This window comes from Oncorhynchus masou, chromosome 24 (genome assembly GCF_036934945.1).
Source record: "Oncorhynchus masou masou isolate Uvic2021 chromosome 24, UVic_Omas_1.1, whole genome shotgun sequence".
In the NCBI taxonomy this organism is placed as follows: Eukaryota; Metazoa; Chordata; class Actinopteri; order Salmoniformes; family Salmonidae; genus Oncorhynchus; species Oncorhynchus masou.
Genome location: NC_088235.1, coordinates 65,016,139 through 65,076,586, shown reverse-complemented (window position 1 = coordinate 65,076,586; position 60,448 = coordinate 65,016,139). Strand labels below are relative to the sequence as shown.

The window sequence follows — 60,448 nt, the reverse complement described above, 5'->3', positions numbered from 1 at the left end:
TATGTGTCAATGGGAATTGGTGGGGGAACACTCAATCTCACCTAACTAACCAAGAGCTAATATTTCTGTTAGCGCTGTATTATCTCACCAGTGTGTTCTCTCCACCAATAGGGTGATAACCTCCGTTGATGGCATCTGTGATGTTGATCATGCAAAGTTGGTTTAGCAGCCACTGGCACGTTTTGTGTCTCTTGTCATAAACCTAGATAAGTACCAAAGCAAAATTATGTTAGAAATGTCCTGTAAATGTACACTGAGTGTACATAACATTAAGAACACTTGCTCTTTCCATGACACGATATGATCCCTTATTGCTGTCACTTGTTAAATCCACTTCAATCAGTGTAGATGAAGGGGAGGAGAGGTTAAAGAAGGATGTTTATGCCTTCAGACAATTGAGACATTGAATGGCACACTTACACAAGAGGGTGAATGGGCAAGAACGGGGTAAAGTTGTACAGTAGGTGCCGTATACTCCCTCTAGGTCATCCCGCACAGCTGTCGCCATCGTCTCGCGCACCTGCGCCTCACCTGGACCATCAACTCCTCGATTATCTTCCCTCTATCTGTCACTCCTCTTGGTTCCTTCCTCAGGTGTTATTGATTCTGTTTTCATGTCGGTGCGTTGTTTGTGTTCATTGTTTCTTTTATATATTAAAACACTCACTCCCTGAACATGCTTCCAGACTCTCAGCGCACTCCGGGTGCACCGGTTTGAGTGTGTCAAGAACTACAACGCTACTGGGTTTTTCATGCTCAACAGTTTCCCTTATTTATCAAGAATGGGCCACCACTCAAACGTCATCCAGCCAACTTGACACAACTGTGAGAAGCATTGGAGTCAACATGGGCCTGCATCCCTATGGAAGGCTTTCGACAACTTGTTGAGTCCATGCCTCAAAGAATTTAGGCTGTTCTGAGGGCAAAGGGGGGTGCAACTTAATATTAGGAAGGTGTTCCTAATGTTTTGTACACTCTGTGTATACTATTGTGGATTATATTGATGCCACAATAATAAAGACAAAGAAAAACATTTTTCCAAGTTATGGGAAGTAAATCATTGTCAATTGCCACATAAACATTTTTCACAACAGCTTTTTCACTTTAGTATGTGGCCCATGTGCATCTATACATTTTTTGGTCAATTACTCATGTCTTTATTACACGTCCCCACAGATCTTACAGATATCAGTCACACCACCTTTTGGAATTGCTAACACTTCCTCGGCCTCTCCATCAAACACTGCTTCCAGAAGTCGGGTTCGTAGAAATTGCTCTTCCTTCTTCCTCGTGTCCTCCTTCTTCCTCTTGTCCTCCTCCTTCCTTTCATGCTCTGCCTATTCCTATTCTCTTTGTAGTAGTGCCATAAAAGACTGCAGTCCAATCAAAACACAATTATCAGGGCACACACACTTCTAATTTTCAGAAACAATTGCCTCACATTGATTGTACGCTGCAACACACTCATAGGCACACCCACGGATGCTATTTAAAAGAAGAACAAAGGAGGAGTCAACGTGTAATGCCAAGAGTTCTATGACTCAGAATTTAACATTTTAAAATGTTAATATGCTTTATAAATCCAAACCTAACACCATTATCATAGCTAATTAGCTAAAGCCTCTTTCTCAATGTTAGAAGGTAGGTTGGTAGCCTAGTGGTTAAAGAGTTAGGCCAGTAACCGAATGGTTGTTGGTTTTAATCCCGTGCCAGCTAAGTGAGAAGTCTGTTGATGTGGCACTTAACCCTAATTGCTCCTGTTAGTTTCTCTGGCTAAGAGTGTCTGCTAAAATGTAAATAATCCATAAGTTCTTTGTAGTTCTGTTTTTCCTTCCGTCTCCCACCCCGCTCTCACCTTGCCAGCAGGCCTTGAGTGGCCCACTGGATGGTCACTGCAGCTAGCTCCTCTGGAGTCGGCTCTACATCAACAATAAACATGCTTACAGTTAGGAAAAACAAGTCCCTATTATTATTCAAATGTATAAATATGAAATAGTGTGTACGGTGTAGTTTAGCCTCAGTGCAGACTTATTGTATTTTCGTTGTATGTCAAGATGTATTTCTTCATTGCCTTTGTAACCAGGTACATTATTGAGAACACATAGTCTTTTACAATAACAAGAGCAAAACCGCAAAGCAATAGACTAACACAACAACACCCGTGCAGACAATGGAGCATGACCACAGTATACATAAGACTGTACAGTCGACTTTACCGCCTAATCCTATCTGTACAGCCCAAATATTTATTTTACCTGGAGTATTCGGTTCCTTTGTGCTGTTCAATATGGTGACCTTGACCTTTCTGTTATCATAATATCTCACATAGGCCTATGTATTTATATATGGTTTGTAAATGTTTAGAAATTGATTTGTTACATTTTTATTTAAAAAAAGTATTAAATGGTATTGAATTGAAATTTAGAATACATACAAGGTATGTGTTTCCTATAACTTCATGAATATCATCAGTGGGCTCCAGAAAGAATTGTTAATTTGCTGACTAAAGTAGTATGGCAACAGTTGTCAAAACAATGAATCCTGCTCTATGGTATGTCGCGAGTCGACAATCTATCTACTGCTCCCCTGTGTGCCTTGGGTGGTGCCTGCAGGAAACAATGAGGGATTGTTTTCAAGCTTCCACTTGAGTGAGTTGCATCACTTCCTTTGACCACATCAGACTCCCCTGGGTTTACGAAGAGACAATTGTGTAATTTAGGCCCAAGTAATGTGTCCACTGTCTTTCTCATAAATCATGTTTAATAAATAGAGTGCATTCTGTTCTGCCACAGGCGGGACACAAGACATCAACCTTCTGCATAACAACACATAATGCAACCGTGATAGCCAGAAGAGCAATAGAATATAGTCTATCACGCCTGGAGCGACGGTAGCTTTTAAGATCTTAGGGAAGGTATGATGTCACCAATGTACCTCAGCCAACCTGCGAGTCTCACTTCAACTACACAAGCATTATGCACACAGATCTCAATTTAGGATTAAGGCCTATGAGGACATTCAAATCAGATCTTCTTTACATTGTTGCAATGTAAGTAAGACAAAGGTAAATTGCCCAATTGACTCATTTTCAATTGTAAGATTATTATATATTTTTTTTACCTTTTTTTAACTAGGCAAGTCAGTTAAGATCAAATTCTTATTTTCAATGACGGCCTAGGAACAGTGGGTTAACTGCCTGTTCAGGGGCAGAACGACAGATTTGTACCTTGTCAGCTCGGGGATTTGAACATGAAACCTTTCGGTTAGAATGAGTAATACAAAGCAGTACTTTTCCTTGGTGGTTGCACAGTCTTGGCACTGGCAGAGATGGTGTTTTCTTATGCCTTGGCAGCAGCATTTCTTGGGGACTGGCCACCCTGGGTCGGCCGGTGTTCTGTCTGCGCTGTGGGGATACACCTTCCAGAGCACAAAGAGTGGAAATTATACTACACATCAAAAGAAAGATCAGCACAACACATCACTATGTACAGAAGGCTAGGCTATCACATATAATGGAATGGTAACTTAAACCAAAAAACAGGCCTGTTTGTTTTCAAAATGGGCTGGGATATTGGTAACTAAATGATGTAGTCTGTAATTGTTTTGCATCTTCACTTCAGACCACAAGCTTTTGCTATTGCCTAAATTGTCACATTCAGAAACAGATCGACATCGGCTGACTGCTTTAATCCTCCAATGCCATGCATGTCTTGCATACCTGCCTTTTATGATTGGACTGCTCCCTTTGACGGTGCCAGTTTTCCCTGGACGTTAAGTACTGCGTGAACTGGTATCTTGACAAAATAATAGCTAGAGGAACCAATCTAGGAGCCCATAACTGTAGTACAATTATCCAGGGGCGGACTGGCCATCTGGCATTTTGGGTAATTGCCAGATGGGCTGGTCCATTTTTAGCCAAGGGGGCCAGAATGGTCCGGTGTGTTAAAAATGCCAGGGCCTATTTCTGGTCCCAGTCTGCCCCTGCACTTAGCCAATAAGAGATGGTGGTTTCAAACCTCTCCAACTAGTTGTTGGTGTTAGATTCACTTCCTGAAAGCTTGCTGGTGACCATGGTAACACCTGTGTGGATGGATGCGGTAAAGAGGTCAATGGAACGCAGACTGGGGGGGATAGAAGCACGTCGGATTGACACACATTCAACAAATCTGATCCAAACAAAAAGCAATATTCGCCAAATCTCATGATTGATTTATGTAATGACCCACAATGTGGTTACTAAAGTCCAATTTGGATGTATTGGATGTGTTTTTTAAAGGGATAATCCATCACAAACCACACATTTTCTATGAGTAACAGTGTTGACAGTTAAATAACACTAATATGTGAACACATTTTTTTATTTTGTCAATATAACAAAGTTGGTGGCAACATCATTGTGGAAATATGTTGCAGCTCAGTCTAATACAAAACCCACAATGCAATTCTCTCTCTTTGATGGCTGGCTAGCTAGCTAGCTAGGTATGGCAAACATACAGTTGAAGTCCAAAGTTGACATACAGTATGTAACCGGTGTGAAATGGCTAGCTAGTTAGCGGGGTGCTCGCTAATAGCGTTTCAATCAGTGACGTCACTCACTCTGAGACCTTGAAGTAGTTGTTCCCCTTGCTCTGTCTTTAAACAGCTTGGAAAATTCCAGAAAATGATGTCATAACCTGAAAGGCCACTCAGCAAGGAAGAAGCCAGTGATCCAAAACCTCCATACAAAAGCCAGACTACAGTTTGCAACTGCACATGGGGACAATGATCGTACTTTTCGGAGAAATGTCCTCTGGTCTGATGAAATAAAAATAGAACTGTTTGGCCATAATGACCATCGTTATGTTTGTAGCAAAAAGGGGGAGGCTTGTAAGCCGAAAAATAACATCCCAACCGTGAAGCACGGAGTGGCAGCATCATGGTGTGGGGGTGCTTTGCTGCAGGAGGGACTGGTGCACTTCATAAAATAGATGGCATCATGAGGAATGAAAATTATGTGGATATAATGAAGCAACATCTCAAGACATCAGTCAGGAAGTTAAAGCTTGGTCGCAAATGTGTCTTTCAAATGGACAATGACCCAAAGCATACTGGCAAAGTTGTGGCAAAATGCCTTAAGGACAACAAAGTCAAGGTATTGAAGTGGCCATCGCAAAGCCCTGACCTCAAACCTATAGAAAATTTGTGGGCAGAACTGAAAAAGCGTGTGCGAGCAAGGAGGCCTACACACCTGACTCAATTACACCAGCTCTGTCAGGAGAAATGGGCCAAAATTCACCCAACTTATTGTGGGAAGCTTGTGGAAGGCTACCTGAAATGTTTGACCCAAGTTAAACAGTTTAAAGGTAATGCTACCAAATACTAATTGAGTGTATGTTAACTTCTGACCCACACCGACTTCAACTGTATAATAGACAGTAGTAGCAGCTGTGTGTGTGTGTGTGTGTGTGTGTGTGTGTGTGTGTGTGTGTGTGTGTGTGTGTGTGTGTGTGTGTGTGTGTGTGTGTGTGTGTGTGTGTGTGTGTGTGTGTGTGTGTGTGTGTGTGTGTGTGTGTGTGTGTCTGTAAAGAGTCAAGAAGAGTAAACGGGTCAATGCAGATAGTTTGGGTAGCTATTTGGTTAACTATTTAGCAGTCTTATGGGTTGGGGGTAGAAGCTGTTCAAACAAACAAGAAATTTAAATGCATTTGTATATGATTTGTGTATTTATATCAAACCAACACTTTACTTTTTTATGAATTTAGAATCGTTAGCGCTTTTTTATGTTTCTATGGCAATCGATGCAATTATTATTGTGAACAAGAGATTTAAATGCATTTCTATATAATATCATTACTTTATCTAATCATCACTTGACTTGTTATGCAATTCAAAGATTGTAAAAGTTGCCCAGACCTTTTTGATGTTTCTACGGCAATCAATGCAAAAGTCATTGTGAACAAGAGATTTAATGGAGAATGTATGTTGTGTCTAATAAGAAAACCTTTTTTACCTCGGTGATATACCGATCCCATACATCCAGTGGAAACGTCATAAAAGACGTGAAGATTTTCCCCCTGCACAAAAACAAAAAACAGCTGTCTGTCCCAAGCTCAATAGGCTAGTTGATACAATGTTACAAGTTCGCTCGTGACAGCTTCGTGCTGGACACAGTTTATTAATTTGATACAATGTTGCACTTTACTAGAGATACCTCAAGTCAAGACAAATAGAAAGTGAGGCTGACAGGCCGAGTAGAGAACTGAATTCAACTGAAAGAACCTGTTTTTTTCATCGGGATATTTTCTTCTGTTTTTATTTGTTGGCTTTAGGCCTAAATATTTTACTTAGTTGATGATGGAAGTTATAGGCCTACTGCTACGTTGGCCTATCTCTAAGTTTCATGCGCTCATTTATTTAGTGGCAAATGGATCAAGGTTTATCAGTGTGTATGGTGCTCGCTCCTGCGTTACTTGATTTTTTTTATCATGTTAATTCAGATTTGTATGATTAACCAGGTGATGATTTAGAAAAACGAAAACATTATTATTGAAATTAAACTTCCACAAAAATGCGCATATGCAAATCAGAGCTGGCACGCAGATTGGTAGAAATGGTAGGATAAATTGTTAGCTTCCCCAAACTTGAAACTCGCTCACTTTACTATAACACTCATTAAACAAGTTCGCAGGAAAAGTCGTGCCTCTTTTAAACAAATTCGCATGAAAAAAACGTGTCCCCCTATGGAAATCAAATGCCCATCCATCTGTCCTGCCGCCGGCATGATTATCGTTAACAGCGTTGACAAAGACTAACAAGACAATGACAGATATTTATACAGTCCTATCACCAGATGACTGTTCTGCAGGGAACGACACTAGACAGTTCAATGTACACCGCATTCCTATTATATCCGAGTGTGGAAGCGTGAGGGCTGATATAACCGTGCTACAAACTAACTGTAAAAAAATAGAACATTTGCAGTTGCAATCTGTAAAATTGAGGCGGGGCAGAAATCGTCAGCAATATGTGAGACGGGCGTTTTTCTCATTTCTGAAACTCTTCCATTCTCCATAACATGCCTCAAGCAAGCATGAAAATGAACAGGTTCTGCCGGAGTAGGTGATAAAGTCAAACAGCACGCTCTTTTTGACGAGTCCAGCACGGACCAGGAATGCGATTCAATCTCATTGGATAATAAGTTTCGAAAGAAGGACTAAATAGTTGCAAACAGCCAAAACTGGAACCATGGACGTATTCAATTCATGAAGAATCTCAGTTGAGCCATAAGGTGAGTTCTCAAATTGTTTCACTAAACATATGGGAAGATAATGTGTAACATTTCTCTCTTGGTTGATATTTATTGATTTGTTCGTGGGATTTGTTTTGAGGATGTATACCTACTTTATTCAAACACCAAAATAGCAAGGCTATTTTGTTGAGCTGAGAAACATAATTGTTCCCGAAGTTATAGACATTTCATAGAAAAACTATTATGTTAAGTGTATGTTTGTTATTAGTCTCATTATCCTTATCATTTTTACATTATGTTGGGCTTTTGAGTACTGTATTCCACAGAGTTTCTAAACCCAGAGGCGCAACATCGCTAAACTTCCGGGAACGCTTGCGAAACATACCAAACAGAACAGGACGGGTTTGAGAAGTCAATCAGAGAAGTGAAAAAATATTCATTAGTTGTTAATTTTCTAGTAATATAAAGGCACAACCTGGATTCTTAAGTAGTTGAACATGTTATTACTCAAACCTGAAAGTTACCTATATGGAAGGAGTGCCTTTGACTGACTGCACATGCGCAATTTGGCGCGAGACGACTTTTAGATCCCGAAGACGTGTTTCTACGCATGAGCTTTGCTAGCCAATGTCGCCATGACATCGCCTATAAGCGTGATCAGGGATTTCTATTGGAGAAGCAGTTTTTGCTTATCTTCACACTGTACGGTCTTTGGTATTTCTGCATTTTCATGTCAGCCTGCCTAAATATGAACTTGCAAATGGAGTAAGAATTGACTGTTGTGCCAGGGGGAGGAGCCACTCCATAAGCCTTTTTACCCTGTGGCATATATCCCCCTTTCCACTTCGTTTTAGTGTTGGGTTACACAGGGACATGCACAAGAGAATATGAATATGTAAATAGGGACATATTTTGTTTAAGGCTGATTTTGCAAATACGGGTGCTTTTGGATGTTAAATATTTTAGAAAATAAAACCTCTTGAAACTGCTTTTTACCTGCTTTTTATCTATCTTCACTCTGTCTGGAAACAAGATCTAATAGTGGCTGAGACCATACTATTACAGAATTTTATCAGTTTCCCCAAATACCCGAGGGGAAATGTCATTACCACCACGTTATAAAATGTGCTATCTTAGTTGAAAAGGAAATCACAGAAATTGTGCTTACGGTATTTAAAAAAAACATTTGTCATGATTTTTTTAAATCATGTTTTTTTTACTATTTGGAAGTTTTCTTAGTTATATGTATTCATCATTGTCATGTCTAAATGTCCATATATGCATTGATGATACTCAGAAACATGTATTTACCACATCAAAATCGTGTTATCTTAAGAACAAGCATAAGGTTCCCCTATTGGAAAAATCATCAATATCAATTGTAATTTAATACACTGTTTCCTCAAAAATATGTTCCGTGATGGTAATGACTTAGCATTGTGGTAATGACAAATTACATTTCATATAAAACAACTGATGAAAAATACCTTTAAACATTTTAATGTCAGTGTTGTGCATGTTTAATTTTATTGTATGTTTCCCAAGTTTGTTCTTCTAATTGCATGTGAAGTCTTCCAGTAGAGTTTGAAGGGTACCGTACACCTTCTCATTTACAGTCAAATGGACATTAAACTTCTCTTTTGTTCCATCTTTAGTTTTTTTCTCTCACTATTCTGCCTTGCATTCTACTCAAACCACCATGTTTGTCGGCCACCGTCAAAAGCGGAAGTCTGCAGCTCTTTCTCTTTGCGAAGAGGGCACTCTCAATACATGCACTATTTGGTCATCTTCTCGCAACACAAAGACCAGACCAATTCTTAAATGTTGCTGCTTTTAACTACTCTGATATAACAACTTGTCTGCCATGAACTGAAGGTTGGCATGTGTCCCTGTCTTTCACTGATGGGTTGACAATCCAAAAGGGGCATCTTTTGGTGAACTCAGTGTATGACAGCTTGACCTCTGATAATTCTAACTTTTGATGGAGTTTTGCCAGTGTGTCGTTCAGTTATCACTTCTTTATTTTATTCGTGTGTCTTGTCAATCTTTCCCTTTTTCCTGTTGGTGCTCGATTGTTATCATTACATTCAAAGAGCATTTTTATTTAACCTTCTATTGCTGGGCTAATTGCATTCAAATGTTTCTTTCTTGAGTACTGCAGACAGTCTGGCTGTTTGTTGTTTCCACACATTGTCTTCACAGAGAATCCAAAATTTCTGTGGACCATTTTCACCATGGAATACTTTTTAGTAATTTCCCAGCCAAATCCTTGGATATCACTTGTTGGTCTTTTGCTTCTGATATTTATCTCGCGGCTCTGATATGGTGGTGTTATGTTATTCTTCTCAGATTCTGTGGCTTTGACCGCATTTGGTGTTTCGTTTTTGTTCTGAGAGAATCCTAAATACGGATCTTCTCTGACAATCTATCATATATTTCTTGTAATACTTTCTCATTTTTCTTTCCCGTGGCCTCCAACTTCATATTTGCCATACATACATCTCTGTAGACTTTGGATCTGTTTTTTTTCTCACCTTCCTACGGCCTCTCTGTCTTGGGGTTTCCGAGTTTTAATAGGAGTCCTTGTCAGCTCGGGGGTTTGAACTTGCAACCTTCCGGCTACTAGTCCAACGCTCTAACCACTAGGCTACCCTGCCCCTGACTCCATAACCACTAATTTATTATTTTCTAATTATCAGAACTTTTGTAAGTGTAATACATAGTAGAATGTCAAACGTCTGGGTGTGAGACAGGACAAAAACTATGCAAAACAGTGAAATCCAGACATGAAAGGCTTTAGAAAATAAAACAAACAAAAAAACATTGAAAGTTGGGAAAAAAAAGTTTAAGATTATTTTAGTCTCTACTTAATGGATGTGATTTTTTTGTGGTTGTTGAAATTAACATTTTATTTTACAAATCTAACCCTGAGACAAAAAGGCCCGCATTTGCAAAATCACCCATAAATAAGCAGAATTGATCATAGCCTACACATCTGCCACCGTATAACTTTGTTTCCATCCCTCCTCCCTACCAAGTTCTCATATTGTGTGTACCCTCTCAGGTTCTCTCTCAGGAATCAGCATGGCGCACCGCTCTCAGTGTTCCTCAGCAGGGGATCACCCCCTGGACCCCAAATACCTGCCTTCCCACTTCCGCGAGGAGTACCGGCTGGCCATTGACGCACTTGTGGAGGATGACTTGGAGGGCTATTATGAATTCCTTCAGAGTGTGGATGTGGTGGACTTCCTCTCCAGACAGGAAATTGAGCACATTAGGTGCACAGTGCAAATTCCGTACCAGAGCACTCAGCCAGAGCTCCCGTATGTAGAGTCTGAGGTAGATGGCTCTTCAGACACATACTGGCCTGTGCACTCTGACTTGGATGCACCTGGTCTTGACCTTGGCTGGCCCCAACAGCATCACTTCATAGGCCCCACCGAGGTCACCACGCTGGTTAACCCCTCTGAGCCAGATATGCCCAGTATCAAGGCGCAGGCTCGTCAACTTATCAAGAATGCTCAACAAGTATGTCAATCAGCTCCATATTATACTAATACTGATTCTGTTGGGCAATATGTTGTGTAACAGAAAGGATATGTAATAGTACAATAGTAAATGTAGAATCAGGGGCATAGTTGGTTTTTGAAAATGGGGGGGCCCAATTTAGGCGGGGTGTGGGGGTTTCTCCCCTAGATTTTTTTTAGCAAATGTAAAATTATTTTCCTGCATTGTAAAGGCCCAATGCAGCTGTTTTTGATCTCAATATCAAATAATTTCTGGTTAACAATTAAGTACCTTACTGTAATAGTTTTCCATTAAAGTGGTCAAAAAGAAAATGTTTTTTTGTTGCAAGCAAAAATGTCACTAGGACTGTCTGGGCAAGTGGTCTGAGTGGGGGGTGGCACCTGGACAGGACACTAGTCTGTTGCAGGGCCTTACCCCTAATTCAACTCCTTAATGCTGAGTGTCAAGCAGAGAGGCATCAGGTTCAATTCTCAACTGGGCATGAAACCCCCAACCTTTCAATCTCAGGGTGAACTTTTTATCCACAAGGCCAAGGCAGTTATTTCAAAATATTAGACATTTTTAGACATTCAATAAGAGATGCACCAATGTGGATATTGCGGGCCAATATCGATATACTAATTTATTTAACATTTTATGGCCATTCTAGCACAGATAGAAACTGTAACAAAGTTATGTTCATAAGGCTAATAAGAAAATGTGAAATTATTTGATTACATGTTTTACTTGCATCACAAAGTGACTGAAATGCATTCAAAAGGTTTTGCAAAGTTCACAAAAACATCAGGTAGGAATTGTGTGTCTAGAAAATAAGATCTGCATTGCTTTCAATTGTGGTTATGTCACTGTCCCTTCTAATGAGACCTGCAAGGCTTATGAGCATCGTAGAAGGAAACAGAACACATGTGTTCTGTGAGTTGTAACTTTCAGTGATGGGGTCATAATAGCTTATAGCTCTAAAAGTTAGAGCTAAAAAGTATTTTCCCCCTTTCTGATTACATTTTATTTGGCATATTTTTCTGCTGAATGTTATCAGATCTTCAACCAAAACCTAATATTAGATAAAGGGAACCAAATAACAAAAAATATATACTTATTTCATTTATTTAATTAACAAAGTTATGCAACACCCAATTCCCCTGTGTGAAAAATGTATTGCCCCCTTACACTCAATAACTGTTTGTCACACCTTTAACTGTAATGACTGCAACCAAATGCTTCCTGAAGTTGTTGATCAAATCAAATTGTATTGGTCACATACACGTGTTTACTAGATGTTATTGTGGGTGTAGCGAAATGCTTGTGCTTCTAGTTCCTTCTAGTACAACAACATCTAACAGGTAATATCTTCACAACAAATACCTAATACACACAAATCTAAGTAAAGGAATGGAATTAAGAATATATAAATATATGGATGAGTAATGTCAGAGTGGCATAGACTGATACAGTAGATAGTATAGAATACAGTATATACATATGAGATGAGTAGTGCAAGATATCTAAACATTATTAAAGTGACATTATTAAAGTGACTAGTGTTCCATTTATTAAATTGGCTAATGATTTCAAGTCTGTGTATGTAGGCAGCAGCCCCTCTGTGCTAGTGATGGCTATTTAACAATCTGATGACCTTGAGATAGAAGCTGTTTTTCAGTCTTTCGGTCCCAGCTTTGATGCACTTGTACTAACCTCACCTTCTGGAGGCAGTGGCTCGAGTGGTTGTTGTCCTTGATGATCTTTTTGACCTTCCTGTGACACCTGGTGCTGTAGATGTTCTGGAGGGCAGGTAGTATGCCCCCGGTGATGCGTTGTGCAGACCGCACCACCCTCTGGAGAGCCTTGGGGTTGTGGGCGGTGCAGTTGTCGTACCAGGCGGTGATGCAGCCCGACAGAATGCTCTCGATTGTGTATCTGTAAAAGTTTGTGAGGGTTTTAGGTGACAAGTCAAATTTCTTCAGCCTCCTGAGGTTGAAGAGGCGCTGTTGTGCTTCCTTCACCAAACTGTCTGTGTGGGTGGACCATTTCAGTTTGTCAGTGATATGTATGCCAAGGAACTTAAAACTTTCGACCTTCTCCACTGCTGTTCCGTCGATGTGGATAGGGGGATGCTCCTTCTGCTGTTTCCGGAAGTCCACAATCATGTCCTTTGTTTTGTTGATGTTGAGTGTGAAATTATTTTTCTGACACCACACTCCCAGAGCCCTCACCTCCTGCCTGTAGGCTGTCTCGTCATTGTTGGTAATCAAGCCTACTACTGTTGTGTCGTCTGCAAACCTGATGATTGAGTTGGAGGCATGCATGGGTGAACAAGGAGTATAGGAGTGGGCTGAGCACGCACCCTTGTGGGGCCCCAGTGTTGAGGATCAGTGAAGTGTAGATGTTGTTTCCTACCTTCACCAACTGGGGGCGGCCTGTCAGGAAGTCTAGAACCTATTTGCACAGGGCGGGGTTCAGACCCAGGGCCTCGAGCTTAATGAGCCTCGAGTTTTGCCTGTTTGATGGTTCATCGGAGGGAATAGCGGGATATTTTATAAGCTTCCGGGTTAGAGTCCCGCTCCTTGAAAGTGACAGCTCTACCCTTTAGCTCAGTGCGGATGTTGCCTGCAATCCATGGCTTCTGGTTGGAGTATGTATGTATGTATGTATGGTCATTGTGGTGATGACGTCATCGATGCACTTATTGATGAAGCCAGTGACTGATGTGGTGTACTCCTCAATGCCATCGGAAGAATCCCAGAACATATTCCAGTCTGTGATAGCAAAACAGTCCTGTAGCTAAGCATCTGCTTCATCTGACCACTTTCTTATTGACCGAGTCACTAGTGCTTTCTGCTTTAGTTTTTGTTTGTAAGCAGGAATCAGAATGATAGAATTATGGTCAGATTTGACAAATGGAGGGCGAGGGAGAGCTTTGTAACTCTCTCTGTGTGTGGAGTAAAGGTGGTCTAGAGTTTCTTTCCCATCTGGTTACACATTTAACATGCTGGTAGAAATTAGGTAAAAATTATTTGAGTTTTTCTGCATTAAAGTCCCTCATTGAGTGCAGTCTTAGTGTCAGCATCGGTTTGTTGTGGTATGTAGACAGCTACAAAAAATATTGGTAAATAGTGTGGTCTACAGCTTTTCATGAGTGTCACGAGAATTATGTTCTCAATGTTCATAACCCAATTCAATTAAACCACCCGGTCTGCAACCCAGAATTTGTAAGATACTGGTTGAATGAAACAGACAGAGGCCCAGCTAAATAGTCAAAATGTTTATTCACTAGAGCGCTGGTTCGTTGTACAAAACCATTCATTTTATACTAGCTCCTTACGCACATACTTCTGCACACAAACAGTCGATATCATACGCACATACATACACACGAACAGTAGGTATCCTACGCACATACAGTATCAATACCCAGCCGACAAAGATTAGGAACCGTGAGAAGCACTCCCTGTCTTCCCTCAAGATTAGGGAGTACTCACTGCCCTCTCCCAAATCTCTCAGAGGCCCCTAGCAAGGTTGGCACCGAATTTTGCTCAGACAGTCTGTGTTCAAGATACTATAGAGACATATTGTACAGATATATTGTTTTACCCTAATTCTGACTAAAACTACACACATCATTTATTATAATTTTACTGACTAAGACTACACACATCATTAATAATAGTTTGATGATTCTAATCAATTTCATACAATAGTTTCAGGGTGGATCATTCATTTAAACATATACATTCCATTCACAATGAGATGTTTTATTTTTGTTTAATTTAACCTTTATTTAACTAGGCAAGTCAGTTAAGAACAAACTTATTTACAATGATGGCCTACCAAAAGGTAAAAGTCCTCCTGCGGTGACGGGGGCTGGGATTAAAAATAAAACAAATAAATAACATATAAATATAGGACAAAACACACATCACGACAAGAGAGACAACACAACACTACATAAAGAGAGACTGAAGACAACAACATAACAAGGCAGGAACACATGAAAACACAGCATGGTAGCAACACAACTTGACAACAACATGGTAGCAACACAACATGGTAGCAGCACAAAACATTATTGGGCACAGACAACAGAACAAAGGACAAGAAGGTGGAGACAACAATTCATCCCGCATAGCAACCACAACTCTCAGTAAGAGTGTCCATGATTGAATCTTTGAATGAAGAGATTGAGATAAAACTGTACAGTTTGAGTGTTTGTTGCAGCTTGTTCCAGTCGCTAGCTGTGACGAACTGAAAAGAGGAGCGACCCAGGGATGTGTGCGTTGGGGACATTTAACAGAATGTGACTGGCAGAACGGGTGTTGTATGTGAAGGATGAGGGCTGCAGTACATATCTCAGATAGGGGGAGTGAGGCCTAAGAGGGTTTTATAATTAAGCATAAACCGGTGGGTCTTGCGACGGGTATACAGAGATGACCAGTTTAAAGAGAGTATAGAGTGAAGTGATGTGTCCTATAAGGAGCAGTGGTGGCAAATCTGATGGCCGAATGGTAAAGAACATCTACATTTACATTTAAGTCATTTGGCAGACGCTCTTATCCAGAGCGACTTACAAATTGGTGAATTCACCTTATGACATCCAGTGGATCAGCCACTTTACAATAGTGCATCTAAATCATTTAAGGGGGGGGGGGGTGAGAAGGATTACTTTATCCTATCCTAGGTATTCCTTGAAGAGGTGGGGTTTCAGGTGTCTCCGGAAGGTGGTGATTGACTCCGCTGTCCTGGCGTCGTGAGGGAGTTTGTTCCACCATTGGGGGGCCAGAGCAGCGAACAGTTTTGACTGGGCTGAGCGGGAACTGTACTTCCTCAGTGGTAGGGAGGAGAGCAGGCCAGAGGTGGATGAACGCAGTGCCCTTCTTCCCCGGGAGGAAGAGCAGCTCCGTCTTGCCGAGGTTCAGCTTGAGGTGGCGATCCGTCATCCACACTGATATGTCTGCCAGACATGCAGAGATGCGATTCGCCACCTGGTCATCCACACTGATATGTCACAGAAGGGGGAAAGGAGAAGATTAATTGTGTGTCGTCTGTATAGCAATGATAGGAGAGACCATTTGAGGTTATGACAGAGCCAAGTGACTTGGTGTATAGCGAGAATAGGAGAGGGCCTAGAACAGAGCCCTGGGGGACACCAGTGGTGAGAGCGCGTGGTGAGGAGACAGATTCTCGCCACGCCACCTGGTAGGAGCGATCTGTCAGGTAGGACGCAATCCAAGCGTGGGCCGCGCCGGAGATGCCCAACTCGGAGAGGGTGGAGAGGAGGATCTGATGGTTCACAGTATCGAAGGCAGCCGATAGGTCTAGAAGGATGAGAGCAGAGGAGAGAGAGTTAGCTTTAGCAGTGCGGAGCGCCTCCATGATACAGAGAAGAGCAGTCTCAGTTGAATGACTAGTCTTGAAACCTGACTGATTTGTGATCAAGAAGGTCATTCTGAGAGAGATAGCGGGAGAGCTGGCCAAGGACGGCACGTTCAAGAGTTTTGGAGAGAAAAGAAAGAAGGGATACTGGTCTGTAGTTGTTGACATCGGAGGGATCGAGTGTAGGTTTTTTCAGAAGGGGTGCAACTCTCGCTCTCTTGAAGACGGAAGGGACATAGCCAGCGGTCAGGGATGAGTTGATGAGCGAGGTGAGGTAAGGGAGAAGGTCTCCGGAAATGGTCTGGAGAAGAGAGGAGGGGATAGGGTCAAGCGGGCAGGTTGTTGGGCGGCCGGCCGTCACAAGAAGCGAGATTTCATCTGGAGAGAGAGGGAGAAAGAGGTCAGAGCACAGGGTAGGGCAGTGTGAGCAGAACCAGCGGTGTCGTTTGACTTAGCAAACGAGGATCGGATGTCGTCGACCTTCTTTTCAAAATGGTTGACGAAGTCATCTGCAGAGGGGGGGAGGGGGAGGAGGATTCAGGAGGGAGGAGAAGGTGGCAAAGAGCTTCCTAGGGTTAGAGGCAGATGCTTGGAATTTAGAGTGGTAGAAAGTGGCTTTAGCAGCAGAGACAGAGGAGGAAAATGTAGAGAGGAGGGAGTGAAAGGATGCCAGGTCCGCAGGGAGGCGAGTTTTCCTCCATTTCCGCTCGGCTGCCCGGAGCCCTGTTCTGTGAGCTCGCAATGAGTCGTCGAGCCACGGAGCGGGAGGGGAGGACCGAGCCGGCCTGGAGGATAGGGGACATAGAGAGTCAAAGGATGCAGAAAGGGAAGAGAGGAGGGTTGAGGAGGCAGAATCAGGAGATAGGTTGGAGAAGGTTTGAGCAGAGGGAAGAGATGATAGGATGGAAGAGGAGAGAGTAGCGGGGGAGAGAGAGCGAAGGTTGGGACGGCGCGATACCATCCGAGTAGGGGCAGTGTGGGAAGTGTTGGATGAGAGCGAGAGGGAAAAGGATACAAGGTAGTGGTCGGAGACTTGGAGGGGAGTTGCAATGAGGTTAGTGGAAGAACAGCATCTAGTAAAGATGAGGTCGAGCGTATTGCCTGCCTTGTGAGTAGGGGGGAAAGGTGAGAGGGTGAGGTCAAAAGAGGAGAGGAGTGGAAAGAAGGAGGCAGAGAGGAATGAGTCAAAGGTAGACGTGGGGAGGTTAAAGTCGCCCAGGACTGTGAGAGGTGAGCCGTCCTCAGGAAAGGAGCTTATCAAGGCATCAAGCTCATTGATGAACTCTCCGAGGGAACCTGGAGGGCGATAAATGATAAGGATGTTAAGCTTGAAAGGGCTGGTAACTGTGACAGCATGGAATTCAAAGGAGGCGATAGACAGATGGGTAAGGGGAGAAAGAGAGAATGACCACTTGGGAGAGATTAGGATCCCGGTGCCACCACCCCGCTGACCAGAAGCTCTCGGGGTGTGCGAGAACACGTGGGCGGACGAAGAGAGAGCAGTGGGAGTAGCAGTGTTATCTGTGGTGATCCATGTTTCCGTCAGTGCCAAGAAGTCGAGGGACTGGAGGGAGGCATAGGCTGAGATGAACTCTGCCTTGTTGGCCGCAGATCGGCAGTTCCAGAGGCTACCGGAGACCTGGAACTCCACGTGGGTCGTGCGCGCTGGGACCACCAGATTAGGGTGGCCGCGGCCACGCGGTGTGGAGCGTTTGTATGGTCTGTGCAGAGAGGAGAGAACAGGGATAGATAGACACATAGTTGACAGGCTACAGAAGAGGCTACGCTAATGCAAAGGAGATTGGAATGACAAGTGGACTACACGTCTCGAATGTTCAGAAAGTTAAGCTTACGTAGCAAGAATCTTATTGACTAAAATGATTGAAATGATACAGTACTGCTGGAGTAGGCTAGCTGGCAGTGGCTGCGTTGTTGACACTACACTAATCAAGTCGTTCCGTCGAGTGTAATAGTTTCTACAGTGCTGCTATTTGGGGGCTAGCTGGCTAGCTAGCAGTGTTGATTACGTTACGTTACGTTAAAAGAACGACAATAGCTGGCTAGCTAACCTAGAAAATCGCTCTAGACTACACAATTGTCTATGATACAAAGACGGCTATGTAGCTAGCTAGGATCAAGCAAATCAAACCGTTGTACTGTAATGAAGTGAAATGAAAATGTGATACTACCTGTGGAGCAAAGCGGAATGTTGACCGGATTGTTGAAGTTTATTCGGTAGACGTTGGCTAGCTGTTGGCTAGCTAGCTAGCAGTATCTCTTACTTTAAGGACGACAAATAGCTGGCTAGCTAACCTCGGTAAATTAAGATAATCACTCTAAGTCTACACACTCTAAACTACACAATTATCTTGGATACGAAGACAGCAAAGACAACTATGTAGCTAGGTAACACTACACTAATCAAGTCGTTCAGTTGAGTGTAATAGTTTCTACAGTGACGGTGGACGTTAGCTAGCTGCTGGGCAGATAGCAGTGTAGACTACGTTAGGACGACGAAATACGATAATTACGCAATTATCTTTGATACAAAGACGGCTATGTAGCTAGCTAAGGAGAGATTGCTAAGATTAGACAAATCAAACCGTTGTACTATAATGAAATGTAATGAAAAGTTATACTACCTGCGGACCGAAGTGTAGATGCGACCGCTCGCTCCAACCCGGAACCGGAAATTCTAGCCATTCGAGAGCACCCTGACCTGCCGATCCATAAATTACGTCTGTAATCTAGCATGGATAGGATGGTCATCTGAATCAGGGTTAGTTTGATAGCTGGGGTGAAAGAAGAGTGATTATGATAGAGGAAACCAAGTCTAGATCAAACTATAGCCTGCAGCTTTGATAGAGTTGAAGTCGGAAGTTTACATACACTTTTGTTGGAGTCATTAATTGTTGGAGTCATTAAAACTCGTTTTAAAACCATTCCACAAATTTCTTGTTAACAAACTATAGTTTGGCAAGTCGTTTAGGACATCTACTTTGTGCATGACACAAGTTATTTTTCCAACAATTGTTTACAGACAGATTATTTAACTTAAAATTCGTTGTATCACAATTCCAGTGGGTCAGAAGTATACATACAGTAAACTGACTGTGCCTTTAAACAGCTTGGAAAATTCCAGAAAATTATGTCATGGCTTTAGAAGCTTCTGATAGGCTAATTGACAACATTTCAGTCAATTGGAGGTGTACCTGTGAATGTATTTCAAGGCCTACCTTCAAACTCAGTGCTTCTTTGCTTGACGTCATGGGAAAATCAAAAGAAATCAGCCAAGACCTCAGAAAACAAATTGTAGACCACAAGTCTGGTTCATCCTTGGAAGCAAATTCCAAACCCCTGAAAGTACCACGTTCATCTGTACAAACAATAGTACGCAAGTATAAACACCATGGGACCAGGCAGCCGTCTTACCGCTCAGGAAGGAGACACGTTCTGTCTCTTAGAGATGAACGTACTTTGGTGCAAAAAGTGCAAATCAATCCCAGAACAACAGCAAACAACCTTGTGAAGATGCTGGAGGAAACAGGTACAAAAGTATCTATATCCACAGTAAAATGAGTCCTATATCGACATAACCTGAAAGGCCAGTCAGCAAGGAAGAGGCCAATGCTACAAAAACGGCATCAAAAAGCCAGACTATGGTTTGCAACTGCACATGGGTACAAAGATCGTACTTTTGAGAAATGTCCTCTGGTCTGATGAAACAAAAATAGAACCTTTTGGCCATAATGACCATCGTTATGTTTGGAGGAAAATGGGGGGGGTTTGCAAGCTGAAGAACACCATCCCAACCGTGAAGCACGGGGGTGGCAGCATCATGTGGAGGGGTGCTTTGCTTCAGGAGGGACTGGTGCACTACACAAAATAGATGGCATCATGAAAATTATGTGCATATATTGAAGCAACATCTCAAGACATCAGTCAGGAAGTTAAAGCTTGGTCGCAAATGGGTCTTCCAAATGGACAATGACCCCAAGCATACTTCCAAAGTTGTTGCAAAATAGTTTAAGGACAACAAAGTCAAGGTATTGGAGTGGCCATCACAAAGCCCTGAACTCAATCCTGTAGAACATTTGTGGGCAGAACTGAAAAAGCATGTGGGAGCAAGGAGGCCTACACACCTGACTCAGTTACACCAGCTCTGTCAGGAGGAATGGGCCAAAAATTCACCCAACTTATTGTGGGAAGCATGTGGAAGGCTACCCGAAACGTTTGACCCAAGTTAAACAATTTAAAGGCAATGCTACCAAATACTAATTGAGTGTATGTAAACTTCCGACCCACTGGGAATGTGATGAAAGAAATAAAATTTGAAATAAATTCTTCTCTCTACTATTATTCTGACATTTCGCATTCTTAAAATAAAGTGGTGATCCTTACTGACCTAAGACAGGGAATTTTTACTAGGATTAAATGTCAGCAATTGTGAAAAACTGAGTTTAAATGTATTAGGCTAAAGTGTATGTAAATTTCCGACTTCAACTGTATGTGTTGAGAGAAGGACAGTGTACCGTCTAGGCATAGTCCCAAGTACTTGTATGAGGTGACTACCTCAAGCTCTAAACCCTCAATGGTAGTAATCACACCTGTGGGGAGAGGGGCATTCTTCTTACCTAACCATATGACCTTTGTTTTGGAGGTGTTCAGAACAAGGTTAAGGGGAGAGAAAGCTTGTTCGACACTAATAAAGCTTTGTTGTAGAGCATTGGGAAGATCTGGGGAGGGGCCAGCTGTGTATAAGACTGTATCATCTGTATATAAATGGATGAGAGAGCTTCCTACTACCTGAGCTATGTTGTTGATGTGAATTGAGAAGAGCTTGGGGCCTATGATCCAGCCTTGGGTTACTCCCTTGGTGAAAGGCAGTGACTGAGACAGCAGATTTTCTGACTTTATACACTGCCATCTTTGAGAGAGGTAGTTAGCAAACCAGGCCAAAGGCCCCTCAGAGACACCAATACTTAGCCGGCCCATAAGAATGGAATGGTCTCCCGTATCAAAAGCTTTGGCCAAGTCAATACAAATAGCAGCACAACATTGCTTAGAATCAAGGGAAATAGTGACATCATTGAGGACATTTAAGGTTGCAATTACACATCCATAAACTGAGCGGAAACCAGATTGCATACCAGAGAAAATACAAGAAAGCCAATCTGTTGATTATTGACAAGTTACTCTAACACTTTTGATGAAAAGGGCAAAATAGAAATTGGCCTATAAACAGTTAGGATCAGCTTGATCTCCCTCTTGAAACTCCCCATCCCGGATCCGGGATCGTGACTAAAGCCTCAGGCTCATTAGCATAACGCAACGTTATTGATTTCTGAAAATCGCAAATAAAATGAAAATAATGCGCCTGCTCTCAAGCTTAGCCTTTTCTTAACAACACTGTCATCTCAGATTTTCAAAATATGCTTTTGAACCATAGCAATTCACTAATTTCTGTAAGAGTATGCAAAGCTAGCTTAGCATTTTGAGTAGCATTTAGCACGCAACATTTTCACAAAAACCAGATAACCAAATAAATAAAATCATTTACCTTTGAAGAGCTTTGGATGTTTTCAATGAGGAGACTCTCAGTTACATACCAAATGCGCAATTTTTCCTGAAAGCGTCTGTGTGTAGGAGAAATCGCTCCGTTTTGTACATCACATTTGGCTACCGAAACGAACCGAAAATTCAGTCACCTACAACGTCAAACTTTTTCCGAATTAACTCCATAATATCGACCGAAACATGGCAAACGTTGTTTGGAATCAATCCTCAAGGTGTTTTTTCACATATCTCTTCATTGATATATCGTTCGTGGAAGCCTGCATTCTTCTCTGAATTCTGTGGAAAAATACTTGCAGCTGACTTTTGCGCACCAATTTCGGCGCAGGACACCGGGCGGACACCTGGTAAATGTGGTCTCTTATGGTCAATCTTCCAATGATAAGCCTACAAATACGTCACAATGCTGCAGACACCTTGGGGAAACGACAGAAAGGGCAGACTTACTCCTCTCGCATTCACAGCCATATAAGGAGACAATGGAAAACAGAGCCTCAAAAATCCTGCTCATTTCCTGGATGCCGTCTCATCTTGGTTTTGCCTGAAGCTCACGTTCTAGGGCACGCACAGAAAATATCTTTGCAGTTCTGGAAACGTCAGAGTGTTTTCTTTCCAAAGCTACCAATTATATGCATAGTCGAGCATCTTTTTGTGACAAAATATTGCGCTTAAAACGGGCACGTCTTTTTATCCAAAAATGATATAGCGCCCCTAGAGTTTCAAGAGGTTAAAAAAGGACAAACCGTGGCTGCCTTCCAAGCAATGGGAACCTCCCCAGAAAGAAGAGACAGGTTCAAAAGGTCAGAGAAAGGCTTGGTGATGATAGGGGCAGCAACCTTAAAGAAGAAAGGGTCTAAACCATCTGACCCAGATGTTTGTTTTTTCAGGAGCTCCTTTAGCACCTCGGACTCAGTGACTGCCTGCAGGGAGAAACTTTGTAGCGGAGCAGGGGAAAAGAGGGAGAAGCATTGGGGATAGTCGCATTAGAAGGGGTGGGAGATGAGGAAATGTTGGAAGGGCAAGGAGGCATGGCTGAGTCAAATAGGAATCCTGACTAAATGAAGTGGTGATTAAAGAGCTCAGCCATGTGCTTCTTGTCAGTAACAACCACATCATCAACATGGGCAGCTGTGAGGAGGAGGGTTTATTCTCCAGGTCTTTAACCGTTTTTGCAGAACTTCTTGGGGTTAGACCCACAGAGAGAGAACTGCTCCTTAACGTAACTAACTTTGGCCTTCCGAATAGCCTTAGTGCACTTATTTCTCATTTGCCCGAACAAGAGCCAGTCAGCCTGAGTATGTGTGTGCCGAGCCTTTAGCCAAATGCAATTCTTGAGGTGGAGTAACTCACCGTCGAACCAGGGGCTGAACATTTTTTTAATTGTAATTGTAGTTGTAATTTTCTTTATGGGGGTGTGTTTGTTAACAATACCACTGAAAATATATTTTTAAAAAGGGATCAAGCTGATTCTATACCCTTTTACAGAGGCCAGTTCATGAAGGTAGGCTTGCTCATTAAAGTTTTTTGCAAGCGTCTATAACAAATCAGAACAGGTCGTTTAACTGAGCAGCCATTATGAACACAGGCTGTAAAAAAGTGATCACTGAGGTCATTACAGAAAACACCAGACTGATACCTATTAGGATTATTTGTGAGGATAACATCAAGGAGAGTAGCCTTTTCTGGGTGTTGGGAGTCATACCTTGTCGGATTGGCAATAATCTGAGGAAGATTTAGGCGGTCCCATTGCTTTAGGACTTGGTCAGGTGGTTTAAGCACGTCCCAGTTTAGGTCACCTAGCAGGACAAATTCATACTTAGTGTAAGGGGCCAGAAGAACACTTAAGGGTACAGGCTGGTGCCGATGGAGGACGATAGCACCCAATAAAGAGCTATTTGAAAGTTGAATGCTTGAAACCATCAAATCAAATTGTTTGATGAACAGACTTGGTGGAGGCAACCGAGCACTGAAGCTGATCCTTGGTAAAGATTGGTAAAGAAATAATACATAAAAAACAAAATACTGCGAAGTTTCCTAAGAACTCTCTCACATCACTGTGGAGGAATTTTGGTCCACTCTAGCATGCAGAACTGCTTTAACTTCACTAGGGTAGGGGGTGGTATTTTCACCTCCGGATGAAAAGTGTGCCCAAAGTAAACTGCCTGCTACTCAGGCCCAGAGGCTAGGATATGCATATAATTGGTAGATTTGAATAGAGAACACTCTAAAGTTTCCGAAACTGTTAAAATAATGTCTGTGAGTATAACAGAACTGATTTGGCAGGCGAAAACCTGAGAAAATCCATCCAGGAAGTGTGATTTTTTTTATGTTTGTAGTTTTCTTTTGAATGCCATTACAGTATCCATTGACTTAGGACCCAAATTGCACTTCCTATGGCTTCCACTAGATGTCTAATGCCATTACAGTATCCATTGACTTAGGACCCAAATTGCACTTCCTATGGCTTCCACTAGATGTCAACAGTCTTTAGAAATTGTTTCAGGCTTGTATTCTGAGAGAGTAAGACCACTCTGAATGAGTGAACGCTACAGTGTCCCATAGATTTTTCATGCACACGACCGAGAGCGCGCCTTTCTTGTTTACCTTTTATATTGACGACGTTATTGTCCGGTTGAAATATTATTGATTATTTAGGCTAAAAACAACCTGAGGATTGATTATAAACATCATTTGACATGTTTCTACAAACTTTACGGATATTATTTGGATTTTTCGTCTGCCTGTTCTGACTGTGTTTGAGCCTGTGGATTACTGAACAAAACGAGAGGGACTTTATCTAACAAAACAAACATTTATTGAGTAAATGGGAGTCTTGTGAGTGCAACCATATGAATATTATCAAAGGTAAGTGATTAATTGTATTGCTATTTCTGACTTGTGTAACTCCTCTACTTGGCTGGTAACCGATTGTAATGATTTGTCTGCTGGGCGCTGTTCTCAGATAATCACATGGTATGCTTTCGCCGCTAAGCCTTTTTGAAATCTGACACAGTGGTTGGATTAACAAGAAGTTAATCTTTAAACCAATGTATAACACTTGTATGAATTTTTATAATGAGTATTTCTGTTTTTGAATTTGGCGCTCTGCAATTTCACCGGATGTTGGCCAGGTGGGGACGCTACCGTCCCACGTCCCCTAGTGAGGTTAACTCAGCAATATTTGTGGATTTTCAAGCATGAACTGCTCTTTTCAAGTCATGCCACAACATTTCAACTGGGATAGGTCTGGACTTTGACTAGGCCAGTGGTTCCCAAACTTTTTGTAGTCCCGTACCCCTTCAAACGTTCAACCTCCAGCTGCGTACCCCCTCTAGCACCAGGGTCAGCACACTCTTAAATGTTGTTTTTTGCCATCATTGTAAGCCTGCCACACACACACTATATGATACATTTATTAAACATAAGAATGAGAGTGAGTTTTTGTCACAACCCAGCTTGTGGGAAGTGACCAAGAGCTCTTATAGAACCAGGGCACAAATAATAATATAATAATAATCAATAATTTTGCTCTTGGTCACGTGAAAATGGTGAATCTAACCACAGGTTAATGAGAAGGGTGTGCTTGAAAGGATGCACATAACTATGCAATGTTGGGTTGGAGAGAGTCTCGGCCTTAATGTGTGAAAGTTAAATATTTCTAAGGAATATTTTTGAATTCGCTGCGCCACCATTTCAGCTGAACGGGGAGCTGAACAGGTTTAAAGCTTGTCTCTCAATAAAAACATATGTGTCAATACTTTGCTAACCAGCACACTTCTGTATGTTGTGAAAGCGTTACATGGTCACTGCCCATATCATTGCATAGTGCAGAAAATACACGAGTGTTCAGGGGCCTTGCTTTAACAAAGTTAACAATTTTCACTGTAATGTCCAAAACTTATTTCAAGCTGTCAGGCTTTCCCTTGGCAGCAAGAGCCTCATGTGTATGCTGAAGTGTGCCCAAGTGGCGTCGGGAGCAACTGCTTGCAGTCGCATTACCACTCCACTATGTCTCCCTGTCTTGGCTTTGCGCCATCAGTACAGATATCAACACATCTTGACCATCAAAGTCCATTTGATGTCACAAAGCTGTCCAGTACTTAAAAAATATTGTCTCCTGTTGTCCTGGTTTCCAGTGATTTGCAGAAGAGGATGTCTTCCTTAATTGACCCCGAATAAATGTAACAGACATATACCAGGAGCTGTGCCAGGCCCGCCACGTCTTTTGACTCATACTGTAACACATAGAATTCACTGGCTTGTATGCAAAGAAGTAATTGTTTCTAAACATCTCCTGCGATGTCACTGATGCTTTGTGAAACAGTGTTGTTTGATGAAGGCATTGTCTGTATAGTTTTTTGGGCCTTTTCCCCCAGCATTGTCCCAGCCATATCCGTGAGAGCAGAAAGAATTAAGTCCTCCACAATAGTATGGGGCTTGCCTGTCCTAGCCACTCGGTAGCTCACCATATAAGACACTTCTAGCTCCTTCTTATTAATGGTATCTGTTGCTTTTACATATGTCTTACTACTCAAAAGTAGTCTTAATTATCGCTCCAAAAACTCCTGTGGCTTATTGTTTATTTTATGTCTGCGCAAAAGTGAAGGTTTCATCGAGTTGTGAGAGTACTTTTGCATATAAACTACCATTCAAAAGTTCGGTGTCACTTACAAATGTCCTTGTTTTAGTGAAAAAGCTCCTTTTTGTCCATGAAAATAACAGAAAATTGAACAGAAATACAATGTAGACATTGTTAATGTTGTAAATTACTATTGTAGCTGGAAATGAGAATAGACTGATGAGTTTCAGAAGAAAGTTATTTGTTTCTGGCCATTTTGAGCCTGTAATCAAACCCACAAATGCTGATGCTCCAGATACTCAACTAGTCTAAAGAAGGCCAGTATTATTGCTTCTTTAATCAGGACAAGTTTTCAGCTGTGCTAACATAATTGCAAAAGGGGTTTCTAAGTATCAATGTAATAGCTGTTGGAAGGAGAGGACCAAAGCGCAGCATGGTATGTGTTCATACTTTATTTGAACAGAACACTGAAATAACAAAAATAACAAAGAGAATGAACAAAAACCGAAACAGTCCTGTCAGGTGCAGAAAGACACAAACAGAAAACAACTACCCACAAGACACAGGTGGGAAAAGGCTACCAAAGTATGGTTCTCAATCAGAGACAATGATAGACAGCTGCCTCTGATTGAGAACCACACCCGGCCAAACACACAGAAATAGAAAACATAGAACACAAAAACATAGAATGCCCACCCCAACTCACGCCCCGAGACATAAAAGGATCTCTAAGGTCAGGGTGTGACAATCAATTAGCCTTTTAAAATGAACAATTTTGATTCGCTAACATAACGTGCCATTGGAACAAATAAGTGATGGTTGCTGATAATGGGCCTCTGTACACCTACAGTATGTAGATATTCCAAATAAATCTACCATTTCCAGCTACAATAGTCATTTACAACATTAATAATGTCTTACACTGTATTTTTAGAACAATTTTATGTTATTTTAAATGTTATTTTAATGTGAAAATGTGTTTTTCTTTCAAAAACAAAGACATATCTAAGTGACCCTAATCTTTTGAACGGTAGTGCAAGTGAACCCCAAATCAATGTAATTCTCATCATATTTGTGCCTCTTCGATGGTCCAATGTCCCTGTCTGTTGTTTGGTGCTTTCACGGTTAAGGGGGCAGCAGCTCTTCCACTGCATCAGATTCACAACTGTCAGTGTACATGCTAGCTGGGCTAACAACAAATGTAGAATTACTGATGCTAGCATTGGATGTGCTCGTGGAAGCAGAACAACTTGTGTTGTCGACAGGTGCAGGTGTAGTACTGCTGGTAGTAGCAGTACTACCAGTAGAGCTGGTATGTGTCTCTATGGACGCGGTTCTTACTAAATGGACTGTTTGAAAATGTGAATAATTGTTTTAGTAATTTTTTAACAAATGTGGTTTATTTTTAAATGTAAAAAAAAAGGAATCACGTTTTTACTTGGTGTACCCCTGACGGCATTGCACGTACCCCAGTTTGGGAATACCTGGACTATGCCATTCCAAAACATCAAATGTTTTGCTTTTTAGCCAATTTCATGTTGACTTGATTGTGTGTTTTTAATTATCGTCTTGCTGCATGACTCAGCTGCAGCTCACAGATGGATGGCCTGGTCATCCAGGTCCTGAGGCAACAAAGCATCCCCAAGCTTGACCGTTGGTATAAGGTTATTTTATATTCTATTTATTTATTTTTAAGCACTCTTTACCCCTTTTTCTCCCCAATTGGTTGTTACAGTCTTGTCCCATCATGCTAAGCTGCGCTGTTTCTTGACACACTGCTCGGTTAACCCAGAAGCCAGTCACACCAATGTGTCAGAGTCCAACTGGCGATCGTGTCAGCGCCCAGCCCTCTACAGGAGTCGCTAGAGCGAGATGGAACAAGGACATCCTAGCCGGCTGAACCCTCCCCTATCCCGGACGACACTGGGCCAATTGTGCGTCACCTCATGAGTCTCCCAGTTGCGGCCGGCTGCGACACAGCCCGGGAATGAACCCGGATCTGTAGCGACGCCTCTAGCACTGCCACGCAGTGCCTTAGATCGCTGTGCAACTCGGAGGCCTGGTATAAGGTTCTTCCTGTGGAATGCAGTGTTTGGTTTTCACCAGGCATAATGGGACCAATGTCAACCAAAAAGTTATACTTTTGACTCATCTATCCATAGAACATTCTTCCAAGAGTCTTAATGATCATCCAGGTGCTCCCAGGTGATTTGTTTAGCAAACTTGAGTCAACGTTTTGGACAAGATGGGTCCCATTATGTCTGGCGGAAACCAAACAGCAATGTGAGAGACTGATCAACAACTACAGGAAGCATATGGTTATAGTCATTGTAGCTGAAGATGGCACAGCCAGCTATTGTGTGTAAGAGAGCAATTACTTTTTCACCCAGTGGAATTGGGTGTTGTATAACTTTGATAATTAAATAAATATTTATTTGATAATAAATAAATTTTTTGGTTATTTGTAAACTCAGGTTCCCTTTATCTAATATTAGGTTTTGGTTGAAGATCTGATAACATTCAGTATAATAAACTATGCAAAAATAGAGAGAAAATCAGAAAGGGGTAGTGGTGTATATGCCGACTACGTCTATGTGTAGAATAATTGCACAGCATGTTATGTGTGTATAATGTCTCACTATTGAATGCTTTAACATTTGAAACAAATGTAGGCCTAATCATAGTGTGCTCTGTTGTCCACTCCAGGTGATTGCTGTGGTAATGGACACTTTCACAGATGTGGACATCTTCGCTGATATTCTGGATGCTGCCATGCGAAGTGTTGCCGTGTATATCATTCTGGATGAACAGAATGCACACCACTTTACCACCATGGCTTCCAACTGCCGGGTCAATCTGGAGAGCATTCAAGTGAGTCTATGAAGTGGTGCAATATTTTGAATATATGTGCTGGAGTTTTTCAATTAAGACACGTTTATAATTTTGTCTTTGATATTTGATGGATTTTAGGGCTTTTTCCTTAAAAAGGCTTTCCTCTGGAAGTTCATATTCAGTAAGGAACTTAAATGGAAAGGAAACTGGACTCATACCGAAATGGACCTGGGGCTGTCCCACCCAGACCCGATATGCATAAATACATTTTTTAAATATAGATACCCATTCTGAACGGACCCGAGGACAATTAGACCAAATCAAATCAAATGTATTTATATAGCCCTTCTTACATCAGCTGATATCTCAAAGTGCTGTACAGAAACCCAGCCTAAAAAAAACTCCCTAGAAAGGCCAAAACCTAGGAAGAAACCTAGAGGAACCAGGCTATGAGGGGTGGCCAGTCCTCTTCTGGCTGTGCTGGGTGGAGATTATAACAAAACATGGTTAAGATGTTCAAATGTTCATAAATGACCCGCATGGTCAAATAACAATAATCACAGTAGTTGTCGAGGGTGCAGCAAGTCAGCACCTCAGGAGTAAATGTCAGTTGGTTTTTCATAGCCGATCATTAAGAGTATCTCTACCGCTCCTGCTGTCTCTAGAGAGTTGAAATCAGCAGGTCTGGGACAGGTAGCACGTCCGGTGAACAGGTCAGGGTTCCATAGCCGCAGGCAGAACAGTTGAAACTGGAGCAGCAGCACGGCCAGGTGGACTGGGGACTGCAAGGAGTCATCATGCCAGGTAGTCCTGAGGCATGGTCCAAGGGCTCAGGTCCTCCGAGAGAGAGAGAGAGAAAGAAAGAGAGAAAGAGAGAATTAGAGAGAGCATACTTAAATTCACACAGGACACCGGATAAGACAGAAGTACTCCAGATATAACAAACTGACCCTAGCCCCCTGACACATAAACTACTGCAGCATAAATACTGGAGGCTGTGACAAGAGGGGTCAGGAGACACTGTGGCCCCATCCGATGATACCCCCGGACAGGGCCAAACAGGAAAGATATAACCCCACCCACTTTGCCAAAGCACAGCCTCCACACCACTAGAGGGATATCTTTAAAACCACCAACTTACCATCCTGAGGCAAGGCCCACAAAGAGGGGGGGGGGTGCCAACCCAGACAGGAAGATCACGTCAGTGACTCAACCCACTCAAGTGGCGCACCCCTCCCAGGGACGGCATGGAAGAGCACCAGCAAGCCAGTTACTCAGCCCCTGTAATAGGATTAGAGGCAGAAAATCCCAGTGGAGAGAGGGGAACCGGCCAGGCAGAGACAGCAAGGGCGGTTCGTTGCTCCAGAGCCTTTCCGTTCACCTTCACACTCCTGGGCCAGACTACACTCAATCATATGACCCACTGAAGACCCGTTCCGTATAGACCTGGTCGAATCCAGACCCGGTCCGATCAGCAGTAAAGCAGCAGACAAGTCATTTTTTAAAACCTCTTAGGGGTCGGAAGTCGTTGGCAGGATCAAATTCGACCACATCCGGTGAAATTGCAGAGCGCCAAATTTAAAAAAAACATTGTAATATTAAACATTCATGGAAATACAAGCGTCTTACATTTTTCAAAAGCTTAGCTTTTTGGTAATCGAACTGCGTAGTCTGATTTACAATAGACTTTACAGCGAAAGCAGAGCATTCGATTATCTGAGGACAGCACCCCACATCAACATATTTTTCAAATCAGCACAGGGGTCACAAAATTCACAAATAGCGATAAAATAAATTACTTACCTTTGAAGATCTTCCTCTGTTTGCAAACCTAAGGGTCCCAGCTACACAATGAATGGTTGTTTTGTTCGATAAAATCCTTATTTATATCCAAAAAAGTATTGTTTAGTTGACACCATTGATTTCAGTAATCCATCGTTCAACATGCAGACAAAGGAATCCAAAAAGTTACCAGTAAAGTTCATCCAAACAAGTCAAAAGATATTTCTAATTAATCCTCAGGTACTCTAGTATCTAAATAAATGCTAATCTTTCATATGGAGATTAGTATGTTCAATAGGGAAGATAAATAACGAAGAGCGCTCCCTCATCCACGAGTGCCACAAGACTACTTTCCTAATGAGGGTCACCTTGGATAAACTACAACTACTTGTTCGTTTGTCAAGAAACAAGCCTGAAACCTTGTATAAAGACTGTTGACATCTAGTGGAAGCCATAGGTACTGCAATCTGGGAGCTATTTATTTGTATATCTAATAAGCTTCCATTGAAAAGGCCTGTGAAAAGAAAATTTAGGATGGATTTTCCTCGGGTTTTCGCCTGCCATATCAGTTCTGTTATACTCACAGACCTTATTTTAACAGCTTTAGAAACATCAGAGTGTTTTTTTTCCCAATTCTACCAATTATATACATATCCTAGCTTCTGGTCCTGAGTAACAGGCAGTTTACTTTGGGCACGTCAGACAGGTGGAAATTCAGGATATTTCCCCCTAGCCCTAAGAAGTTTATTAAGCTCCTTTATTAACCAGAGCTGATAAAGCATGAGAAGAGGGAGAGAGGTGCAGGGGAAGGGCCGCACTGTGAGCGAATGACACTGGAAGCAGGGAGAGACAAGAGACAGCAACCAACCAAGTCGACTTGTGCTATAGTAGATTAATAGCTTCAATAGCTGGGTTATTTATCATCAAATATGATTACGTAGTACCTGTCTTGACTGCATCAAACCGGGAGACGCTAGCTAACGTTAGCTAGCTAGGCTAATTGAGCTTGCAGTGCATGTGCTTTCTCATCCTACAGTTACAAATAACAACAACTCCATTCAGAATATTAATTAGCAGCCTACCTGTTAGCTCTTGGTCATTGTAGCCTATTCTTCTTTAACTTTTAATTCAATAACTTTAATTCCATCTTCCATTGATTAGATATCTCCTAACTTTTGCGAAACATGGAGGCTCTACGACTGTAGTATATTGCCGCTTTGATGACTTATGATTGACCAACAACAAGCGCTATGCGTCACGCTCCACTCTCTTCAAAAGCAAGAGCAGCAGTATGAGTGCTCAAAAAAATATCTCTCTCGACTGCAGCTGTCACATTCGGATCTGTGCGGGCTCTTCCAGACAAGTCCGTTAAAATTGCACATATCTGAGACCCTTTGGCAATCATATCAGATCCGACACAGACCCGTGACATTATTTATAACTCTGGATCCAGGCCTGCTCGGGTACCAGATTGTGTCTTCGGTATTCGGGTACTTGTGGATCCGTGAAGACCAATAAAGGAAACCTGTAGGCTTGGGATATGAATAGCTCTTCCTCTAAACCTTGAACATGAAGACCCACTGCCTCTTTCCTCATTTCTTCCCATTTAATGAACAACAACTACTCAATTTCAATCATTATTCATATGGAACTAATTCAGTACTTTTTGGAGAACATCTAATGAGAACACCATGTTTCTATCTTGCAGTTCATGCGTGTCAGAACTGTATCAGGCATCACCTATCGCTGTCGCTCTGGAAAGTCCTTCAAGGGTCAAATGCTGGATCGCTTCTTGCTGACAGACTGCAGGGCTGTCCTGAGTGGAAACTATAGGTGAGGGTTGCAAAATGAAGAATGTGGTACAAAGTGTTTTAAAATTGTACAAATGTTGCATGATTCTCAAGCAGACTTGACATTAGTAAGGTGGATTTAAGAAACTGTACATTAAGTTTCTCTTACACCTGTGTAGTAACAAATACATAACGTTATTGTTCCATTGTAATTTAGAAATTGCTTTGCATTTGCATAGTAATGGAGTTAAGGGTTCCTTATTCCATTGTAATATGTATATTTTGCTGTGTTGTGCTGTTTAATGAAATTCCATGAATCTCTCTGCCCACAGCTTCATGTGGTCTTTTGAGAAGATTCACCGTTGCATGGCTCACCTCTTTCTTGGACAGCTTGTGACTACTTTTGATGAGGAGTTCCGAATCCTGTTTGCACAGTCCCAACCTTTGGTACCTGAAAATGTCCTTGTTCCAGTGCCAGACTACAGCAGTTTATCTGACAGCCAATACAGCACTGATAGGACACCATTGTTCAGAGATCCCAGAAAGTTCCTGCCCATAGAGAGCTCTCATCCTAAAGAATGGGCTAGACATTCCTTTGATGATCAGAAAAGAATGCCCCCTGGAAGGCACGAGCACATCCACAGATCACTAGATCAGGGTCCACTAGATATGCACAGAAACAAGTACTCCTCACAGCAATTTAGAATAGAGCAGCAGTATTTTATGGAGCAAGGTCACCCTATGATACAGTCGAACACAATGGATTTTGCTGGCTCTAAAAGGCACAGTTATGCAGAGGGCACTTATGCCAGACACTCCTCCTCTCAATTCATGCAGAACCAAGCCATGCATAACTTTGAGGAGGGTATGGCAACCCAGAGCAGGAAGATACATAGGGAACAGCATCACTACCAGAGAACAGGGCCAGAGCCTGGTTATGGTAGCTACGATCAATTCAGGGACCAAGGGTACCCTCCGATGGATCAGTATTCTGAGTCTGGGTACCCACATGGAATAGAGATAGAGCCACCAGACAACTATGACCCTGTAGTGAATTATTTATCATCATCGAAACTTGCTATGGAGATGGGACATGGCTCAGACAAATTATCACATCCAGGAGAGGGTCCCTTTTGTCATTCAAATGCAAAAAGACTGAGCGTGGGCCATCCTTATGCCTGTCAGACCTCCCCAACACAACAAAACCTGTCTGAACAGAAGCAGTTTTTTGTTGGGTCTGGTTCGGACCGTAAAACACAGGATCCCAGTGCAAAGCAGGGGATGCGAGATTGGAGGATCAGCTCATACCTCAGTGCATATGATGATGCTGGGGAAGAAGACATTTCACAGCCTTTTGGAAATGATCCCTTTGAAGAGCCCCTTAATCCCTCACAAGGAATAATATTTGCTCCACTGGTATCAGATCCCAAGTTTAATGCCAAAGAGTTACCCAAGATTGCAGGGCTCAGGTTAAAGACCACACGCCCGGAACATTCAAGAACACCAGATATTATTGTTAGCATGGCAACAGATGAAGGTGACAAATCAGAGGATATGGATGTAAAAGAGCCCAAAAGAGAAGAGTCATTCCGTAGGAGGTTCAACCCTGCTATCCAAAGGACCTCAAGGCTAAGATCCTCACTAATCTTCAGCTCACAACTAGAACAGCATATCTCTCAAGAACTGAACCTTACCTCAGGCCAACATTGTGAGGAAACTGCAAACGAGGAAGATGACCAATCTAGATTTTCCTTGACCGCTCAGATTTTGGGAAAACGAAGATCCATAACAAGAGAACCTTTTCAATGGAGATGTAATAAGCCAGCAACAGTTGATAATTCAACCATAGAGTCTTTGAAATTTGAGGACATCACTACTGATGCCGGTGATAAGGAATTGCAAAATAATCCTCCTTTGGGCACCAACATGGCTTCTTCAAAGGAACAACCTAAACCTGACCATGAAGAAGAAGGCAAAATGGTACAATGTGCACATCCATCCAAATCTGCTCAAATTGAGCAACCCAAAACCATACAAACAGCACACCTGCCATATTCATTGAGCAATACATTATATATAGATATGAATGATCCAGACAGTAGGTTCAAGTTTTTTAAAGAGTTGGCTGCCAAACGAAAAGCTGCAAAGGCTTCAGAGTCTGAGAGCAGCGCTGAAAAAGCTCCTCTAAATCCAGTGACTCCATTTGCCTTGAAAACAAAGGACGAAGTCACAAGTGTAGAACCTACTCTTCCAGTGGCTCCACTAAATCCAGCAGATACTTCCACCAAAAAGCCATCTACATCAACAGAGGGACCTCTTAACCCAGAAGATACATCAAACAAAAAGATAGCAACATCAACAGAGGCCCTACTTAATCCAGCAGATACTTCAACAAACAAGACAGCAACATCAACAGAGACCCCACCTAATACAGCAGATACATCAACAAACAAGACAGCCACATCAACAGAGACCCCACCTAATCCAGCAGATACTTCAACAAACAAGACAGCAACATCAACAGAGACCCCACTTAATCCAGCAGATACTTCAACAAACAAGACAGCAACATCAACAGAGACCCCACCTAATCCAGCAGATACTTCCAACAAAAAGCCAGCTACATCAACACGGACCTCTTCAGAAACACTGGAGACCTCACCTGTCTCACAGGGGAATAAAACATCCATGGCAACACATGGCTCATTACATCTTGATGTCAAAGACAAGACTTCTAAAAATAAAGAACTGGAAGAACTTAATCTTCCCAAAAGTGACTCCGTAACATTCCTCAGGCATAGATTATCTTGTGACGATGGGCTACTTAGAGTCTCTATGGATGCTGAGAAGATTGAGCTGAAGAACAGTCAGAACCAAGGTGTGTCTGAAGTTAACACAAGAGATACAAATGCATTTCTTGAGCACACATCAAAAGAGCATATCTTTAACATCACCCCAAAGGAGTTTAGTTCATATAAACTATCACCAAAGGAACCAAATTCTTCAAATCCTGCTTCAAAGGAGCTGAGCCCATCTCTTCCACTCACCCTAACAGAAGTTAGCTCATTGTTATCTCCAACATCAACAAGTTTCAGTTTAGCTAATCTCACTTCATTTAAACATGCCGCAAAAGATTTGAGCTCAGCCCTTACCCCCACCCTTAATGAGTCCAGTTCATCAAAGCAGAAATTACTATCCTCTAAACCAGTCACAGTAGAGTCCAACAAACCTCTGAGCCCCACCCAATCCGAGTCAAGTGTCTCTTCTCATCCCATTCCATCAAAATCCAGCACCTCTGCTCATACCATCCCATTGCAATCAAGTCCCCCCATTATTCCTGGTCCAGTTGAGCCAGTTGTGTCTCCCAAGCCTGACAAAACTGATTCCAAGGAATCTCTTAGCCCTACCCCAATGCAATCTTGCTCGTCCTCAATCCCTGCCCCTGCAACAAAACTTAGCCTTCGGCTAAGCTCTACCCAAACAAAATCCAGTTCCTTACCTACATCCACCTTAGTTGGGTCCACTTCATCAACACCAATAAACTCTAACATCTCTCCCAATCCCTCCACAAAGGAGTCATTGTTTACAATTGCCACAACTGAGTTGAAGTCACCCTCTCCAAAGACCAACCCAATAAAATCCTACTCCTCTCCTTGTCCTGGCCAAGATGAGTTTGTTTTATCCCCCAAACCCTCCAAAACAGCATCCAACTCTGATCCAAAGCTCACCACAGCAGAGTTGAATGACTCTCCCAACTCCTCACTTCCATCGCCAAAGCATTTCACGGAACAAGCCAACAAATCTCCCATCCTAACACCAACACAATCTAGTTCTTCTTCCAATCCAACAACAAGAGAACCCAACCCTCTTCCTAACAACACCCCAACAGAACCAGGTGCATCTCCTGACCACACCCCAACAGATTCAAGTGCATCTTCTAACCTTACCCAAACAAAATCACATTCCTCCCCTATGTCTGCGTCAGGTGGATCAGTTTTGTTCCCAATGTCTGGCCAAACAAAATCTATCACTTCTCCAAACCTCACCCCAATAGAATATTGTTCCTCTACTAATCATACCCCAACTGAGTCTACCTCACCATTCAACCCTGTCCTTGTAGAATCCAACCCATCAAGTAACTCAAACCCAACTCATTCCACTGCCTCTCATGACACTGTCCCAGCTCCATCCGTCATTGTGGATAACAGTAAGAAGGGCAAACTAAGTAACCTTATCAAGGAGCAAAAAGCTGGAAGTTCTCCTGTCGCTAAAGGTGACAAGAAAGCAGGTGATGCTGAGATAATGAGCAAAACTGCTCCTGGAGAATCCGCCTCCCATGGACCTCAGAGTCCTGATGAAACCAAAGAGAATGATAGCACTATGAAACCAGAGAGCCCTACAGATCAAAGTAATCCCATATCACCCCCAGTGAAGCAAGCTAAAGTAAGCCAGTCCCACTACCATTCATCTACTGCCAATGTACTCTCAAGCAGCAACCTAAGAGATGACACAAAGCTCCTTTTAGGGCAGATTTCTGCTAACAGCCAGAGCCGGACAGAATTCACTATAGAATCTGCTGTCACTGATGATGCCAAACAGGATGAGGCTGACCGGGGTGTTAGTGGTAAGGAGGAAGAATCAGCCCAAGGACAGAGCAGAGGCCCGACTAGAACTTCTCAGGAGCGGGAGAAGCTACTTCAGAGAATCGAGAGCATGCGGAAGGAGAGGAAAGTATACAGCCGCTTTGAGGTAAAGTACCATACTGTATCAATAGGCCAGTAGCAATTTACAAAATACAATTTTAAGGTACCTATTGTACCCAAGGTACCCACTGTATTGTGTTTTCACTCACACCTGCTTTCCTTCATGTGAGCTTATGTTTTCTGTTTATTATTCTGTATTTTGATAGATGCCGCCTTAACCAGGGATCGGAAGGATGATTGAGTATGGAGAAAGACCATCGCTAATTCTCCTCTAAAACTTGTCCTTTAATTATGTCCATTCCCCAAAAGTCTAAAATCACAGGTCAGAGAGGCACAGATAGCTAACCAGCAGAGAGGTATTATTCTCAGGTTTCTACATTAGAGTGTCCCTCCGAATGGACTATCTGCATGTAAATGATTAAGGTTTATGGGAACATGAACAGAAACTTGACTGAGTTGACTAAATTTACCAACATGGACTACTGTATAAGTAAACAGAGACTCTACAGTGTGTATAATGGACTACTGCTATCTACAAGGTGGGACTGAAACATGCAATCTCATCAGATAAATACACAGCTAAATGTGCAATATATTTGAAAAGTATTGTGTTCATAGACACACCGGACACATAGGTATTGTTGACTGTATGGGTCAACTGCAATGTAATATCTGTTACTCTCATGGTTGTTTAATTATTATCTGTTTGAGGATCTGTTTTATATACTAACAGACATTTCAAAATACAAACATTAGAATCACCATTAATCATCATAGAACATGTAATCATCATAAACAGTGCAAGTATAGCTTTCATGTAGTTAATGGACCACTTTCTTCATTTCAGTAGGTTAGTAGGTGTAACAAATCAGGATGACAATGTGCAAGATAAACCAAATGCAGGTAACTGCCAAAATAATGTAAACACATATGTAAATGAGGGATACAAAGAATATTGAAGGCATGTTCTTCCACACAGGTGTGGTTCCTGAATTAATTAAGCAATTAATATCATGCTTTGGGTCATGTATAAAAATGCTGGGGCGGCCATTTTTTTGGATACTATTGTTATACCCCATAGGATAACAATGCTCCCCTCCGCAGGGCACAAGTGGTTACTGAATGGTTTGATGAGCATTAAAACGATGTAAACCATATGCCATGTTTGTCTCAGTCACCAGATCTCAACCCAATTGAACACTTCTGGGAGATTCTGGAGTGGCGCCTGAGACAACGTTTTCCACCACCATCAACAAAACACAAATTATGGAATTTCTCATGGAAGAATGGTGTTGCATCCCTCCAATAGAGTTCCAGACACTCACAAAATCTATGCCAAGGTGCATTGAAGCTGTTCATGGTGGCCCAACACCCTATTAAAAAACATTATGTTGGTGTTTCTTTGGCAGTTACCTGTGTATGCATGAATAATCATGTGTATTTGCACAAAAATGTTAATGCCACGGGACATTGCTATCTCCAGTTTGGACTTTCAAAACTATGTGGACACCTGCTCGTCGAAAACCTCATTCCAAAATCATGGGAAATAGTATGGAGTTGGTCCCCCCCCTTTACTGCTATAACAGCCTCCACTCTTCTGGGAAGGCTTTCCACTAGATGTTGGAACAATGCTGTGGGGACTTGCTTCTATTCAGCCACAAGAGCATTGGTGAGGTCAGGCACTGATGTTAGGTGATTAGGTCTGGCTCTCAGTCGGCGTTCCAATTCATCCCAAAGGTGTTCGATGGGGTTGAGGTCAGGGCTCTGTGCAGGCCAGACAAGTTCTTCCACACCAATCTCGAACAAACCATTTCTGTATGGATTTCGTTTTATGCAAGGAGGCATTGTCATCCTGAAACAGGAAAGGGCCTTCCCCAAGCTGTTGCCACAAAGTTGGAAGCACAGAATCGTCTAAAATGTCATTGTATTCTGTAGCGTTACGATTTCCCTTCACTGGAACTAGCCCGAACCATGAAAAACAGCCCCAGACCATTATGTCTCATCCACCAAACTTTACAGTTGGCATTATGCATTCGGCAGGTAGCGTTCTCCTGTTATCTGACAAACCCAAATGTGTCTGTCTGACTGCCACATGGTGAAGCGTGACTCATCACTCCAGAGAATGCTTTTCCACTGCTCCGGCGTCCAATTGGCGGCAAGTTTTACACCACTCCAGCTGACGCTTGGCTTTGCACATGGTGATCTTAGGCTTGTGTGCGGCTGCTCAGCCATTGAAACCCATTTCATGAATCTCCCGACGAACAGTTCTTATGCTGACATTGCTTCCAGAGGCAGTTTGGAACTCTGTAGTGAGTGAAGTGCATTTGGAAGGTTTTCAGACCCCTTGACTTTTCCACATTTTGTTATGTTAGAGCCTTATTCTAAAATTTATCAAATGTGTTTTTTGCTCATCAATCTACACACAGTACTCCACAATGACAAAGCAAAAACAGGTTTTTAGGCATTTTTGCAAATGTATTCAAAATAAAAAAAACTGAAAAAACATATTTACATAAGTATTCAGACCCTTTGCTATAAGAGACGAAATTGAGCTCTGGTGCATTCTGTTTCCATTGATCATCCTTGAGATGTTTCTACAACAAGATTGAAGTCCATCTGTGATAAATTCAATTGATTGGACATAATTTGGAAAGGCACACACCTGTCTATATAAGGTCCCACATTTGACAGTGCAAGTCAGAGCAAAAACCAAGCCATGAGATCGAAGGAATTGTCCGTAGAGCTCCGAGACAGGAATGTGTTGAGGCACAGATCTGGTGAAGGGTACCAAAACATTTCTGCAGCATTGAAGGCCAAGAACACAGTGGCCTCCATTATTCTTGAATGGAAGAAGTTTGGAACCACCAAGACTCTTCCTAGAGTTGGCCGCCCCGCCAAACTGAAACGTGGCACCATCCCTTCGGTGAAGCATGGTCATGGCAGCATCATGCTATGGGGATGTTTTTCAGAGGCAGGGACTGGGACACTAGTCAGGATCAAGGGAATGATGTACGGAGCAATGTACAGAAAGATCCTTGATAAAAACCTGCTCCAGAGCGCTCAGGAACTCAGACCGGACCTCAGACTGCTCACCTTCCTACAGGACAATGACCCTAAGCACACAGGCAAGTCAACACAGGAGTGGCTTTGGGACAAGTCTCTGAATGACCTTGAGTGGCCCAGCCAGAGCCCGGACTTGAACCCGATAGAACATCTCGGGAGAGACTTTAAAATAGCTGTGCAGCGACGCACCCCATCCAACCTGACCGAGCTTGAGAGGATCTGCAGAGAAGAATGGGAGAAACTCCCCAAATACAGGTGTGCCAAGCTTGTAGCGTCATACCCAAGAAGACTCAAGGCTGTAATCGCTGCCAACGGTGCTTCAACAAAGTGCTGAGTAAAGGGTCTGAATACTTATGTAAATGTGAAATTTCCGTGTTTTTTTGTACTCTGTATAAATGTAATAAGCTAAATAAAGTGTGTAAATGAACGCCATTTGCTTGATAGTGTTGTCCTTTTCATTTTTGGGGGAAATAAACTGTTTGATTTGTTTTCATGTTTCACAAAAAGACTGGAATAACCATGTGCTTTTTACCTTTTGAGGGAGAGGAGGACAGGTTTACATGCAGAATTGGGCTCTTGCACACCCGCAGGTCAAAGTAGAAGTAGTAGCCTACTTTGCTCGTCACTTGGACTGAGGAATGTTTCATTCATAAAGGAGAAAGGATTAGTGGTTCAGGTTTGCTCTGTCTGCTCCAAACTTCAATTCAGTTGTTGGCTTAAATGCACAATCGTTGTCAGGATTTGCAGGGGAATGAGCACAACTGTATCTAGCCAGTCAGTGCAAGATGGAGTTTCATACTACTTCTTATTCCTGTTCTCTCAGATCTCAACAACTGCTCATGGGGAGGGGTGAGGCCACGTAGTTAGTGTTTCCATCCTTCAATGTTCAACGTCTTTTGCTCGTTCAGTAGAGTATTTTACAAGTGTTAAAATGAGTATTCTGTCAATTATTTTGTATGAAAGAAAACATTGCATAACATTCAACAGGGACCAGATGGATGCAGTACATTATAGCATTGTTGTTTCGTCCTAATGTATTCGAGGGTAAAAACAAACACCATGGAAATTGTACCATGGATTGAGGTTGGAGATGAAAACACTGGACTATGGCTCAATGCCCTCACACCGATTATTTGCCTCTCACCTTCTCTCATCTACTGCCTCCAGGTTTAAGAAAGAGAGGGAAGGTAAGATAAAGATGATTGTGGGGTCTGAGGTGTGGTCATTGCTTACCAAAAAAATGTAAAGAAAAGGAGCAATGAAGCTGTCACATTGTTTTCAGTCAACTGCTTTTAACATGATTGTGTCCCTATATAGGTTATCTACATCGGAAGGAACCCAAAAGATGTTGCATGTTCATTTTACCACTTCCACAATGTAAATAGACTACTAGAGGACAAAGAGGACTTCAACATATTTCTGGGGGAATTTCTTGAGGGAAAAGGGGGGTATGTTTCCCCTATAGCGTACATATCATTTTATGGAAGTGTAATACCGTGGGATTTTTTTGTAGGCCAATGTTTTCGATGCAATACTTAATTTGTGCTTGTAACATTCTTTGATTAATTTTTGTTTAATATTTTTTGGTGGTTCTTGGTTTGATCATGTTAATGATTGGTACAGCCAAAAGGAAAACTTTGACATAGTGTTTCTCACATATGAAGAAATGAAAAAGGTATAGATCAGTTTGATTCATTTTCAATACATTTGTTATTATTAGTGTTCAATACCGGAGAAAATAAGAGTTTGTATTTTGATACAAAATACCTGTTTTGTGTACTCTTTCTTGCGTAACAGGATATGAAAGGTGTAAATGTCAAAATGTCAAACAAGAGACATGAAAACAAAACACTCAACATGATTGTTTGAAAAGAGTATTTTCAGTAACATGCGACAAACCCCAAATGCCAATTCGGAAACAGTGGCTCCTGTATTCCTTTTGTGGCTTCACAGGAACAGTTTTCCATCACCCAGAGTGAAAGGTTTGACACCATCTACAAGGAAGGGATGAAAGGTTTCCCTTTGGAGTTCCTTTGGGATCTATGAACTGTGAATTGTAGCAGGCCTACTGTTGATAAATAACTAAGAACTTGCAATGTACATGGTCAGCTATATCCACGAGCGCTCTAACTGAAAAGTTTATTTGGGTCAACAACAAAAAGCTACAGAAAATATCCTTGAATTCTTAGAAACAGATTATTTATTTCCTATATAAAAACTCAGAGTGAAACAAATTGATTAGCTAGAGCACTGAGCGAATCTTCTATTTCTGTACTAATTAGAGACATGTGCTGTGTAAACCTATTATGTATCTTAGCAAATACCAGAGACATAATGATAACACATTATGTTTCCATTACTCATGCTACTTTGTATGCTAATTATGCCCTTCTTTCTTTCTAGCAACATTGTATACTACATCAAATGGGAAAGCAGTATCTTCAGTTTTCTGGTACAGTTTGTGCCAATGCCACATTCAGTGTTTGTTCTGTTTATTTCTCTTAGTGTTTGCTAGGATTTCTGTTATAGAATGGTATCAGTCTAGTGTCAAATCTATCATAGTTCATCATGATTGCAAAAGTGACAATAGTTTACCATATCACAGCTTTCAGCTGGTATGCCTTTGTCTTTATTAAGTTCATGGTTGCTTAGGATCGGGAGAAGTTACCTGGGATGTTTCAGTATGATGGAACCTGGAACTACCTTACTTTCCTCAACCTGGTGAGTTTACTTGGAAGTCACTCCTCAGTAAAAGGCACATAACAGCCCACTTGGAGTTTGCCAAAAGGCACCTAAAGGACTCTCAGACCATGAGAAACAAGATTCTCTGGTCTGATGAAACCAAGATTGAACTCTTTGGCCTAAATGCCAAGCGTCACGTCTGGAGGAAACCAGTCACTTCTCATCAGCTGGGCAATACCATCCCCACGGTGAAGCATGGTGGTGGCAGCATCATGCTGTGGGGATGTTTTTCAGCGGCAGAGACTGGGAGACTACACTCTATGGTGTATTGTGTGTAGAAATTATGAGGGGGAAAAAACTATTTAATCCAGATTAGAATAAGGCTGTAACATAACAAAAGGTTTAGAGGTCTGAACACTTTCCGAATGTACTGTAGGATGATGTCATCCTATTGAAGAGGATGAGCTGGCCAGTCACCGGTCTACTTGCGTGAATTATATATGCCCACACCATTCTGTTTTTGGGGTATTTCCTCACCATTCCAACACAGAAACGCTGCTTTTTAACATACTTAATTTCCATGTTTTGGAAGGAAAACTATTTCACTCATATTGTAATTAATTATAGGTAATATTTCATAGAAATCTGGAAACACTGGACAGTTACTTTAACTGCGCAGGGTTTAATATATCCAGTATAGAGGTTCAACCCTGTCAACCTAGTCAGAATATACAGTTGAAGTCAGAAGTTCACATACACCTTAGCCAAGTACATTTAAACTCAGTTTTTTACAATGTCTGACATTTAATCAGAGTAACAATTCCCTGTCTTAGGTCAGTTAGGATCACCACTTTATTTTAAGAATGTGAAATGTCTGAATAATACTCCTGACAGAGTTGATGTAACTAAGTTAGGTTTGTAGGCCTCCTTGCTCGCACACTTTTTCAGTTCTGCCCACACATTTTCTATGGGATTGAGGTCAGGGCTTTGTGATGGCCACTCCAATACCTTTACTTTGTTGTCCTTAAGCCATTTTGCCACAACCTTGGAAGTATGCTTGGGGTCATTGTCCATTTGGAAGACCCATTTGCGACCAAGCTTTAACTTCCTGACTTATGTCTTGAGATGTTGCTTCAATATATCCACATGATTTTCCTGCCTCATGTAGCCATCGATTTTGTGAATTCCCTCCTGCAGCAAAGCACCCCGACACCATGATGCTGCCACCCCCGTGCTTCACGGTTGGGATGTATTTCTTCGGTTTGCAAGCCTCCCCCTTTTTTCCTCCAAACATAACGATGGTCATTATGGCTAAACAGTTCTATTTTTGTTTCATCAGACCATAGGACATTTATCCAAAAAGTACAATCTTTGTTCCCATGTGCAGTTGCAAACCGTAGTCTGGCTTTTTTTAATGGCGGTTTTGGAGCAGTGTCTTCTTTCCTTGCTGAGCGGCCTTTCAGGTTATGTCGATATAGGACTCGCTTTACTGTGGATATAGATACTTTTGTACCTGTTTCCTACAGCATCTTCACAAGGTCATTTGCTGTTGTTCTGGGATTGATTTGCACTTTTCGCACCAAAGTACGTTCATCTCTAGGAAACAGAATGCGTTTCCTTCCTGAGCGGTATGAAGGCTGCGTGATCCCATAGTGTTTATACTTGCATACTATTGTTTGTGCAGATGAACATGGTACCTTCAGGCGTTTGGAAATTGCTCCCAAGGATGAACCAGACTTGTGGAGGTCTACAATTTGTTTTCTGAGGGCTTGGCTGATTTCTTTTGATTTTCCCATGGTGTCAAGCAAAGAGGCAATGAGTTTGAAGGTAGGCCTTGAAATACATCCACAGGTACACCTCCAATTGGCTCAAATGATGTCAATTAGCCTATCAGAAGCTTCTAAAGCTATGACATAATTTTCTGGAATTTTCCAAGCTGTTTGAAGGCACAGTCAACTGAGTGTATGTACATTTCTGACCCACTGGAATCGTGATTCAGTGAATTACAAGTGAAATTATCTGTCTGTAAACAATTGTTGGAAAAATGACTTGTGTCATGCACAAAGTAAATGTCCTAACCGACTTGACGAAACTATAGTTTGTAAACAAGAAATTTGTGGAGTGGTTGAAAAAGGAGTTTTAATGACTCCAACCTAAGTGTATGTAAACTTCTGACTTCAACTGTATATCCAAGGGCATGTGAGGCTGTATGAGTTTTGTTGTATGATTTACTGTATGTGTATATTCATGATACATGTAACAACCAAGAAACTTCTGTGTGCAATATTTAAGTTTTGCAGATGGTGTTATTTGGGATGGTTGTGGTGACTGATCTTTAGACGGGGAAAAACTTAACCAAGGGTCTTTACAATTGGAAATACCTAACCTTTTCTGTCCTCGCCTTCCCTGTAGGAATGGTGAGAAGGCATGATTGAAATAATGTGAAATATTGTTACTTGATATACAGTACCACCAACGTGGAATCTCCCTTATCACAGGGAGATGGTATACAGTGTCTCATTCTACTAGATTTATTGCCATTTTTCTTTTTAATTCTGTCTGTCAAAATGTTCATTTTGTGATGCTGCTTTTCTGGATGATTTTTTCCTATGACAGGTACCTTGTCTACCCAGGATAGCTAAATGCCTTCTTTCCTCTCTGAATGGACCATGCCATGGTCAGTACATTTAAATTACAGACATATGATTGTGAATGCAAAAGTTGTGAATGTGGAAGTTGGCTGTTAAGAAAACAGTACATATTGTAACATGTATTTACGATGTTTTTTTTGTAGCACACCGTTGTTATGCCTACCTTACTTGGGGAGATATTGCTTCAACGTCATGTACCAAAAAATGGCTTAGCTGCCTTAATGACCCTACACACTGCAGTAAACTACGCAAACACAGCGACAGAGCGTAGATTTCACACTTAGTTCTACATACATTGTGTGGCTCAAATTATACGAGGTCGCTCTGTTTGCGCGAAGTATGTAGCGGCCTTTAGGAGTCTTGGCATACTTGGTTTGGTAAGTAAGGTAATTTATTAATCAGATACAAATGTATGTATGTGTTGTTGATTTTAGCCTGGCTTGAAAAAAGAGGAGGCTGAGTGTTTCAAACTTGTGGATTAGCCAACTGTGATCTGCAGGTGTCTTGTCTTTTTTTCACAAATTCAAGGCTGAAGGTGGCTGTGCAATGACTGGGCCGTGAATGGTGAATGGGGTGAAAGCGAGCAGTTTGAGGACAGTGAGGAGAACCTCGTTAAATATGTCAGAACATAGCAATACGGATGGTCCGGGAGTGGTCGTGGGAACCACAGTACTGTTAAAAGTGGCAACACATCATTCAGGGTGAGCCCCACCTGTTTAGCAAAAAAAAGTGCCTGTTTTGCATTTTATTTTGGAATTAATATGTGTCACATCAGTTTGCAAAAAAATATGTTTGAGTTAATAAAGCCACATACGAACATGTCTCTTTTTTGCTTTCTTAAGGCAGCTCCAAAATGCAGGTGTTTCAGCCTAGCTCAGTGCTTTCTGAGGTGGAGGGGCAGCCAGCGGAAAATAAAGCGCGTAGAGGTTGGTCATCTCTAGTTGTGCTGTGATTGGCTCAGTGTTCTGTCATTCATGGGGACACTACGTCATCGCAAAATCTACAGGAAGAGCGAGAAAGTTCAAGCCCCTCATGTGCTTTATGTATTGATTTGTTGTTAATAATAAATAATAATAATAAAATTTAAAAAACAAAGTTCAAGCCCCCTTGTGTGGTGCCATAGAATTACATTAAAAGTGCCCATTCAAGAAGGCTCAAGGTCATTCGCAACAGATAAAATTATGTCAAATCTCATATCTACCATAGCTTTGATTGGACATCATAATTTTAAAATCTTAGCAATCAAGCTAGACAAGGAGTCATCATCATGAATCGCGTCAACAATCTACTGGCAAATCCTTTTCAACCCTCGTCAAATGAAGAGAAGTTATACATACTGTATAACGTATTGGTGCTCATCGGCCATTGAGCATAAAAATTACACAACAAGTTGGAAATCACAACTTCAACAAAGAGTGGTTTGGAAGGAATACGTGGGTAACTGCAAAGCAATCACTATTTTGCTTCCCTTGTCTACTATTCGGTGGAGAGGGTGTGTTCTCCAAGTCTGGGTGTAAGGGTCTCTTTTCCAGGCTTAAAAGGACTGACATCATGATACAACCTTGTTTTTTTGTAGTTCCCAGTTGTCTTGAAAGCACCATAAATCCAGAGAATCCCAGACTTTTCTGACAATGTTCCATGACAAAATTTTCTCTCAAGAAGAACCGCTGCGCCACCTTGCTGTTCAAGTGGGCGCAGCACAATGGTGAGTCCAAAAATGTGTTGTATACTGCTGCATAAATGATGTAGTATGTAATGGAGATATGTATACTGCAGCTAAGAAAGTAATACTAAGTATATGTTGTGTAGTAAACTGTTAGTAGACAATGTGCCTCACCCTAATAATTTGGTACCTTTCCCCCTCATAACCGCCTACCGTTCTGACTTGGTGGTGCACATGTAGCCTATAGCCTGTTTTAGAGAAATTTCATAATTTATTATTGTAAGAGCTTTCATTGTATGCTTACAGTGGGGCAAAAAAGTATTTAGTCAGCCACCAATTGTGCAAGTTCTCCCACTTAAAAAGATGAGAGTGGGAGAACTTGCACAATTGGTGGCTGACTAAATACTTTTTTGCCCCACTGTATATGCCCCCTTTACTTATGCTACAGTTCTGACTTGGTGTACAGGGAGAACACTGTAAGAACAGCCCATGTTCTGAATTCTGTCGCTGTACATTTCAAAAGTGCTGAACAAATAGACATTAATGTCTTAATTGAAATTATGGATTGCCTCTTATCCTCTCATCGTTCCATTATGCCATCGTTTGTACATCTCAGTTGTCAGTAGAAACCACATTTGATTAGCAAGTCAGCCATCTTAGCTATGTTTTTTTAAGGCAGTAAATGAGGCTGAACTAATTGTTTTGCCCCCAGACAAGACTCTGCGGATAGCCAGGTGTAGCTGTGGTAAGGATCTTTAACAAAATATATATTTTACCTTTATTTTACGAAGCAAGTGTGAGGGAAGAATTATGTGTTCACCTTATTTGTTGTCTATGTAACAATTATTTACTTAACGAACAGTAAGATATTTCTGTCCTGCTAATGCAGTGTTGTATGGTCTCCACTCTAGCACCCTGCAGCAAGTCTGGGTGTTGAGGACATGGGTTGTACTAGAGATAGCTTGAACCTCACAATTGACTTGTGTTTGTCACGTCTGCTCCCGCTCTTCCCTTCCCCTGGCGCTTAAGGGCGCCAGATGACCCTGCATCATGCACTCCTGCCATCCACCACGCACACCTGCCTTCCCTTGTCACACGCATCAGCGTTATTGGACTCACCTGGTCTCACTTATCTCCTGTTTATTTCCTCCCCTATATTTGTCATTTCCCCAGCTCTGTTCCCGGCTGCTGCATTGATTGTCTTTTGTCTTAGGCACAGCGTCAGCAAACAGAAACTGTCTCGTTACTCCCCGTACCTGCTTCGTCTCTCCAGCGTCAATACATGTGACAGAATGCAGCAGCCACATACGAAGCATTGGGGAGTACTGGCGTTCCGGTTGGAATGGTGGCAGCGGCTCTGGGTCGCCTAGCCAGCTCATCAGGCTTTCACACCCTAGCTGCCTCGAGAGGTTTCCTTGGCTCGGAGGGCGTCCATCCCACGTCGGGCCTCAGCTGGATCGTCAGTTCTTGTTCGCCCGGCTGGTCCAGGACTTTTTGTCTTTTGTTTTGTTGGTGACATCGGGTTGGATCCTGCCGCCGATGGAACCGGGGGTGCCGAAGCCAGCCCGTCAGGCTTTCTCACGCCCTGGCTGGCTCTAGAGGTTTTCCGGCTTGGCGGCTTCCCATCCCACGTCACACTCCACTGGATCATCGGGCTCCCCTTCTACTGCGGGATCAGCAGTCGTCTTGCCTCAGCCGGATCGTCAGGCTCTCGCGCTCCTGCCGGTTTATCGGGTTTTCAAGCCCCGACCGACTTGCCCAGTACCCATGTCTCGGCCGGTTCGCCCAGGTGGGACGCTGGGTGGAGTCCCAAGAGGGAGGGTACTAAGAGCGTCTGCTAAATGACTTAAATGTAAATGTACTGTCACGTCTGCTCCCGCTCTTCCCTCCCCCTGGCGCTTGAGGGCGCCAGATTACCCTGCATTCATCACGCACACCTGCCTTCCCTCGTCACGCGCATCAGCGTTATCTGACTCTCCTGGACACACTTATTCCCTCCCCTATATTTGTCAGTTCCCCAGCTCTGTTCCCCGCTGCTGCATTGATTGTCATTTGTCTTAGTTTCTGTTTGCTGTGCTTGTCTTGTTATATGTCCGTTATTTATTAAATGTTACTCCCCGTACCTGCTTCGTCTCTCCAGCGTCAACTCATGTGACAGTGTTGGTGATAAAAAGCTTGCGTTCTATAGACAAGATGTGGTGTGTGTGACTCAAGATAGAGAGAGCCTGGAAGAGTTAAGAACAATGCCTCATTGTCTCATCTTCCTGGCATCTGGGAAACGAAGTAAAAGACCATCCTGTGTAGATAACCAAGGTGGCTTATGGGAAGGTTAGAAGTGACTGACTAAGCAATCTTGGTATCAGCTATATAAAAACTGTGCATCGTCTGTAAAGGCTAGGCTCTCAGCCTAACAGTCAGGCAAGACTGGTGGGCTGACGGTCTCATTATTGCAATAATTAATAGATATCAAATAAAGATGATTGTTTGAAGAAATGACCAAGACCAAGTCTCTCTCAGTACTGAATTTCTGTGACACAAGTCAGTTAAGAACAAATTCTTACCTTCAATGACGGCCTCGGAACAGTGGGTTAACTGCCTTGTTCAGGGGCAGAATGACAGATTTTTACCTTGTCGCCTCGGGGATTTGATCTAGCAACTTTTCTGTTACCAGTCCAACGCTCTAACCACAAGCATACCTGGTGCTGAAAAGAGAACTCTGCTGTTGGGACAGCTTTATGTAGACCCTAACATTTTGTGGGCACCGTTTATCAGTTATAGTGCAATTAATGTATTGTTTAGTGCTGTGTAGTGGCTTTGCTGGCATGCATAAAAACATGTTTTATTTTAGTTTTGCCCACCAAGATTTACATGCTAAAGTTGCCACTGAGCATTAAGCAAGTGTAAAAAACTATCATCTCGCAGCCAACGCAGTAGGTATGAAAATGAGCAAGAACAAGAAGCAAAGCAAAGGAAACTTGCTTTGAGCCCCAAGACTACAGTGGTGAGTAGGGCTACAGAGCTCGACTTTAAAGTCCATATGCGGTTTTCAGGCGGATACGATGGGAAGATCAACCCTCAGACTGTCAACAGCATTAAAATCTCAACTCGGGAAATAAAAAATGCACAAGTATTTTCGGATGGCAATGTCCTTCTCACATGTGCTTCCGAAGAACCAAGCAGTAAGGCCTTAACCTTCACATTTGTGGCCAAACAAACCGTAGTGTACCAAATATGGTGAACAGAAGTGGAGTAAAGGGGTTATATAGAAATGGGGTGGCAGGGTAGCCTAGTGGTTAGAGCGTTGGACTAGCAACCAGAAGGATGCAAGTTCAAACCCCCCAGCTGACAAGGTACAAATCTGTCATTTTGCCCCTGACCAGGCAGTTAACCCACTGTTCCTTGGCCATCATTGAAAATAAGAATTTGTTCTTAACTGACTTGCCTAGTTAAATAAAGGTTTAATAAAGGTAAAAAAATTAAAACCATGTGTTTAATACCATTTCAATTATTCCACTCCAGCCATTACCACGAGCCCGTCTTCCCCAATTAAGGTGCCACCAACCTTTTGTGAATTCAGCCCATGTTCCTGTTTCAAACCACCAGGGCCTGATGCATTGGTATCACTCCGATTTCCCCAACATACCTCAAGAAATACTGTATGTGTATGAATAGATATTGCACACAGGGTCTTGGGATATGTACTGTCCTCTGATGACATTGTTTCTAACTAACAAATCTGCCTCTAAGATATTGTGGGAAAACAGTGGTATGATACTTTACCAAAAGTATTTAAAGAGATTGAAATGACTTAAACCTATGATGTTTGTGTTTCATGTAGATAGAGTTGTTCTTTTTAAAATAAATGTAATCAGCATATCACAATTGAAAAATAGAACTCAGTTGATCGGTTTAGTCCTTTCCTACCAAGAAGTTATCACATTTTCAAAACAATAATTTTCCACTTTCTAATTATCTGGCTACAACTTGACCAAATGAGAATATGAGAGTATACACGAGGTGATAAAATATCTTACCAACTGTTTTAACTTTTAGTCTTGAGATTGGAATATCATTATGTTTCCAGAAGCTGTATAAACACTTTTATATCGCACATATCTGTTAAGTGGAAATCATGAACAGTATATGAGCTATTATAGTTGTTTTTTGTTTTGTCTGTGTGTGTATGGGGGGGGGGGGGGGTCAGCTAAATTCCTACAATTCTACCCATTTTGCCATGGGACAAATAGTAAGATATGCAGTTTTATAACTAATCATTACATTATTCATTAATCAACAAATAAAATAAAAGGGCAGCACATCACTCCAATGACAACTGTGGGCCCATGAGAGGATCCTTCTTCATTCTCACATTGTCCGTTAATGTTTTTTTATATAGGTGGATAACTTTTCCAGGGTACCAAATGTGATTGGCTCCAGAAATAACTGTGCCGTACATTTCCTGGTGTGTGGATCCTTCAGGAAGTGCTACCACGCAGGTCCCTGTAGTTCTTGAGGTGTTGAAGATAATTGGGGTCTGCATCTACCAATCCAACTGACAGGACTTTGGCCAACAAGTGATAGTCTTGTTCAGTTAACTGCAGAAGAAACTAATGTCAATTGATGATATTAAAGAATATATGAACCAGTTTTATTATATAAAGTGTGTTATCAGAATATACGTGGCCTGCATCAACTCCACACCTTTTTCTTGTTGGCTTCCTTGTGTTCAGAATTTTGAGGATTTCCACCTTTATTTCTGCGCATCAAAGCATTTCTCTGTGGAAAAAAAGGTTGAATGAAAATGAAGACTAGTGAACTGTGATTAGGACAACAATAATAATTTAAAAAATTCAAAATGAGGTGGCTCTGTCTGTCATTTATCAAAATATGAATCTCTTTGTTGTCAAGACAGGGAACCATTTCCAAACATTTGAGCAGGGTGACACAATATATTGAAGTGTTGCATAATCTGACAATAAAAAAAACACACCAGGGCACTTTCAGTCAGTGGTAAATCAAGGAATTATAAAGGTAAATGGTAATGCACAATAAATGATTTGCAGATGTGTCAAATGAGCCCCCAATGATTACAGGAAAAATGTAAAGATAGAAATGTTAAGGCTTAACAGTAAATTTGAAGACACTGAAAATGTGTAATCTGAAAATCTAGAGATAAGATGAGGTTGATAAGGAATCTTTTTCTGGTTTACACTTCCTTCTTAGGAAACATTTGATTTGCGTACCCCGGAGGTTTCAAGAAACAAGTAGTGAAAATTATACTTTGACAATTAATAATTTTGTGAGGGCATTAACAGGAGTTTTAAATACAATATCACTAGTTTTGGTATTGGTAGTGAAACTTGTGATGTAGGAAATAAAGAGTACTCGCCTCTTTTAGGCCATTTGAAAAGCATATAATGATGCAAATGAGGCCAATGGTAATCTGTAAAGGTTTAATGGAAAAGAAACATTAGGTCAACATTTTTATTTTCCCACATAAGGGCCTAAGTCTTGTTATGACAAAGGATCTTAAAGCACAATAGTCTAGCACTGCTTATCAAATCCAGAATAAAGTATAGGTAATACCTAGTATGAACTACAATTGGAAGCTCAAATAAAAGGTCCTTGTTTTTTTTAAATAAAAAGTTTGAACTTACCCCTAATATGTACAACATGTGTCTCTCTCTGTAAATCCTTCCTGAGAGGTGTGTGAAGTCTTATCTTAAGAGAAGCGAAGTTTCCTGCTCCTACGCTTTAACAGACTACTCTCGCAATGTGAAACTCCTACAAATAACCAGTAATACAGGTTTAACCGCATTTGTTAGGTATTGTTAAACCACAAAAGTCTCTAGTTATGCGTAGTGAACTGGGCTATTACGTAAATAAACGTCAACTGATTGAATCAGAGGTATTTAATGATACTCAACATAGCTATTGATTTTACACCTAGAAACAATGTGTGCATAAAGTTAGGCTACTGTTATTTTGGGGAAAATCTGCACACCCATGTATATATAGACACATTGGAAACGTTATAAAACCAAGTATGCAGTTTCTCAAGGAATTCTTATAAAACCATAAAGTCTCAGGTGCAACTGAACCAAACCCCTAATTAATTGCTTTGTAATGATCAATTTTCTATTTAAAATGCACACCTTTAATGCTGTCTCAAATCAGAGAGGAATGTAGCTTACATTAAAAACATTACATTTAGACTACATTAAATCATATTTAAATGATTGTGTGCAGGTTTAATTGTCTATTTAGTTTGTATTATTTTGACTGTGTAGTCTGTGCCTACACCCTTCATCACCATACCACTCATAGTGCTTGGGGTAGACGTTGATACAGTATTCGGCACAGATGTAATATCCTCAGTTTGTCCTCAATAGGTTATTGTTAGGAGGGAAACACAAAACGGACCTTAGATCAGTCTAATGGATCGGTGTCAAGGCGCAACGAGAGATATTACAGAAAGGAGGATATATCAGAGGAGACAACCCCATTGGGCAACGAATGGAGGAATGTATAACGCATCACCAAAAAGACTGTCGACCAATCGCGTTCACGTTGTCAAATATGCGTCAGGCATTTGCAAAACCGTCGTCATGAAATCCCTTCTTAATTTAAAGTCAGGGTAGGAGTCGAGAAAAACTGCCTATTTTCTTCGATAGTATGTAATGTCACGATTCCAAAGCTTATACGATACTACAGAGAACAAGTTAATTATTTCACATCTCAGAAAATAATTGCAATGTACTTCTTGTTGACCAAATCCATTCTAATGTTGGATTTTGGAGCAGCGCCAACTGAACCATTCACGCCCTGATATTCACCCAGAATGCACCCTGCGGCCCATTGACGATGAATGGGCAACATTCAATGTGCGTTAATACGATACCAATTGGGTTTCCCGTCTCCTCAAAAATATCTCTGGTGCAACTTCTGCCGCATTCATGCGCTAGTAGAATCTAGGAAACTCGGAAATGTCCGACTTGCTTGTAGTTATACACGTGCTGCTTCCAATAAATCAACAACACAGAAATGTCTGAGTCTCAATAACTACCTACAATTTACACCTTCCGAGCAAATCTGGTCACCGACATTTAACTAATACAAGAAAAACATTTCAGACTTCTCGTGGCAACGTTCAAGTACCCCTGACTGCAGTTCGGGGCCGAGATAAATGTGGGTGGAGTCAAACGTTTGACTCCCCCACGTTTGACCCTGCCCACCGGTGTTTTTTGTCCCTCTGTGGTTTGACAAGTCACACTGAATACGAACACACACGTTTGCGCAAGGCACACATTGAATACAAACGTATTTAAATTTTGAAGATTGTAAGAAATATTATATAAAGTGGTCCCAGCACATGTGTTGTAAACACTTTTAGCTTCATGCTATATTTGAGACAAGCTGATGATATTGTTGCAGTGAACAACAGACATGCTATGTACTGTTAAAATTGGGTTAATAAATGTTATAAGTTTGTAATTATATCATTTCATTGAGCATATATACAGTTACTACCTATCCTGATTTATAATGCTATTTACTTTCCTCACGAGAATGGAGACAGATTATACCATATAGACATACTGACAAGCTGAATGTGATAAGCTATATCAGCTCCAGTAAAGAGATCAGAGACTCGGGTGACTTCTACATCATCTTTACTAAACAAAATAACACAATTAAACAATTGAAACAAATAACACAGCAGACAAAAACAAGGTTTGACCACTCCTCAAAAATGGCTTCACTCTTGCTCCTCAAAAGAGACAGAGACAGTAAATTTCTTGTTGTCAACTGCCTCAACATAGAACATCTCTCCTTGTAACTGGAACGAGAACATGAATGGTTCCTTGAGGATAATATTTTCCTCGTCATCCAGGCCATCATACAAAGTTCTTTAAGGGTTGTAATATGGTCTTCCCCGTCCATCCCAATTACTCTAAGGAGGGAAATGGTGCCTTTAAATGTTTGGTGTTCGCACCACCTTGCTGCTTCTCGGGTGTCCCTTAGAAGAACGTCTGCATCCTTGAAGAAAAAGGAAGAATAAATGTTAAGAGTAGGCCTCATTGGGTGATCAAGACAAATTACACCCCACTTTCACAATACCACCTTGCAAACAAAAGCCACTATTGCTATAGGGGTTTTCAGTGATATCTATAACTACTCGACAAGTCATCACAACTATTATATCTTGCCATGCAATCAAGCCTTCAGCATTACACACAGTAGACTACATACCCAGTTCACAGATTTCTATCGTCTAGAAAGAAAACAGATTGTGGTCATTAAGTAATGTAAAGAAACCTCTAGGGATATGTGTACAAGAATGCACCTTACTTTAGCAAATAGCCTATATAGTACCTGATCCTGCAGAGCTGGATGCTGATGTGACATGCTGTGACTTCTTGGGGGGACGTCTTCTACATCATCCTGAAATATATTGGAGAGGAAGGGGGGAGGTCATTAAACATTGGTTTAAGACTATACCACTCATCATATGACACCTCCTACCTGTAGTGTGTTTTGTTTCCACCGCCTTTTTCGATCTTTCCATCTCTCTACTTCAGAACTTAGTTAGTGAAAGACATACAGTACATTCAATATGAAAATATATTCAGGTCAGTCTGGCAAGGATGCAAATTAAACGTTTTTATATTGTTCAAGACTTACGGCATTGGAAAGTTCTGCAGGAGAACTAGGCACCACCATCGCCTAATTTGCTGCATGTTTTCCGTTGAAAAAGAAAATCACACAATCGGATGTGGATCCCAAAAAAACTTACATCCACTGGTGATGAGAATTTAAGAATTTATACATACCTCAGTGAAATCACACTGTGCTTCCATTGCAATGTACAGAGCGTACTGTAAGATAAGAAAGAGTAGGTTGTTAAGTTTGCTAGTTATGATAACAACAATAATAATGATAATAGTAAATAATAATAATAATAATAATACCCCCCTTTTGAAGTATGCTTGGGGTCCATGTCCATTTGGAAGACCCATTTGTGACCAAGCTTTATCTTCCTGACTGATGTTTTGAGATGTTGCTTCAATATATCCACATCATTTTGAGGATTGATTATAAAAAAACGTTTGACATGTTTCTACGAACTTTACAGATACTATTTCGAATTTTCGTCTGCCCCGTTGTGACCGACCGCTTGAGCCTGTGGATTTCTTAACAAAACGTGCCAATCAAATGGAGGTATTTTGGATATAAAAATAATCTTTATGGAACAAAAGGAACATTTATTGTGTAACTGGGAGTCTCGTGGGTGCAAACATCCGAAGATCATCAAAGGTAAGCGATTCATTTGATTGCTTTTCTGACTTTCGTGACCAATCTACTTGGCTGCTAGCTGTTTGTAATGTTTTGTCTGCTGAGAGAGATGTCCTTACATAAACGCTTGGTATGCTTTTGCCGAAAAGCTTTTTTGAAATCTGACACGCCAGGTGGATTAACAACAAGCTAAACTGTGTTTTGCTATATTGCACTTGTGATTTCATGAAAATTAAATATTATTAGTAATTTAATTTGAATTTGGTTATCTGCAATTCAGTGGATGTTGACGAAAATGATCCCGCTAACGGGATGGGTGCATCAAATTCGAACTGGTTCTCTACCAAACTGGTTCTCTACCAAATTTGTTCAAGAATGGCCCTTTTCCCTTTGTTCCGATTACAACCGCTCACTTTCAGTTATTTGAAAAGGAAGTCGTCTCCCAAATATCACAATTTTTAAACAAGCCATAGAAAGTTGGTTGCAATTTCAATTTAATCCACCAGAAAATACAGAACAAATAATATAAAATATTGTTGTTCAACTCAAATATTCAAATTGATAATATACCATTATTTTTTAAGAATATTTAAAGAAACAAAGGTATAATCTTTGTAAATGATATAATTTAAAGGGCTGGTGGAGTTATGTCACACATGCAGCTAACAAAAACATATGGAAATGTCTGCTCTACCCAAAATTACAACCAACTAATTGCATCATTACCACAAAAATGGAAGAGAACAGTGGAAGGAGGAAAAAGTAAGGAACTTGTCGGTCAGCCCTGCATTAAAGACCGTAATTGGTTAAAGAAAATTGTGATTAAAAAAAGTATACCAGTTTCATCTTGTGTAACATGTGTCATATTGTGTTGGTCTGCTAGAGACCTGTTGTCATCGTATTAAGTTTCTAATCAATAACCAATACCGTGTATGTGTATCTTATGTTATCATTTAGCTTGTTAGTAAATCATTAAATCAATTTGTGTGGTACGGAATGATCCGTGAGATTCGGGTTTGTGCAGATTTACGGATTATGCGACATTCAGAATGTAATAATTCAATTAATTCAATGTAATAATTCAATGTTAGGTAATTATTCAATAAATAGCATGTCATCACAATAAGCAATAGGTTGAAAAAAAACGTATGGTATTATTTAGATATTACCTTTCCGTTCTTCAGTGTCTGCAAGGCACGTCGCTCAAGTCCAGTGGCCTGTTCCTCATCAGTTGGAATTCCTGAAAGGAGACTGTCACTGGGGTGACACCTGTGACTTTACAAACTAGTTGACATTCAGATGATTGGCATTTTGTTCTTTATCTGAACAATAATTGAATGTTACTTCTAACAGAACGCATGTAATAGTTATGAGTCAAACTGCACGTCCACAAGCACACACAACTCATGTCCTCCATATTAAGATATACCTGGCACCAAATAAACGAATGTCGGCAAAGAAGGTGGGTCTGTCAAGGGGCCTTCCACGGGTTAAAATCCAAATGACCTTCATTTTTTCACAAATGTTTTGTAACCTACTACATAATTGTACAATTGGTAATTACTGTCAAATGGATAGTTTTCCTTTTATGAATGTGTGCGTCATGCATGTTTGGCTATTCTGTGATTTTACCTTCAATTTTTACAAATGATGTGCCTAGGCGAATTGTGCCTTGTAGGATTTATTTGCAGAGCACATTCATATAATAATTCATTCTATGTTAACTTCTTAAAACAGACTACTTATTAGATTTGACAGATATGTCGATATATTTTACTTGCGTAAAATAACCGATTCAATGTATTTTTCACACACACACACACACACACACACACACACACACACACACACACACACACACACACACACACACACACACACACACACACACACACACACACACACACACACACACACACACACACACACACACACACACACACACACTGACCTTTTAATGTGCCCATTGCGTGTGGCAGCGATCTTGCCACAACATTGTTTATTGGCAATTGCGTAAAAGTCTGCCTGCCATAATGAAATCCCTTTCGCTGACTGCTAGTGACCTGAAACATTTATTTCCAGCTGTCACATCCTGATCTGTTTCACCTGTCTTTGTGATTGTTTCCACCCCCCCTCCAGGTGTCGCCCATCTTCCCCATTATCCCCTGTGTACTTATACCGGTGTTCTCTGTTGGTCTGTTGCCAGTGCGTCTTGTTTGTCAAGTCAATCAGCGTTTTTCATCTCAGATCCTGCTTCTCCCCGGTCTCTATTTTTCTCACCCTCCTGGTTTTTACCCTTGCCTGTCCTGCCTCTGAGCCCTCGCGCCTGACCACTCTGCCTGCCGTCATGTACCTTTGCCCCACCTCTGGATTACCAACCTCTGCCTGACCTGAGCCTGCCTACCGTCATGTACCTTTGCCCCACCTCTGGATTACCAACCTTTGCCTGACCCGACCCTGAGCCTGCCTGCCGTCCTGTACCTTTCCCCTATTACTCTGGTTATCGACCCCTGCCTGCCATGACCGGTTGTTTGCCTGCCCTGTTGCCAATAAACATTGTTACTCCGACACAGTCTGCATCTGTGTCTTACCTTCAAATCTGATACCAGCAGTGACTTGATTGTCAGTGGACTGTTGAGTCTGTCAAAGTAACGATATTATATGATTTGGCCAATTAAACAAGGTTGAGGAAGGCAAGCAAACAGATGCCCAGTTTATAGATGGTGTTTTCTTTAACGTTTTATGATAGACCAGTGCCAATTTTAGCATGTAAATCTTGGTGGGGCAAACCAACACATTTTGGGGATGTATGCCAGCAAAGACATTACACAACACAACACTAAACAATACATTAATTGCACTATAACGGTGACAAATGGTGCCGACAAACTGTTAGGGCCTACATAAAGCTGTCCCAACAGCTGAGTCCCAACAGCAGTCCCAACACATTACCACTGCTGCACCTGGCTATCAGCGGAGCCTTGTCTGGCAGTGAAACAGTTAATTTAGCCTCATTTACTGCCACTAGAAACCAAATGTGATTTCTACTGACAATTGAGATGGACAAACTATGGCATAAGGGAACAATAAGCGGATAAAAGATCATCTGTAGTTTCGATTAAGACATTTATGGGCGAGCTAGGACAGATATAGTCAATATAGCTATTTGTTCAGCACTTTTGAAATGTACAGCGACAGAATTCAGAACATGGGCCGTTCTTACAGTGTTCTTCCTGTACACCAAGTGGGAACCGTAGCATAAATAAAGGGGGCATATAAGCAGAAAATGAAAGCTCTTACAATATTTGATGATTCAATTGCTCTAAAACACGTTATAAGCTACATGTGCACCACCAAGCCAGACCAGTATGGAAAATAGACCAAATGGTTAGGGTGAGGAAGATGGGCTACTAACATTTTACTACACAACATACACTTAGTATTACTTTCTTAACTACAGTATACATATCTCCCTGGCATATTACATCATTTATGCAGCAGCACACAGGACATATTTGGACTCACCTTGTTGTCCTGAGCTCACTTGAACAGGAAGGTGGCGCGACGGCCCTTCGTGGGCAAACTTTGTCATCAAAATCTGTCATTCTCTGGATTCATGGTGCTTTCAAGACAACTAGGAACTCAGAAAAAAACTAGCTCAAATTATGAGGATGTCAGTGATCTTCAGGTCGTAGCTCTAGAAAGATGC

General features: G+C 41.5%; 1 protein-coding gene and 4 long non-coding RNA genes across 7 annotated transcripts; 2 read left to right on the top strand and 3 right to left on the bottom strand.

The window, feature by feature from the left end:
- Positions 1 to 6,915: 6,915 nt before the first annotated feature.
- On the top strand, positions 6,916 to 40,878 carry LOC135512491 (protein FAM83H-like). 3 transcript variants are annotated; one of them, XM_064934571.1, is made up of 6 exons: positions 6,918 to 7,267; positions 10,293 to 10,756; positions 28,983 to 29,147; positions 32,599 to 32,723; positions 33,013 to 37,429; positions 37,590 to 40,878. In XM_064934571.1, the coding sequence occupies exons 2-6, from the start codon at positions 10,313 to 10,315 to the stop codon at positions 37,599 to 37,601; spliced, it is 5,163 nt and encodes a 1,720-aa protein (XP_064790643.1). In that variant the 5' UTR covers positions 6,918 to 7,267; positions 10,293 to 10,312; the 3' UTR covers positions 37,602 to 40,878. The 3 variants fall into 3 exon arrangements, with proteins under 3 accessions (XP_064790644.1, XP_064790642.1, XP_064790643.1); XM_064934570.1 differs by having other exon boundaries at positions 6,917 to 7,267; positions 33,013 to 40,878; XM_064934572.1 differs by lacking the exon at positions 10,293 to 10,756 and having other exon boundaries at positions 6,916 to 7,267; positions 33,013 to 40,878.
- Positions 26,711 to 49,164, bottom strand: LOC135512493 (uncharacterized). The gene is made up of 2 exons (XR_010451419.1): positions 48,562 to 49,164; positions 26,711 to 29,945 (listed from the first exon to the last, which is right to left on the bottom strand). It is a non-coding gene; the product is annotated as an uncharacterized LOC135512493 (long non-coding RNA).
- Positions 42,280 to 46,812, top strand: LOC135512492 (uncharacterized). Its single transcript, XR_010451418.1, has 3 exons — positions 42,280 to 45,805; positions 45,923 to 46,480; positions 46,622 to 46,812. It is a non-coding gene; the product is annotated as an uncharacterized LOC135512492 (long non-coding RNA).
- Positions 49,165 to 50,884: 1,720 nt separating the features above from the next.
- On the bottom strand, positions 50,885 to 54,221 carry LOC135512490 (uncharacterized). Its single transcript, XR_010451417.1, has 4 exons — positions 53,100 to 54,221; positions 52,832 to 52,885; positions 52,144 to 52,218; positions 50,885 to 52,037 (listed from the first exon to the last, which is right to left on the bottom strand). It is a non-coding gene; the product is annotated as an uncharacterized LOC135512490 (long non-coding RNA).
- Positions 54,222 to 55,104: 883 nt separating this feature from the next.
- LOC135511680 (uncharacterized) lies at positions 55,105 to 57,283 on the bottom strand. Its single transcript, XR_010451295.1, has 3 exons — positions 55,819 to 57,283; positions 55,696 to 55,717; positions 55,105 to 55,482 (listed from the first exon to the last, which is right to left on the bottom strand). It is a non-coding gene; the product is annotated as an uncharacterized LOC135511680 (long non-coding RNA).
- Positions 57,284 to 60,448: the final 3,165 nt, after the last annotated feature.

Excerpts from the sequence above, each read along its gene's own strand:
- LOC135512491 (XM_064934570.1), top strand. The coding sequence starts at position 10,313 with ATGGCGCACCGCTCTCAGTGTTCCTCAGCAGGGGATCACCCCCTGGAC. Across the intron at positions 10,757-28,982 it reads TTATCAAGAATGCTCAACAA|GTGATTGCTGTGGTAATGGA; the intron begins GTATGTCAATCA and ends TGTCCACTCCAG. Across the intron at positions 32,724-33,012 it reads GTCCTGAGTGGAAACTATAG|CTTCATGTGGTCTTTTGAGA; the intron begins GTGAGGGTTGCA and ends CTCTGCCCACAG.